Here is a 72089-nt window from a genome sequence, read left to right as displayed (position 1 = left end):
TGAAGAAGAGATATCAGCATGTATTAATCTGTATCTTAGAACCAGAATCTGTTAATAAAATTTAGTACCTGTATGTAACTAGTTTATGTAAACAATATTTTCTGTCTTTGGCTTTGTAGAGATTGAATCTATATATTTTGAGTGTAAAGGCTCTTCTGAATCATTCTCATCTATGGACAGTCATATGGAAAACACTTCTTAGAGACTAACTTCTTTAACACATTTAGGATTGGTGCATTGGTACTATAACATGGGAGAGCAATAGAATTTTGTAAGCATTGCCTATTTGATTAAACTCATACTTTCTTTTTATTTGTAATTGAATTAAGCATTTCTAGAAGTTAAATAACCTTTCTTGAAAGTCAGCCAAAGATTTCTGACAGATAACTATTGGAGACCCGGCTATGGTTCTTTATAAGCATGCATCGTGTGCCCCAATCTCTCCTAGCTTTGAAAATTTGATGATTTATTAAAAAGATTTGGCAATTTCTGTTGCCTTTAATTGCATTGCCTGACTTCTGCCAGGTAATCTTTATCTTCTGCTATCACAATGTTTCATTTCAGTGCTATTTCATAATGCAGTCGTTTTGAAAGCATTTTAAATGAAAATTTGGAATCTGAATGTGTCAGTGTGCAACTGTATAATGTGTGACACCAGTGCAAAAACAGATCCCAACTCAGTACAAGGCTCTTCTTTTACTTAGATCAGTTTTGCAATGTGCAGGCAATGCCAGTTACATTGTCACTTCTCAAGGTTTCTTTGGACATGAAGTGTGAAAAAAATATGTTTCAGTCCAGGAAATTTGGTATTTTTGTTAAATATCACTATGAATTAGAAAAGGGAAACAAAAAGGACACAGTAGTCACAAGGTTAGAAGAAGCAACCAGATTTGTCTCTCTATCAGATAGGTGTCCTCTGATTGTGTGGGAAAGGAAGGTTCACTCCAAATCACTTAAGAAAAGGAACATAGTGGCTCATGGAACAGAGAATCTCGGGATTTGATGCAGGACTCAAATGGTATCATCAAGGCGCAGTTTTGCCATTTCTCTGAATTCTGCTGTCTCCGGGGTTTGTTTTATTCCCTGGGTATCTCTAGACCTAACTTCTCCAGCGTTCCAAGTCCAGAGGAAAAGGGACAGAGTGTCTTCCCTGGCGATTTCCTCACAAATCCCTGAGCCATTGTAATGGGACCAACTTGGGTCATGTGATCACCACTCCATCTCCTGGGGGATCTGTTGCGTTATTGGCCAGGGACCAGGATGGTATGCCACCCCAAATATACAGATAAATTGTTAAGAGATGGATAAATAGTTTGCCAAGGAAAACTGTGCAATTTACTCAAAGAAATAGGAGATGAATATTGGGTAATCAAGACCAACAACAAAGTATCTTAGGGTTATGGGTGGATACGGAAGACAGAGAGAATAAGCTAAAAGCTCCCAGTTGCAGAGTCTGAAGGTGGCCGTTAGTTTCTATTTGATAACAGAATTTATCAAATTATGAAGATTTTTAAAGGTCCCTAATTAATTTTCTGTCATCAATCTTACATAACATCCCTCTTCTTATATATAGACTAAAGACTATTTAGGATCAAACTAAAAAAAAAAAAAATTACATAGGGATAAAACAGAAAAAAGTAAATGTTTCCTTAATTGATCAAAATGCACTTACGACTCTTATTATTTAACATGATGACCTGGGAGACTAATTACATTGCTCCAGTTGTCTCTGGTGAGTAGGTAAATAGTAGCAAAAATTCTGTTGGCTAGTAAACTAAGGGTAAACCACACTATATTTCTTGTTCTCATAAATCCCAAACACAGTATGCTACTTCTGGTCAGAACTCAATTTTTGTTGTTTACTGACCCACTCAGTAGCATAAATATATGTAAAATATGATTGTACTGTGGTATTCCAGCCTCAGAGCTGATCTACTGCACCTTCCTTTGAGATCTTAACGCAGACAAGCAGAACGGCAAGAAAATAAGCAGCTACTCCCTTTCATAACCAACAACACTCTTGGCCTTTCCCTGTCACTCTGCCCCTCACACCCACAGCAATGGGACCCGGTAAACACATGGAACCGAAATGTTCTCTTCTTGTGTAGTAAGATCCTAAGTATGCTTGAGTGGTATCTGTCTTTCAATGTCCTAAGGCTTTGCGCTGATAGATATAAGGTGTGGTCTCTCGTAAGGGTATTTGCATTATAAATGAAAATTCTCAAGGACTCTAAAGTAGCCCTAGGCCCAGTAACTGGAATTGTGGAAAGAGATTCTTTGGGGGAGATGCCACATCCCCACATTTTCAGTGGAGCAGCAAACCTAGACCAGGTGTTTTTCATGGTGTTTCTGCTTATAGATTTAACCTAGCTGCCTCAAAGTGTGTCCCCTTCTGGGCCTGTGTGTGTGAATGACCTAAAGATACTAGAATCCTTCCCTCTTCCAGTTCATGAGAGAGTGAATAAATAAAGACTTGGCAGCCATCTCACAGAGGCTGCTGACACCTGCTCCGGACAAATCCAGGGCAATGTGCTTTCCATCTTCATTGCATGTTCTGCACGAAGAACTAAACTTTGTTTATCCTCCATCCAGCTAGAGATTATATTTCATGGCCAGCTGGTTCCCTTTGAGGCAGATTTTGGCTCCTTAAATATAGTACTTGTCTAGGTAAATGTTTAAGTTGTTTAACAAAGAACATAAAATCACTTTTCACTTTTCATTAGTCTAATAGGGATTATTCATATGTTTATGGACAAATTTGTTTTGTTTTGCTCCCTCCCCTCAGAACAGTATAAAAAGACCAAATATTTTATTACTGTGGAAGGAATTCTTTCTACTTTATCATTATTCACAACACTGTCCTCCTGAGGCTGAGAATATGATCGTAAGAGGTCTGGAGTTACGGGCTTTCGATTAATATAAATATTTTCAGTTAATGTTGGTGGGAGGCTTTTTATTTTTTGGTGTATTTCCCTTTGGTGTTACGTAGTATCTTCCATACTCATCTCTGTCGTGATAGCCTTGTGTGCTTAGAATAAAAAAACTGAAGTCCCAAGGAAAAAACCTTAAGAAGTATATCTGCTTCTAAAGATCCATAAACATCTCCCAAAGCCCTGCAGTGAATACCCGTAGTATCTGTTGCAGCACCTTGCACACATTATGCATTCTGTCATGCTTGTTATTTGAGTGAAAAAGATGTAAATAGTTTTGAATTATCTATGTTACTATCCCCAGATCAAAAATAGATCATAATATTAGCTCTTTTCATAAGTCTTCTGTTGTGGGTTATTTTGATGTTTATGCTGCTCGTTTTCACCGAGCCCTGACCTGCCAACGTGGGCTGGATCCTCATGAATGCAGTGGATTCAGATGTGACAAAGCTTCAGACTGTTTCATTATGTCCAGTTTGCCTGGTTTCACATAAAAAGGGAGCCTAGAAGTGTCAGTCCCTGAAGATCAGAAAGCAGCCACCATGAACTAAGCTAAATGAGACACCTCTGATTTTTCGGGCATGACTGAGAAACTGATGGCGCCACAGCTGTGTAGGGAGAATGCAGAGCAGAATGGAGTCAAGCTGTCTAGGTTCAAGAAGCAGATCTTCCCAATTACGAATGTGTACTTTTGGATCAATTATTTAACATCTCTAAGGCTCAGTTTCCTTGCTTGTGAAGTGCAGATAATAATAGTATCTAACTCACAGGGTTGATGTGAGGATTAAATGAGATCATGCTACTGAGAGAACACGGGACAGAGCCTGGCACCGAATAAACACTCAGTGAATGTTAGCTGTTAAGTCCTGTCTGCCATAACTACTCCTTGACACTGAACTACTAAAGCTCTTGGAATCTGCCATGCTCTTTTTGGCACTTGATCATGCATTAATTCATCTATCACCATCTATTGAGGTGACTTTAATCTCCGTTGGAGTGCTGAATATGGTTCACATAGTGTTTAAGATAGCAGATTGCCTATTTTAGTGCTGTTCACATTAAACTGACCTCTGATAAATATTTATTCAAAGCTCTAAGTCAATATGAAAAAAAGCTGAAGGAATATTGTGTTCTATTAATGCAGAAAAAGGGTCCAGTTTACAGAAGCCCTGTTTTATTCCTCATTGATAGGATATTGGGTTTAATTATGGTAATCTATACCCTGAGAATGACACTGTAACGAGATGCAAGGGGGGGATTGCGGCGTCTAGCAACCTTACCTTATATGAGAAATGGTTGAAAAGACTGGGTAAGGCAGGGGATAAGAATGTCTCTTTCCTTGGTGTTAGACACTAGTGGAGAGGTCTGCAGTTTTAGATTTCTATTTATAGTCAATTTTTAATAATCCCCGAGGCTGGGTTGGGGGTCGTTACCAACAAGAGTCACCGCATTTTAGAAGCCCGTACTCTTGCAGCCACTATGGCTTTACTTCTAGGTCTAGGTCAGCTTTATTGTCCTTCCCCATTTTTCCCCCCAAATAGTGCTCCCTAGAGGCTCTTCACTCTTTACTGAGGGAGCGCCTAACCAGTTTGCCAGACGGGCCCCAGCATTGCTGAATCCTGAGTCAGACTGTCGCTGTGCCCTGTTCGCCAAGGCTCAGTGAGTTCTAAAGCACTGGAGTAGAAGCAGGTGGGAAATTGGAACTGACAGACTGTAGATGGCCAACGGGCCTGGATTCATGGTCAAGAAGAGAGAACTGGGTTGGACAAAGTGGATTCAAAGCTTTGTCTTTTTGAGAGCATGTACTCAGTTTGGAGACACTCTACAGCTTTGCAGCAGAGCCCTACCCTGAATTTAGATTGCCTGGCATGTTGAAGATTTTCTCTCTCTCTAAGTGATTGTGCTAGTTAGTTTTTTAAAAATTATTAATGCAAAAAAAATATGGTTTTCTACAAATAGAAAAATTGCCGTATTTATACTATATTTGGCTTGGAGACTAAGTATCTAAATTTGTTGGTCAAAACTATCAGTGGAAGTACCAAGAACTGCTTTCTTCCGTGATCTGATGTTTGGGGTCATTGAATTTTGCCCTTAAAAAACCAAGGGCTTTGATTTTCTGCTCAATTGTGTTTCTGCAATTGGAGATAAGTGCAATTTCTGGCAATTACTTACAAGTCCATCTCCATGTGGATTCTCCTGCCCATAGAAGCCTTCTACCATCCTGACTGCCTTTAACTCTAATGGTGGCTCAACCGTGTGTTTCGATGTTTCACCAATAACTCAAACTTGCCGTTTTCCCATCATAATAGTATTCTCCATTACTTTTTGTTTTGTTCTGTTTTTCAGCAATAGTTGTAATTCGTATAATTGTAGGATGTTTGTTTGATGTAAACTCTTAGTCCTATCTGGAAATATTTAAAGCACTGTGTTCTTTGAAAGCACCTAAGGAATAATATTTTAACACATAGCTTTTATTTTCACCAAGCCCACATTAAGCCAAGGTAATTTTGTTCCATGTTGTGTAATGTTCTTACTTGTGATTATTTCCGCAGGTTTCTTGTTTTCTTTTTTAAATCACAACAACTGAAGGGCAACAACAGCTGCTGGAGTTATGTTTGTCAGACATTTTAGGTTAGTTTTCCCCTTTGCATGAACGGGTTCCATTGACAACACCAGACCGGGTATATGTTGAGATTGCCACCCGCTGGTGAAATAGAGAATTTTCATTTTCACTAGTAAGAAAACATAACTTGTTTTCTGTTTTCGGAGTGTGAGCTCATACGTTTTGTTTCTTTAAAGAATATATTTCAAATTCCATTAAAAGAATAAAGAATTTCATTATTATGAAACAATTTAAAGCTTTATGGAAGAATAAAAAAGCCATTGTTATAAAACCATTTAGAAACCTTTATTTACATCTCTCTCGTAGCCTTTACAAAGTGGTGGAAAAAAAAAAGCTTAGAATTAATTATGCCAAAGCGTTATCAGTGGTTGCTGTTTTATACTAAGATTAAGAGGGATCAACCTAATTTTTGTTGCTTCTTTATACTTTTATTTATAGTGTTTTTTCTGCAGAAAACTTGTATTGTTCTAACAGAAAATATAAATCTGAAGAGGAAAAATAACTATATGTGTGTATATAAATCGAAATATAAGTCTTCAATAACAGCACTTTATAGAGTGTTAAAAAAAAAAAGCACCACCCTAAATCAATGCCACATTTAACTAAACAGATACAAAAGGAACAAAAGCTCTGAGATTGAACTGCAGCTTTCATCACTCCACTAGCACAAATTTTAAATTCAAATGCATACATAAGAATTTATTATGTGATAAAGATGCCATTTCAACTTCATGTGCAAGGATGCTTGGTTACCTCACATCGTTTACCAAATAAATTCCACATGTGAAAATTAAAAACATAAAATAGATTTTAAAATACAAAAATGAATAAGCTAAGCAAAAATGCAAAGGAAAAAATATAAAGGAAAATATTGAAAACTTCTGTGTAAGAATATTACCATAAAAACAAAGGAGAAGCTGGAAAAAAATATTTATAGCATATAGAACTAACAAAATATGTATTTTTTTAAAAGGCCTATGAGCATTTGAAAGAAAAGTTAAACTTTGTTACTAAAAAGGATTGCACGTTTCTTTGAAATGAAAAATTTAGCTATAAATTGGCCAAAATTTAAAGGATACGAATATTGTCAACTATAGAGCTACTTCGCTATTTCAAATTATTCCTTAAAAAGGTATTTAATGACATGGAAAAAATGCCCATATCAAATTTAGATTACAAATAGGGTTTAAATAATAATGCAGTTTATCTATATCTCTCCAGAAAAATATTATTCCGAAGTTTTAATAGTGATTTTTTGTATTACTACAGTTATTGGTGGTAATATCCTTCTGTATGCATTTCTGTATTTTTTAACTTTTGGCAGCAAAAAATTGCAAATATACAATATGCTCATTAAAATTCACTTGAGTACAAAATAATACAGGTAGTTTGATTACTAATTAATAAAAGCATATGTATATATATATACATATCTGTATTTATAATTCATCTATGTAGATTAAAGTTGTTTTAGAGTTTAATAGTGATTATTTGTATGGTTATTACTTTGTTTATATTTCTATGGTTATAGGTGATTATTTCCTTCATCATTCATTTTGTAATTATTTTACTACTGATAAACAAAAAGGTACGTTGTGTTTACTGAAAATCATCTTTAGGAAGATAGGTAAAGACATGGAAAATGTTCATGAAAACTTAATAGTTAAATGAGGGAAAGTATCTGCAGTGTATATGCAGTTTGTTCTCAGTCTGGTAGAAGTAGAGGCATACATCTACTTTACTCATACATGCATATGAATAGATTGTTTTAGAACTTGGAAGGGCAGTGTTTTAAAGATTTAATGGTGATTATATTAGTATGGATATAGTCGATAGTTTTCTTCTTTATTTTTCTGACTTTTTAACTAGAAACAATAAAGTCAATCCTTGTATATCAAATATATACTTTGAATTTTATACTTTAAATTATGTGCAGTTTATTGTGTTGATGATACTTCAATAAAGTTGTTAAAATATATAGTTTAAAACTACTGCTTAATAACAAAATAGAAACAATTCTCATCTTTTCTTTCTCAAAGAAAAGAAAGACTTAATGTTTAAAAAAATGTAGTGTCACTTTTAACTAGCCCAATGTTTACTTCATCCCATTTGTAGTTGTGTGGAGTACTCAAGACGTTTAAAAATATTTCTTCACTGGCATTTGGCACAGTACTGAATCAGCATTTTAAAACAGTTTACACAAATTTGGATCTGCACATTCTTTTCTAGGGTAGGGAAAATGGGGTGGGAATATTTCTACTTATCAAGATAATGTTAATCCCTATCATGGGCAAGGAGCCAAGTACCTTGTGGAAACATTTAGTTATTTTTCCATTGAAAGAAGGTGATTTCTTATGATTAACAAACTTAAACAAGCAAACAAACATGATTTGACTTTTCAGAAGGAAACCACTTACTCAGATATTAGAGTCTCTCATTTACACATCCTGTGCTTCAGCAGTAATTTTATTGATTATGTGAACTGTTAAATAGTCCATCTGCAATGCAAATGTGACTTTAAAATTAAAAACCTGACATCAATTTATTTTCCTCCAGCAACTTCAGAGCTAAATTAAATAAAACCCTTGATTTGAGGCAGCCAGCCTTTTCTGATAAAGCTTTCAAATATCCGGCATGTTAAAAGTGTGTTGCTAGGTACGTGAAAGATGATACTAGACAAAGAACGACACTGTTTCAATCATTTTTTAATAAAGGAAAATATCCAGCTCTCCTGTGTAGCTGCACACTGCTGGACTGGTGGGCAATACTAATATGTGTCCAGAGATACGATGATGTATCTGCTAGTCTTGCCGAGCTGCGCTGAGACCTCTTGTACAGATGCTCCTGAGTGACAGCTGGCTGTGTCGTCCGCTCTGCCTTACTTGCAAGGCTCGCACTCTAAAACCCAAGCAGCTAATTTTAAAATAGTAATGCATGGCACAGGCGTAAAGAATGAATGAAAATACTCATCCCCGAGGCATGTCATGAGTTGATTATAATAAAAATTGCTTAATTATTTATTAGTAGTTGCTTTATAAATCATTCTGGTTTTGCTGAAGGGTATAAACTGTGAGATGGGAGAGCAGAGCTAGATAGAGGTGAAATTGTCAGGGGACACCATAGTGAAGGGTTTCATATACCACACAGATGCCTTTTGACTTTATCCTATAAGTGATGTGGAAACAGAAATCTTTTAACAGGAAAGGTCAGATTTGTGTTTTTTCTGTGTGATGGCAGATGGATTTGAGGGGGACAGGAAGAGAGGCAGGTAGCAGTTAAGGTGAAAGACCATGAGAGCCTAAAGTTGCAGTTGCGGGTGGGGGGGAGATGGGAGAAAGCACCAAAATATTTGAAAGGGAAAGCATGTAGGAAAAACATTCAGAAGGATCTGGTAGTTGAGTGAATATGGGGGCCATAGGTAAAGTCGAGGAAAGAATTGAGTTTTCTTCTTTGTATAACTGGGTGGATAGTTAACACCCTCAACTGATATTGAAATCGCAGGTGCTGATGGCGATTAGAAGGGGGAAACATAAGTGGCTGGTTGACCTACTTTGCTAATGGATACATGCAGTCACTCAGAAATTTTACAAGAGCGAATTGTATAGACAGACATACAATAAACAATGACAGTAAAATTACAGACAAAACCCTCCAACCAAATCACAGAAGGCCAGGAAAGCATAAGAACCTTTTTATGAAGCTGATGTCAGAGACATGAACAAAGATGGAACAATTAGATTGCATTAATTGTATTTGTTATGTTGCAGTGGCAATGATTTTACTCCCAGCAATAATGAGCTCTGTTATAATGGGCATTCACCTTGTATCCCACCTATTCATTCATTAGAATGAGTTTTTCCCCCCTTTTACAAAGTAAATACACAATAAGATCAAATAAATTTTGATGATTGCCAACAGATGGTGAGGGGCTCAACCTCAGACCATCTGATCTTTCGCTTTTCAGTTCTTTCCGGCTGTTCTTTCTACTTAATTACCTTCCCCTCACTTCCTAATCCCTTCCATGTAATTCTACACCAAGATTGGGTCTAGTACTCTCTATTAATTTTCCACAGCCTACACTCCTTTCTGATAAGATATTCTTTCTTTGTAGCTGTGTTGCTAATGGATCTAAACAGTCTGGTTTCAGCAGAACCTTTCAATCCTACTTGAACCATGTCTTTGCTCAATTTATTAATTCAGTTTAATGCTGAGAATTTAAAACTGACTCTTACAGTTTAATCTCATTTCACATCTGACACAATGGATCAACCACCAGTAATTTTACACAATCAAAGAACTATTTTAACTGACCTGTCTTTTAAATCCCTCTCATACGAGACATTTATTTTTTCCAATCACTAAAACAGACTTACCAGAGTGAAATATGTGTTTCGGTGAGAAATTTCCTTTATTACGTGAATGTGTCTATGCATTTTTTATGAATGGAGCAGAGAGTGTATTGCTGTAATAGGTATTTTAATGAAATTTTAGGCAAGTGCATAAAGGGTTGGAATTCAGGGAAGCTCAGAAGGCATCTCCTAACATAATTTGCTATAGACTCTGTATATTTACATAATCCATATCTAGATAGAACCTTTTTTCTTTTGTCAAGTACGTTTTAATGTCCAGTTCAATATAAGGAGGCTGTTTCCGTGTCCTGTTCAATAGTCCCTAATAACACTGCTTTACTGAGGTAGACTAATAGACTTCTGTTGATTGAGACTTCTGCACTATACGTATGTTCTCATGTTTCTGTCATGTTTAGTAGCAGTTTGTGTCACCGAGTGCTTGTTCTTCTGATACAGAGATTGCACATCAAATACTATATAGTGCTAAGCATTTGTAATAAAATACGGCTTGGTTTTAAAGATATCATCTGTGTTTTGTGAGTGCCAGTTGAAAACAGTCACTATTTTTTTCTGATAATGAAAGCAATAAATGTTCATTTAAAAAAATTTTTTAAATACAGAAAAAAAAGAGGAGAAAACCCCAACAATACTCATCATCTCCTTAGAGATGATGGCTATTAAATTTTTGCATATACTCTTTCTGGATCTTATATGCATATCTGTATAAAATGAAAATTTTAAAACAGACTTGGACTTGTAGACAATGGTTTATACAGATAATCACTACACACCTTAAACTTATGTGAATTTTACTCTGTGTGCATGTGAGAGGACAATTTAAATAGATTTAAAAAATATTCCCCTTCATTTTGTTCACGAGTATATGTCCCAGAATGAGCCTGAGGCAAGTGATAGGAATTTACTGTTTCCTCAGTCTCTGTGTCTCAATTCCTGTGTATTTTTTATGATATGTGCATCTTGCTACAGTGGTCATGACACCAGTGGTAAAAATATATATTTTTTCTACAACGTGGTCTAAACTCAGGCCGGCTGCTTTGATGCTCAGTCACAGACACAGTTACCTATTCTGATGCTAAAAAGAAAACCTAGGATGCAGTTATGGTATTTGCTATCCAACCTGGAGATTTTCAAAGGTAATGTTAACTATATGAGATTTTTTCATCATGGTTTAAAAACCTGTCTCCTGCATGAGAGGCAACTTCACTGTAATCTACTTGTTTATTTTAGTAGTTATTAATCCCCCTATATCACTAAGTATTCTTTGAGAACATTCTTAATAACCATATTGCAGTCCATCATATGGATGTGCCATATCTACTCTAACCAATCCGCTATTATTAGACATTTGGTGAATTTCCAATCTTTTGCTATAAATAAAGCTATGACAACTGTTGCGCCTGAGATGTGACACGAGCGCCAGTCGGTCATGATTTTTGCGCAGGTACTTCCTGCTCTTGTGGTGTCTTTCCTTCAGGCACTTCTACCCGTTCGTGCTGATAAGGTATCGGAGGAGGTGGGAGAGTGTGAGTTCACAATAGCCAACTGGGGATTGACTTCAGTGGAAGAGGAGGCAGTAAGACAGACATTTTTGACTACAACCTTTTGGTGTTTTGTGGAGACGCCTTACCATGACACCTCCTGCTCAGAGGGCTGGATTGGCGCGTAGGCATGCCAGCCAGTTCAAAGGGTGGAGTTGCTGTGGCTTTTTTGAGAGCTCTGGGATACTGGTTCCTTCTGTCGGCTTCATGCTGCAAATAGCCATGGCGTTTCTCAAAGTTAGAAGACTTCTGTGATTCCTGGGCTTGTCTTTCATACCAGCAGAGCTCTCCGTCTCCAAGCAGAGGTTGTTCTGGGCAGCTGCACGAGAGGACAGCCCTGTGCTCTGACTTGGGCAGGGGAAAGAAAATGAGAGTCTCGCAGCTTTGCGAGAAACTCTTCGTACAAACTCTGCTTGCTCAAAAGTCTTTAGAAGAATTAAGGATTCATTTCCTAGGATACATTCCAGGGTGTGGAATAATAACTGCTCAAATATAAAAATATTTTTAAGGCTTTTGATATGTACTGATAAATCGCTCCCCAGAAATTTTGTACTGATTTATACTCATGCCAGCTGTACATGAGACTGATATTTTGGCTAAAACACTGTTATTTTTAAAAGAAGGATAGCCATAAACTAGTTAAGATTGTGCTTTTTGGGGGGTGGCACAGCGGTTAGGCGTCTGCCTTCGGCTCAGGGCGTGATCCCGGCGTTGTGGGATCGAGCCCCACGTCAGGCTCCTCTGCTATGAGCCTGCTTCTTCCTCTCCCTCTCCCCCTGCGTGTGTTCCCTCTCTCGCTGGCTGTCTCTGTCGAATAAATAAATAAAATCTTTAAAAAAAAAAAGATTGTGCTTTTTGTTTCTTTATTAGACAAGTTGAACATATTTTTTTTTTTGGTATATTTGATGACATTTTGTCTTTTTTTTTTTTTTCAGAATTCATGTTCTTTTTCCCCACCACCCAGGGTTTTTTTGTTGCAAGTATGTGTTTTCTTAATTAATGTCTAAGAACTTATGTGTTTTATGTTCTTATCTAAAGACAAAGTACTCAAACCACGTGAAATAAGATACATATTTTCCAGGAAGAAGAAGTGACAGGAGGGGAGTGAGAGGATAGATAGGCTGCATACCTCCAAATAGAGACGTTGCTTATGGCCTTTCATGCCCTCACCCCCTTGAAAAATTGCCGCACCCATGGCTTCTGATGCCCAGGTGTCCAGGTGTTATAGCACATGACTTTAATGATCACAGTTGATGGGATGTCTATTCAAAGATCATCAGTTAGTAGGCTGCCACGGGATTTATGAACTGCATCGAAATCTCTTCCTAAGGAATTAGAATAGCAAGGGGGGAAAAAAAGGCTGCCAATTAATAGTAGATCTAAAAAGACAAGCGTGCAGAATGTGAATGAACCAGATTAGTGGTAGAGCTGCAAAGAGTCACAAATTCCTGCTCCTGAGATCTCTAAAGCCACCTTAAATAGAGAGGCACATTCCAGCTCCGGTTTCAGCCAAGCTGTTTACCTTTCCCACTCTACGTATGTCCCTGCTGCATGAGCTTCCTTGAGTCATCTCTATTATTCACAACTAAGTGAACTGGAAGGAACAGAATGATTCCGAGGGAAAGTACTTACGCTGTAGATTTAAAACTATCTCAGTTAAAATTGCATACCTATCCCAGCAGAGTCATTTTTACAGTTAATTCTTTGATTTAACAATTTGTTCAACATACAATCATCAAGCATACAGTCTATATTTGGTATTGGGCTAGGTGATAAAGGAGATATGGAGACAAATCAGACAATCTCTGTGATCTAGAAGCATATAGCTCAATCACACTTTTCTACATAGCGTGGTCTTTCGTTACTGCAGAGTCAGATCAATGGTGACTGGCTAGTTGCTAGGCAACTTGAAAGACAGGAGTTGAGATCCGGTGCAGCTCCATTCTGATACATATTTTTCTTCGAAATATTTGTCGAGAAGTGTGGGGGTCTGAAATTTTCTCTGCTTTAAAGCTGTTAGCCAGCCCCAGTTTAACAGATGCTGGCAGAAGACATGTGACTTCGAGGTCAGAGACAAAGGACTTATTACTCACAGCAGGGCAAGCAGCAGAGGCTGATGTCGCCCCCAAAGCCTGTGGGTGGTGCAGCGTAGCCCAGCAGGACGTGGCCCAGCGGAGGAATGCGCAGAGTGCGGGGAACCCAAAAGTTTTACAGTGGGCCGCCAGCAAACCTGCCAGAGATTTGCCCTGTAGGGACACATTCTCCTTATTATATTGGATAGTAACTTGTTCTCCACTCTGGGAGGAGACACCATCTCCCTCTTTCCAGGCTGTTCACTATCATTATACAAACATCCCTGAAAAGAGAGTCCAGAACATATGTTATCAGTACCTTTGCCTGTAAGACATTTTGGAGAATTGTCTCCCTACAATATTTTTCTCTGGCTGTTTTTTTTTTTTTTTAGGCCATTCCAATTTTTGGTTCTTGTTCCTGTTTACTCTAAGATCGCCCCATACTCCTATGTTTTTGCTATTCACTCTATATCCTGTTTACTAGGTGTATGAGTTAAAACTTTGTTTTATGTAATAGAAATCAGCTTTTCTCTAACTTAAGCAAAATAGATAGTGGAAGGATACTGGATTATTTCATAATTCAAAGCACAACCCCAAACCTACTATTTTTCTAGGACCTCATCAGCAGAAGTTTATGGCCACCCCTAGAGTGCTGTCATTAGCATGCCTCAACTTCAGTGGCTCCCAGTCTCTGTCATTCTCCACTCCAAGTTTTAAACTCTCAGGAAAAAGGAGTCAAATGGCCCAGTTGGCCGAGGCTCTGCCTCTATTTTTTTCAGTTATAGCAGGGGAAAGGGCCATATAAGCAATAGGCCTAGTAAATCTTGGCTGTTCCCAAATTAGGAGAGATCATTTCTTGGGAGCTTTGGAAGCCTTCCCAATTGCTTTCTCTTCTGTCTGGATTTGTTTTGATCGATATTCCATTGCTCATAAGAGAAATATGGTTATTGTATGCAATTTCTTTTTAAAAAATCAATTAAATACAGTTTTGTTTTGCCTGTTATTTTCTTGGCTATCTCCTGCCATTTCTCAAAAAAAATTTTTTTTGAGTCATTTTGTGACCTTATCTAAACCAGTTTAGTGACTCAAGAGTTTTGGGTAAATATGGGTATCTTCTAGTGGTTGGAGATCTTGCTATTAAGTGGCAGGCTACAAGCAGAGCAAGGCTTTAGCTCAAATTTTGTTAATATTAAATATTTATTAGCTAGTCATTTATCTTCAAGACCATTATTTCAACAATAAAAATTTATTTTTCACATCTTTTATGCTAATTAATATATCCCCTGATGTAGATTTCAATAATGCCCATTTGAAATATCACAGTAGCCATCTCTAAAGCTTGGATTTTCCTAATTAGGGTATCTCCGAGGTTCCCTAATCAACCCTCGAGTGTGGACTAATGTCCACACCTTATTGCCCACGTGCACACATATACATGAGACCTCCTGTGGAAGTATTTTTAAAGTATATTACCAGACAGACAATATAATAGGTCAGAATTTAGGCATTTAGTCATGCATTCATGCTAATTTCCATACTCCTTAGTAATTAACATTCCTCCTGACTGGATTAATTGGGTTTGCAATAAGTAATCACATTTATAATACTGCAACTGTTCCCAAATTAATTGCTCACGAGTTCAATGAGCCATTACATGTTCTCATTTAAAGCAGCTTAGAGAGCCCATGATTTTAGAGCTGTGGTCCTAAGCATTTTCGGGAGAGGGGCACAGAATCATCCAAGAATATGTCAGTAATGTGGTGACAGCAATAAACCAGTGGTTCCCAAACTTTGGGAGTACATGGGAGTCACCTCAATGGTAGTCATTGAAAATCAAGATACCTTGACTCCACCCCAGCAATTCTGGTTAGGTAGATATTGTATGGGATCTGGAAAAACTTTAAATACTGCACACCGTCTTCCTAGGAAAAGGAATATTTGCACCTACTTCCAACTTTACCAGTGATCTTAAGGGAGTGTTTCCAAACCCTGTGGCATTAGTCAAGTACAGTTTTCCTTAGCACTGGCTGCATATTACAATCACCAAGGGAGTTTTAAAACAGTATTTCAGACCAATTAAATCATAATATGAGTGGTATAGGGTGACTAAACTGTCTGCATGTTTTTTTTTCCCAACCCAGAATGGAGACTAGAGATTTTTCCCAATGTATCAATCCATTTTACTGAATTAGATTCACTTGACAGATACCTAGCAAAAGTGATAATAAAAAGAAGCCCACTTACCCTATAAATCTTACAAAACACACAGTTTAATTTGTGTATTGGTGAGAAGGCACATAATTTTTGGCATTGATTTGTCTTTCCTTCTTCAAAGGTTCAAAGGATTTAGTGGACTTTGTACTCTGTTTGATAGATAGCCCTCCCAAGCTTGGGAGAAGAAAAGCAAGGCTCTTTTTATAATTTATGGTGACAAGGTGAGTGTTTATTGTAATATTTTAGTGGAAGAAAATCTAAGAAAACGTGTGGAGCTTCACATTGGCTCTAAGTTTACTATATTTTAATATTTAACAAGAAGTAAATATTCATTATGAATAAACCCAGAGAAATGGTTAAATGGGCAGTTTTCTAGATATTATCTGAGGAAAGTCTTTTTTTATTCTTTTGATTAGGAAGGTATCATGAAACTTTAGTGACATCGATAAGGGTTAAAAAAATTTTTTTTAGACTTCTGTATTATAAGGAAGAGGAGACCTCTAATCAGTGATAGAAAAACCATGTTGGAAATGACTATAATCCAGCTTCTTTGAAGTGGACCCACTTATAATAATACTCATAGAGACATTCAAAGCACTGGCAATAATAGGTGATTTAATGATGTTTAAAGCCCTTGAGTAAATTCATATAGGCCAAGACATTTCCATGAGGACATGAATTTAATAATTATGATCATTTCTTGTGCTGGTAACTCTTGAGTTAGAATTTCTGCTGCGAGAGACAAAGTTTTAGAAACTCAAATTGTGAAAATTAAGTGTCAGGAGTTTGGCTAATTCAACACGTATGTATGAGTTCTAGTCCATTTGTGTGCACGAACTGGCTTCCATGTAATGAGGGGCTGTTGTCTCAGCTTAAAAGCTTTGTCTCCCGGGGCGCCTGGGTGGCACAGCGGTTAAGCATCTGCCTTCGGCTCAGGGCGTGATCCCAGCGTTATGGGATCGAGCCCCACATCAGGCTCCTCTGCTATGAGCCTGCTTCTTCCTCTCTCACTCCCCCTGCTTGTGTTCCCTCTCTCACTGGCTGTCTCTATCTCTGTCGAATAAATAAAAATAAAATCTTTAAAAAAAAAAAAAAAGCTTTGTCTCCTGAATCGGATGAACCTCATGGCCTTTGGCAGAGCCCAGTTGGATACCAAAAAAAATTTTTTTTCAGGAATTTTACCTTTTTGTTTTTACTGTTGAGGTGGGATTGATTTTTTTGTTTGTAAAAAATTGAGAAGATTTTCACGCTTCTAATAAAATCTCGGTACTTTTTTATTGGATTGTTGAGAAGGACTCACCAGAATGGTGAGGGTTTGGAAGTTGCTGGAATCCATTTATAGTAGGAGAAATTGAAGTGTCACTGAGTTGTAGATGTGCTAGCGGTTTAGGCCACTGTCCTCAGAGAAGCCAGTGCTCCTGGAAAGGTGAGGCCGGGGCCCTGGGCCTTGGGGAAGATCCAGCCTGGTGGGGCCTGGGGCCCACGCTGGCGGTGGTGCTGCATGCGCTCTCCCATCAGGCCTCCAAGCTGCTATCCCTTCCCGTTTCTGACCCCAGCCTTCCAGTGGGCCGTTCCTCATCATCCCCATCTTCCAGATGAGGACGTGGTGGAGACAGGGTTCATGTGCACACAGCTCTGCCTCCTAAGCCCCTGTTCTTTCTGTCACATCCTCTTATATCTGCTCTGTATAATCCCTAAGACCCCTTGCTTTGCTCCTGAAGTTATTCACTGCGTTGTGGGGCAGCATTTGTAGCATGGGACAGCTCTGCTCACCCAAAGGGCCATTCTCCTGGTTCTCCTTTTGCGCTGACGCTTGCCTCCTTGTGACTTCCATTTTACTGGCTCCATGGGAGAGAGATTAAGGATAAATTTAAAAGGGTAAGAAAAAAAAAGGGGAGCATTGAGGACGTGAAGGTAGGCTGCCACGTAAGCTGGAGAAAAGGCTGTGTGTCTGGGGCAGACAGGCAATAAGCACAGGAGGCTTTCTATTTTCTCCTCTGAAATCCAAGTTTTCATTCTCTGATGGGGTGCATGCGGCTGTGTTCAAGGACGGGGGTGTTCTATTATCCAGTCAGCAGGGGGAGCAGTGAACTCGAAGTGACATCCTGTAGGGAGAGAAAGGCCATCTACTCAGCATGGTGGTTTATAAGTAGGTGTTCTTATTCTGCCTGGCCTTAATAGATTCCATTAAAAAAATTGTTTCTGCTTTTTTCCCCCCATGCTGTTGACGGTTAATTAAGTCATTGGGCACCAAGAGCAGTGCTACACTAGAAAAAATTCACTTTAGTGGCATTTTGTGTTTGTGAATTTCTTTAAATATGTAATGAATTGCAATTTTAAGGATACCTTTCTAGAATCCATGAGGATTGTTAGTTCCAAAATTATTCTTATAGCTTGGGCTCAGAATAATAGCTCTGTTTGGAAAGAGCCGGATGAGGAAAAGACATTTGGTCCTGGGATGATTTGAAGGTCCCTGAAGAATATGTTTCAATTATTGTCCTTACAGTCTCTTATAGTACCAGGAATTGCAATCGCTTTTAGGTTAAACTTCCTTAAAAAAAAAAAAGTAACATTTGCATATTTTACCTAAAAAGAGTAACTCATTAATCAGTCTCCATTACTGAATTTGTTCTTATTTGTTTGTGGACAAGTGCACTTTGATATTGGAAGGTCCAACTCTGGGTCATAAAGCCTTGTTAAACATAGGAGAGAGGGCCCGTGGCAGGGAAATGGAAGAGTGAAAGACAAACCTCGATTTTAATGTGGGTCAGTGCTGGTTGGTTCTCTCAGGCCTTAGGACGGGAGAAGCAGCATGTTCCGGGTGTGAGACCCAAGATGAGATATGAAAGTCATAGTTCAGGAAAGCCCAGGGTTTATTAAATAAGTAATACTGCCTTGTGCAGTGGTTCATAACATGATTTTTGGTCATGAACCCTTTTGAAGTATCTGAAGAAAGTTGTGGACCCTCCCCCGAGAAAAAGCACGTACACACAAACTTTAGCGTCTATTTCAGGGCTTCAGTAGCGTTCTGCCCTCCCCCGCAGCCCACTGTGAATCTGGTTTAGGGCACTGGTCTCTCCAGTAGAGGCTGGGAATGTGCGTGTGCCCCGGGGGGGGGGTGTGTGTAAAACGATCCACTGGAGTATGGAATTTTCTATTTGTATTTATTTTCTCTCTTTTAAAGGCTTTTTCCCCCATGTATGTTTTACATTGCACATCATACATTGTGCCATAGTACATAGTAGGCAAATGACAGTTATATATAAAGAGATTAAGAAAATTAATTGTAAGGGCTCACATTTTTACTGATGGGGAGGCATGACTCAAAATTGATCGATTACCAGTTTAAAGAGTGGTGCCAATTGAATTTAAATTCTAGACTCTGCTCACCCTACGTTGGAGGGCCAGGGATAGGAGATTAACCCAAGAGGTGACGACCAGTGACTGGAAATTTTGGACCTAATGATGGCACGCAACGTTTGCCCACACTTCACGAAGCGCATTCGCGTCTGCCCCATTCGGTCCTCCTTGTGTTCCGTGGGCTGGGTAGAGCAGGTATGCCAGTGGAAATGTCCGAGCAGGTATGTTAACCAAATTCTTAGAGAACTTAAGAGACTTTCCCAAGTGCCCTTGGCCTGTCGGTGGTGGAGCTGGTGCACAGAACCTCGGCTGCTGACCACAAATTATGTGCTTATTTCACCCAACAGCAAGGATAAGTCAATCATTATGGGCTGTCAGTGGCCCCATTGCTGCAGTTACTGGTGCTCCCTGCGGACACTGAGATGTCAAATCCCTGGTTGATCCAGGCACAGGGATAGAAAGCATATTTTAGCTACTTGATCAGAGGGCCAGGAAGCCGAGCTAACAATTCAGCATTAGCTCTCTCCTGTTGGTACTGTAATACCAACATATTTCAAAACAGATAGAGGGCTCTGGAAGGGTTTAGATACATCTATGTACAAAAAAGATTTACAATGGGTTATTAAATGGGAGTTTTGAGGCTGGTTCTCAGGAAGTGCCAACCACTCTTTCTCCCAAATTTCCCTTGGTGCCGCTGTCAAAGGCAAAGTACTCATCTAGATGGATTGTTGTTCTGACCCAAAACGACATTTCCAACTTTTCTTATATATAATCCAATTTCTGAACTTCTTTTTCAGTGATATTAAGTGGAATAGCAGAAAACAGTATTTTGGCATTAAAGATAATAAATGTGTTCTGCATTGGTCAGGTGTCCTTGCTCCTTGCCAGTGCATTAGCTGTATTGATTTTAGAATTTTAAATGACCCTTTTTACCAGACTTGATTAATGCCTCATCCCCCTGTCTTGGCTACCTGCTCCTTCCTTCTCTCATATGCAATCTTCTTCCCTCTCAGAGTGGCACAAGTTGGAGGTGGCTGACCTTCATAGGACCAAGGGTCAGGAAATGTTTTGAGGAGGGTCCCTCAGGCCTGGTGATTAGCTTCTAAAGAGAGGGCCGGTTGTGCAAGGGTCAAGTCTTCAGTACTCGGCCCAGGCCCTGGGAACACTCACAAGTGGACCTCCTGGCTTGGTAAGTACCAGACTGTTCTAATATGTGGCTTCCAGAGAAGAAGCCTCTGGCCAGATAGAGGCTTTGAAAATGAAATGAGATCTCTGGCACAAGCTGGCCAGCGAAACCCAAATGTCACTGTTGCTGCATGAAGCTAAGGTTAATTTTCAGCGATTCCCTCATTAATTAATCGTGTCCTCCACTATCCTCAGAGGACACTTTGTTTAATATTGTGTTCACACATTATTTTATTCTCTCTCTGCAGCCGAACTGTGGAACCCCCGAGATACTGCTCCTGGTACGTATGGCTTTGTGCACCCCTCCCTGGGGCCCCCCAGTGTGGCTGGGTCACAGTGAGTGATGACTCTGAGGCTAGGCTCTTCCTTCTCTTTCAGAAGAGAAATGGGTAGGAGGTTGACCACTCTTGCCCTGGAGATGGCCACTCCTCAGCCAGGATTGTTTTCACTTGTTCATTGCTTATTTCTTTCCATAATATTTAAGGGTAAATTTGTTGTAAATGATAAAGGTGATATAACTACATTACAGCAAATTTGGAAAATTTAGGCATAAAAGTCATTCCTATGATTACTCTGAGCATTTGATATGCATTAGCGTTTTGATATGCATGTTTGATATATTTCTAATGACAGTGTACTTGAATGTGATATTTTAAAGATTATAACATTCCATTCTAAGCATTTGTTGTTGTTGTTTAATCATCCTCATAAATGTTACTGGGATATCAAAATGTATTTCATTCTTTTCCTATTGCTGTCTATTAGATATACCATTATTCATTCCTCATTAGTATTGATTGGATATACCATCATTTATTTCCTCATTGTTATTTATCAGCTATACCATTGTCTATTGAACTATTTTCCTGTAATCCCACACTCATGATTAAATGAATGCCTGTTGGCTTCAGAAATCTGCCTGTTTGGATTCAGTGTGACAGAGAGCATTATGAACATCTAGCATGGTGTTCGGCTCTCGGCTGGTGCTCAGGAAAGGATTTCTTCCTTCTTCACTTTTGCCTTCTTTAAGTCAACTTTCCTCGACTGTGAACCTGAGGGCATAACATATTGAAGGAACCCAGACGCTTCTAAATGGTTATCATGTAAGTTTGCCCTGGCATTTCAGTTAATTGGTCGGGAGCACTGGTATTCTGATTACAGGGGTTTTGTTCTCTTTGTGTCATTTGGTCAGGTGTCTGGCTTCATTCTTGCCAGATACAGGATGTTAGAACCCCAAAGGGCTGTGGCAGTCTCCATACCTGTGGTTTCCCAGCGGATGCACAACAGAACGTTGCAAGGTGCGTAAGAATACTGACTCCTTACTAAATCTAATTTGGTGGTTGAGGACTGGGAAAGTGAAATGCATTTTAAAAAGCATCCCTGTGTTCTGATTCAGTTGGTGGATGGACCATAATTTGAAGTTGCCGTTTGGTTAAGTAGACTTTGGTAACTTTTTAGAGCTGATGTTAGATTTTCATCATGTTCAGTCTTTTGCTTTTAAAACTAATTGAATCTTGAGATGACTTATTTCAGGAGGCAAATATTACAATCACAATTATGTTCTGCAACAGGAAATAAGCTCCAAATGAATCTTAACATTTTACTTGACACATTACTATGTTTAAGTGTATTAAAGATGTCATTGAAAGGTGCAGGGGAGGAAAATGAACTTGATTTGGCAGGTAGGTGTTCATGGTACTATTATCCACAACTGTCTATGCTGATTGACAGCACACACATTACCTCCTAACACGCGTTGTACTCAGTTGCATCAGATTTAAGTGTATGGCATTTTTACTGAATATTTGAAACTGTTTTAGTTAATAGTATTAATTGTACATAGACCAACTTTCAGCCACTTTTCGAAGTGCTTAATAGATAATAAACCAGAAGGTTCTGTGGATCTCCGCTTAGCATAAACTTAAGTCTACAATACCATTTGCTAAGTATTATGTATTTTGAGTAGGGCAAATGTTTTATAGTTCAGAGAAGGACTCTCCCCCCATAATATAGATAGGGAAATTAAACGTAGAAAGGTGAAGTGCTTAAGGTCACTCAGCCACAAGGAGCTGTCAGAATTGGAGGTCAGATCTCCTGGGTCCTTGTTCTCTGCTCTTTCTACTATACCAAATTGCCTTTTTTGCGTAGTTTCTATCTAATGAGAAACAGTCTAATGGCTGGTAGAGATGCTATAATCCATATTTATATTGCAAAGAGCATCGAAGCAAGGAATTCTACTCAATATTTTCTTTTGGAAAACCAAACATGCTTTATTTCATTTTTTTCACAATTTATTTAAACATCTCACATATACAAAATAGGTACAATTTAATTTTTCTGCTTGTCCAAGAAACAAGGCTTCTTTTTGGTACCCCGGGAGAGGATGAAAATGAGACTGGCAAAGAACAAATGCTGAATTTAAAGAAGAGGACAAGGTTGGGCAAGTGATCTGCATACTTTTATTTGGGAATCGGATGTAAAATACTGATGCTAAATCAAATGAAAAAAGAACACACAATACAACTCATTACAAAGGATTATTTCTTCTCAAATTCTTCTAGCACCATCAACGGTCTTCAAGTATCTGAAATACTATTAGCACCTTTGTATTCTGAACAGAACCAGTGCCTCCGCTCATCTCCGTCTAGGTCAGCACCTAATGATGTGGATCACACTCGCAGGAAAGTGTTTTGAGGTAGTTTTAAACCGTTGGAAGTTTGGGTTTTAAACTTCCCTCTGTGGAAGATACTCAAAAGCCACAAGTGGTGCAAATGTTCATGGTTTTTATTTTTCAATTTTTATTTTGGTTTTCTTACAAAGGTTGACATTTTCCACAACAGGTGTAAGAGTGTTGAAAAAAAAAATTCCAAATCTTTTTTTTTTTTTGCGGGGGAGGGCGGGGAGGGAATGAATGAATCGTATTGCACTATGCTCTGACCAATCCTTCTCCTTCTCTTTTGCCCACGATTTAAGCAAGTAGATGTGCAGAGGAAATGGAAGGACTCAGCTCTCAGTTAAAGAAGAAAAAGAAATGGCAAATAGAGAAAGTAAGTTTTTTCAGATTTCTTTTCTTTTTTTTAATTTAGGTTGAGTTCATTTATTTGAAACAGACTGGGCCAACGTCCACCCTGAATTCTTGGTCAGCACCACCGATGTCCAAAGGCGCAATATCAAGGATAGGCAGGCGGGATGGCTTATTTGTTTTGTATTCAATGATTGTCTTTCCCCATTCATTTGTCTTTTTCTGTTTAAAAAAAGGGAAAAAAATGTGTATATATATAAAGCAGCACCATTTCTATATCCAGCATCATCATCGTCATCAACCTTAGATATTTAAGAGCCACTTTTGGGCCTGTTCATTCTGAAGTGTGGCCCAGATCAACATGTTCATTTTTGAAACAGAAGCATCAGTGGTGTTTTTAGGGAGAGAGGTTTCCTACCAGTCTAATTTTTTAAAAGAAAATTTCAATACGTATTCCAAGTGGTTTATTGCTACAGTATCATTTTCGGGATGCGTGTGTACCGGTAGGGGAGCTGGGTGGGTATGCTGTGAGTGAATTTTAATTTCTCTTCAATATGTAGCATATTATAGAGAAAAATTACATGCAGACCATACTAATAAGTCAAATAACGTACATATAGGTATAAATTATACCTTGGGACCTTTTAACCTCAAGTAATTTTAAGTTATGGGCAGACATCATCATTTAACAAACACATGTTTAAAGAAAAACAGCTAATGTATATATTTCATGTTATATATTTCAGCATTTCAGAGAATTTCTCCGAAGGCAAGATCTGATAAGAATGCTCCGGATTTGCCATCTGAATTTAAATAAATACATTTATGAAAATAGACTGAATAAGGTAGGTCTCTCCTTCACCTGTTCATTCAGTGGTCTAAGCTAGAACTCCAACCCCCCTTTCCTCGTATTCCACAATTACTTACAGAGCAGCCGTCTACAAGAACGGTGTAGGTGAACCTGCTGTTGCCCTCGGCAACCAGTTCAACATCATTGGAGCCTTGCAGCATGACAGCCTTTTTCAGGTTGCCAGTTTCCTCGTCCATGTAGGCAATGCTGTTCTTGCAGTGGTAGGTGATGTTCTGAGAGGCATGGTTGGCCAGCAGGCGCATGAAGGCGAGTTGAGTGGCCATTTCCTTGGTGGTTACTCCTTCAACATTATATTCAAACTACAGAGAATAAGATAGAAATGCTAGTGAAGTGGAGAGGAACTCAAATAGTAAGAGTCAAAAAAGAGAGGGAAAAAATAAGGCTGGTCTAGGGAGGAATGATGGACTCAGATCTGAACCTTAGGAAGAAGGTACTTTTATAGGAAACTCAATTCACTTGCCTGTGCAATATGAGTGACCTAGAAGCCGTATAGGAACTACCAGGCTGAGGCAAGATCATCTCAAAAAGGTACCTGTTTTAGATAAGCCTTTATGTGTATGTTTCTTCTTTAGAATAAGAGTGCAGAGACAGAGAGTCAGACCTCTTTCTTTTTTCTGTGATTCCCACCAGTAGGCATTCAATAAAGTTGGTGAAGAGATTTGATTAAAAATTCAGAAAAGCACATGTCCTGAGAATACATATGCACGGGCACAGGGCTGTGTGCTGGCCAGCACTTCCTCACGCTAAAGGGCACTAGTCAGTTTCTCCAGTGATTATCAGTTAAGTCAAATTTGAATAATAACTTTAGATTGTTTGGATATGTTCAATCAATCAGTCCATCTTTAATGTGCAGTCCAGGATAGAACTGAAACTCGAGAAAAGAGCACGTTCTTTTTAATAATCCCATTTTGGTAGAGGATTAAAATGCAGATCATTAAAATAGAAACGATCTTAATATTATTTAGTAGGAGAAGGAATGTTTGTAGGATTCCTCACCTGGGTACCACCATTGATAGTTTCTCCTAACCAGATGTGCTTCTTGACCTTGGAATTTCTGTACCAGTTCTTGGCTGGGATGTTTTCAGGTTGAGCCCGGATGCAGGTTTCACCAGTAGAGAAATCACAGTATACTTTGATAGCATCCATAGTGCATCCTTGGTTAGGGTCAATCCAGTAGTAACCTTTAAAAAAAAAAAAAAAAAGACCCAGCTCATAAAACCTCTCCTCGAGTGGAGCATAGGTTCTAATAATTACTAGACAAAGATTTTGATTCCCATAAGTAACATTGTCTACTGCACATTTAATAGAAAGAGCATGGCTATTTTCAAGATTAGTTCCTCCTCTCCTCCATGAAAAGCCAAATCAGAGTATATCATCACAAAAAAAGGCAAAAATATATATTGAGAAGCCTGAGACTGGGTGCTGGCTGGGAGAAAAAATGCTTATTCATTAGGTATGATTCCACATAATGCAATTTTTACCCCAAACTTTTTCATCCTAAATGTCAGCAAGAATGGATTTTGCAAAGCCCAGCTCGTGAGAAGGGCTGGTCCGGCTTGGACATCCTGACTTACCGCTGCTCCACTCGGGGTGGCTGAGTCTCAAGTCACGGCATGTGCGAGCTGGGTTCTTCCTAGAGCCTTCAGGAGTAAGAAGGGTCTCGATCTGGTTGTTGAGGGATTTCAGAGTAGCATCAACTTCATAATCCTTAGGTCTGAGAGAAGGTGGTGAGCGAGGCTGGTCAGCCCTGTAGAAGTCCCCTTCATAACCAAAGTCATAGCCACCACCACTTGGGCCAGGAGGGCCAGGAGGACCAGGGGGACCAGGAGGACCCTGCAAAGGTGAGAGCGAGGAGGAGGAGATTTTATATTTGGTCACAGTGAGAGATGTCAATGACAGCAGATTTTCAGTTGAGTGTCACACACAAGCTTTTTCTAATAAGTAAAAAAGAATAACTCGATCCGAGGCATACTTGCAGGGATGGGCTGAAATACCTCCTTCCATACAATCTTTACATGTCTTAGAACTAACACTGAAGTAGGGGACTACTTTAATGCGTTGTCACAGCCATCTTGGGTTAGTCTGAAGAGACTATTCCTCAGGTCCGTGATGTTCTTTATTATTGCCCGGAATGATACTTACAGCAGGACCTTGGCTCCCCTGAGAGCCACGGACGCCAGCAGGTCCGACTGTACCAGGATGTCCAGTGCGACCGTCTTTGCCAGCAGGGCCAGAAGGACCAGCAGGACCCTAGGGAAGGACACCAAGTCTGAGTGAGTCAGTGAAAACCCCACAAGGAAGCAGAGCTCTGGGACTCCCTCCCTGCCATAAGCTCGATTTCAGAGACCAAGGTCTCTTAGGTTGACCTACCCTAGGACCGGCAGGACCCACAGAGCCAGGTGCACCTTGATCGCCATGTTGACCCTTGAAAGAGAGGACAGGAAAAATCACACTTTCAGAACACATGTCGACAAATTTTTTTTTTTTAATTGAATGGAAAACTTTAGTTTCAATGGACTCTGGATTGAGAAAATTGAAAATGTAAAATGGGGCTCTTTTCTCCCATTATGTCTATTATATTCAATTATATTTTTTTCTACAAGCTATTTCAGCAGTGCAATATTAGTCATTCCTCTAATTATATTTATTTTAAGTGGGGTTGAAGGACATTGTTACCAGGAGATTTTAATATATGTATATTTTGATCTCCCTTAACCCTCACCTTTTTGTGTTGGGATGAAATAGCATTATCTCTGTGAGATGGAATCAGCCAGAGAATGGGAAGTGAATATGATGTCGTTCATTTTAGAATAAGAGCAGTGAAAATTTGAGGAAGATCATTTAAGATCTGTATACATGTGGGATGTCTACACTTTACTTACAGCAAGACCAGGAAGACCTTGCAGTCCATTGTGTCCCTTTAAGCCAGGAAGACCTCTGGGCCCCTTGTCACCAGGCTCTCCCTTATCACCTCGAACACCTTGTGGGCCCTGAAAAGAAAAAGGAGGACAGACAGGGTATTTACCTTCTTTTGAAAATGACACTCACTTCCCCATAAATATTGCTTTATCTGTTTACAGAGCTAACTCAAGACATGCAAAGGTTAAAAAGCCACGTGGGTGTTACACCCTTCTATTCCCCTAATCTTCTTTAGTTGAGCCTCCGTTAAGTGGCTAGATTTTTGTGATTATTTAATACCAACAGGCAGAAGAGATTTGAAATAGAAGAGACTTAGAAGCTATTTGTAGCAATTTGCAACATGGACTGAATTATTAAAAAATAGGAAGTCTAGCCTGTATATTATTTATTTTCTTCATGGACAGTATGGACTGAGTTTCCTTAAATGTTAATTTGTGAAGAAATCTTCACCATGTACGTACACTAGGACCTCTTGGACCAACAGCTCCGACAGGACCCACAGCACCAGCAGGACCCTGCAAATTGGAGAAGCAAAACCAAACTCGTCAGCCAAGCCCAAGCTCCTCCCCCTCCAAGCCCCCCCAGTTCCCGAGTGTGGGGAGGGCAGAGTGAGGACAGCACTAAGGGACTGGTATTTACAAACTTACAGGTTCACCACGGTTTCCATGTTTGCCAGTGGGACCCACGGGGCCATGAGGACCAGGGGCACCCACAGTGCCAACGGGTCCAATGTTGCCAGGGTAACCGCGCTCTCCCTACCAAAGGCAAAGTGAAGTTGAGCATCCAGCTGGCCTGGATTTTAGTCACTTTTAAATTGGAGAAAGACAAAGAGGGGTGCTGACCTTGTGTCCGGGTTGACCATCGCGGCCTGGGGGACCATCGTTCCCAGGGTTGCCCTGTGAAGATACCACAGCAAGTAAGGCACTCAGTAAGGCTCTTTACCCCGCCAGGCCCTATAGTTGAGCTCCTCTGTCTTCATCCCTCCCAGGACTCAACAGTGAACCCCCAGGCAGATCGTCAAACATGCCAGTTAGAACTTGCCAGTTTAGTTTTCTTAGAGGTGTTTTTACTATTTTGGCCAACTCTGAAGTATACTATGTAAAGAGCCATCCCCCCAGCCCATGTAATTTTTCATATTTTCAATAGCAGGAGTGGTCAGGACACAAGATATCATGGGGAAACAGACCGTCTCGTTCAGAGACTTGGAACAAGTTGCACACAACGGAGTTGCACACAATGGAACACAGCTGGGTTTGCTTATACAAACCACGTGTTAGACTCACATCACGACCAGCTTCACCAGGAGCGCCGTTGACTCCAGGGGCACCCACAGCCCCGGGGGGACCACGAGCCCCAGGTGGACCAGCGATGCCTAGAGGTCCGGGTTCCCCCTAGACGCAGGGAAGACGAAACATTCCTCTCATTGGACTGAGAGCAGATCTCACCCTCCCAACACAAGCCCCGCTAGGAGAGTCCAGTTTGCAAAGAGAAAGTGCAGTGAGAGGGAATGGGCCACAGAATGGCAAGAAGTACCCCTCTGCGTTATGCTCGCCCTCGTCCTAAGTCTTACACACTCAGATGGTCAGCTTTATGTAATTTTGAAACATCGCTCTGTACTAGGTGAGCCTAGCTGCATCTGATCTCCCAAGTGAAATGAATTCATAAAGTTGAGAGAGTTTATGGAGATGATTCCTAGTTGCTGTCATGTATAAGATTTAATGGAATGATTCAGAACTTCCAGAGTTGCATTCTTCCTACAGGATAAATGATGCCAGCATTTCATACTGCAGAGGAGTAAATGCAATTAGAGCTCATATAGTTCTTAAGCAGGTAAAAAGAACAAAAATCATTCTGCATAATGTTAAGCTGTATCTTTATAGCGTGTGTCTAAGGTGGTATTAAAGCTTCGTAGATAAGTGACATGTGATCTGTGTAAGAAAATGCCATGAATAAAAAATCTTAAGTGGAGTTATTCAGTGATCAATCTGTCACATCTGAAGTGGCAGCTTTTAAAATCTTTTATTATGTTAATAATAAGAAGAATGGTGTCAAACACGTACCACAGATCCAGAAACACCTGGTAGACCACGTTCACCTCGAGAGCCTGGGAGACCCAGAATGCCAGGAGCACCAAGGAGACCTTGAGGACCTGCGGTGCCAGGAGGGCCCTGAACAAGAGGAAAAATACTATCACTGGTGAGCCCCGAGGTGATAATACAGGTTGGCTTGAGGATTGTGAGAATAAACTATCCTCAGTTTAGAAAAAGGCTAGTGACCTCCTAGTAGGAGCACATATCCTTGGGTATCTTTTCTCCAGTGATGACAGTGAGTTTACAGTTTGGTAAGCGTATCTCTTTATACCTGGTTCCTCCTTGAGATCAGTGGAACAACAGTGAAAAATATGGGATTGAGATTGAGGAAGCCATGTGGGGTGGGTGCAATAGAGTTTTTATAGAATCTATGCCAAGAAGCAAATTTTGACCTTGGCCTCTAACTGAACCCGGTCCAGTAAAGGCACATTTCAGAGTAACGATGACACTGGATGATGCATGTTTAAGAAACTGGTAGCAAACTGAGACTGATTCATTTACAATGGGATGACCATGGCAGTGGGATTCTGTTCTAATCTCAGGACCAGTAAGGTGCCATTCTGATAAACAGTGAGTTCCTTCATTTATTGTCATCCCCGTCTAGTGCCTTCTAAGCAACTGCCAAAGCTCTGACACCTCAGTATGTGCTGGACAGATTTCCTGGCTCCCCCGAGCTCTACGTGAGAGCCTACAATACTTATCAACAAATATATGCCACTTGAAGATCCGTGTAAAGGCTTTATTGTAATTCAATACACGGTTTTACAAGAGAGGAGCTTGAAGTCACTTACAGCGGTACCGGGCTCTCCAGAGGGACCCTTCTCGCCGGCAAAGCCAGGGGGACCATGTGCACCTGTTTCTCCCGTTCGGCCAACTGGACCTTGGTCACCCCGAGGCCCACGGAGTCCTTCTTTACCAGCAGCACCAGGGGGACCAGGAGGGCCGGTGATACCCTGTGAGCAAATGACAGAGTCATTTATTCTCTGTTAATCATCACAGACCTGGGAGAGAGCAGCTGAGGTTCTAGAGATGAAGATGCAAACAGTGTGAAGCAACAAAATGGTATCCTGGCCATTTGGGGGACCTATTGAAGCTTTGTCACATTCCTTCCAATGGAGAGAGACAACGCCCTGTCCTCCTCCTCCTGAGGCTGTAATAAAGTGACTAACTGAGGTCGAGGCTATGGCAAATGTCTGTGAGGAGAAGCAATGTTGTGCTACCAGGCCCCTGGCGTCTTGGAATTAGAGCTATGGAGAGTGAGAAGAGTTAGTCATAAATGAATGGGACTTTGGGTTTGGGAGGACGCTGCTTATTTCTTTTTGAAGAAAGCCAATACTGGCATTTTGTTCATAATTGAGGAATCACATATGCTCTCAACTAGGTTTAATTAAATGCCTACAGGGAATGAAGACTTTTCTGTTATGAACCTGTAAAAGGATTCCAAGAAATCAACATCTTTGCTATTTTTTTTCCGTGAAACCTTAACCGGAAGACTTAATCCTTAGTAATTAATTAAATTCTCTTGAGTCCTGACAGGAGAGTCTGAATCAGAATTAAATTAGAGGCCAAACCACCTTTAAATTCAGGGACAATTATACCTTAACAACGGAGGCAGAATGTTGGCCATAAAGGGTAATTAGATATTGAAATATCTGATATGTGACTAAAACTGTTGTTTTTTATTTTTAACGAAGAGACCATGCCCCTAAAAGGGGACTTGTGTTCACATGAATAAAAGCCTCTTAAGCTGATCTTATAAAATACAATTTGTGATGATTTTGCCTTAATGGTTCAGGAAAACTGATTTCAGACCAGGAAAGTAATAGCAAAATATTAGTAGCATGTTTCCAGAGAGTTTCTTACCAGTTTCCTACTAGAGGCAAGGCCTTTTGGCTAGACTAAATGACATATTTTGAAGTGATTTACTTACAGAGGGCCCAGGAGGACCAGTTCGTCCAGCAGCACCAGGGAAACCAGTAGCACCCTAAGAACGAAGCACATTAAAATTCCATAATCAATACCAACTCTAGGGATTAGGGTAAGATGGAAATTTCTCCTCTTGCCAATCCTCAATACATGTGACCAAGGATGGACCAAGGAGTAGGTAGGTAGTGGCAGCCTCATATGGGGTATGATTGAACAAGGACCCCCGAAGACCCTCCAGCTCTGCACCTCTCTGACCAGCATGCCCCCGTTGCAACACCCCCGTTTTGCATTAAGGCTCTGATGGTCCTTTTGAAATGCTAACATATAACCTGACGGTTGTAAGAACAAGAAGATAAGACACATGCATTACACATTGGTGTGTATACAACAATAACTATCTTAACCACCTGGCTGGGTGCGAAGGAAATGGACACTGGAGCAGTACTTTTGCTTCCAGAGGAAGGTACAACAAAAGACCAAGAGTATTAATTGTTGTCCAATGAGAGCAGGAAGGAGTCAGTGCAGTTCATTCCTAGGGAGGCCCGGGTCCTGAAGGAGTCAGTGTAACAGTGCTGGGCGCCAAGAGAAAGGGCACGGTCAGGCAGAAGGGGGGCATCAGCAAAAGGCTAGGGGGGGCCAGAGAAATTATTTGTATCCGTTTCACAGTTCAACAACCTGGGGTTCACTTTGGTTATTACCTCAGGTGTGGTGGTAGCAACATCCACTGCACTGAGTTCCAGTTGGGATTAAGTTAATATCCCATGATCTAACAGTAACTTCTATATCAGAATTTCTCTGAAAAAAAGTTAACTTGGATCTCAAGAGTCTCCTTATTATAGTTCAGAGTAATCAAAAATCTCCAAACTTTCAAGTTTTTTTTTTTCCTAGAGTCTAAAGAAAGACATGTTATCAGAGTCCATTGTAAATACTCACAGGGGGGCCACCATCACCACGACTTCCAGCAGGACCAGGGGGACCATTTGGACCCTAAATGGAAACAAAAAATACATGGGGTCAAATCACAAGACAGTTCTTAGAAATGTTGCTTTTTTCTTCAAAGGTATCATTCCCGTGTCTATTAGAGGCCAATCCAGAAATTAAAAATGATTATCTGTGTCATAAAATAAATGTTCTTACTTCAGTGTGACCACCCTCACTGGGTTACCGAAGAAGTAAGATGAGACAACGTTTATGAAACATTTACAAATTATAAAATGGAATGCAAATGTTAATTCTTATTTCTTAAATCACCTTCTATCTATCGAATCTGTTCCTGGTATATAGCAGGCACTTGATTGATCTATGTTGCATTGTAAGATTTCATGGGTAATGGACACAGGCCGTGTTGACCACCAGTGAATTCAACTTACAGATGGGCCAGCAGAGCCGACGGGGCCTGTGGGACCAACAGGACCATTTTCACCCTTGGGCCCTTTGGTTCCTCTCTCTCCTTTAGCACCAGGTTGACCAGCAGCACCCTGTTAGAGAGGAAGAGTTGTGGTCAGGTGTTCCAGCTCACTCTCCTTGCCAGCCTGGCATGTTTTCAGATTAGCCTGCATCATAGGATACTCACAGCGGGACCCGCAAATCCATTGGGGCCAGCGGGACCAACCTCACCACGTTCACCCTAGGTGGGAGAAGGGATTTAAGAATGTCACAGAGATCTTCAATTCGTTAAGGTCTAAAAGTTTTGAGTGTCCCAGATGACCCAGTTTTCCACTTACAGGGCTACCTCGAGGACCAGCAGGACCGGCAGGACCGGCAGGACCGGCTTCACCCTATAATGGGACCAAAGAGGAGTCTGTCAACAGGCTTCACATGGATGCTCACAGAGGAGGTGGGGAAGGGGACCGCTGGTAGACACTGTGCTCTTGTCAGAACTTGCAGTTGTGTCAGAAGAGGAAACTAATGCGCACCTCAGGGAGTAAAATAAAATGGATTCTTACTGTGCTTAATGTATTCATTTTTGGGGTTGAAGTGGTATTGGTCATACACTTGCAAAAACACTATAAATCCGTGCCCACAATATGAAGAGGAGGACATTTTAATTTTTAGATGGACCCAGAGCTGATCTATGCGCTGCAGTCCGTGCAGTACAATAAATAAGGTCTATTTTAAGTGGACTGTTCGATGTGAGATGGGCACACTATGTATTTTATTGATTGTTTACAGTTGAAGGCTTTGAGGGGGCTCAGTGCATTAGGGCATTGTTAATGGGCAACAGGGCAAGTCTTTAAAACAAATGATAGGGATGAAAGTATAGATCAGATAGCTGGCACGTCTATAGGAAGGGAAAGAGAACTTTAAACACACAGCGTTTGTTTCCTACAGCCCCATCACAACAGATAGGTTTTTAAATAAGTAGGCTTTATACCAAGTCATAAAAATGAATTGCGGGAGCTCTCTGGGGTGAGGGCAGGCAGGACACTGTGGATGCTGCTATTGGCTCCAAGAGCTGTGACTCGTGAAAATGCATGCTTACCCGGTCACCAGTGGCTCCAGCAGGACCAGGGGCACCTACGGCACCAGGAGCACCCTAGCACCAAAAGGAAGCGAGTCTTATTAATTACACCCCCAGGCCATCAAAAGTGACCCCTCCCATCCCCCCTTGCTGAGCTTAGACCATGACCCAATGCTGTCACTGCACACTCGGGGTGGACGTTGAGAAAGCTTTTGATTGCACTTCAGTTCTAATGATCAGAACTATTAGAAGCGGCTCTTGGGAGGAATGTACCCCAGTGATCAAGGTGACGGACATGTGGAAGTCAAGGGCAGGTTAGGAATTGGGGAGATCTGAACTCTCTGCTCTTGTCAAATTCCCTGGAGAGCAGCAAATGAGTAGCCTTGTTTGGAACCTCCAGGACTGTGGGATTCAGAGAAAGGACTATTTTCAATGTGCCAGAGTAAGTTATCAGCTCTGAGGGAAGTTTGAAGAAGAACCCAGGTAGCCGATGGCCTGGAAGAGTCGCTGCCAACGCTCTAGGCTGGGTTAGTGGCATTAACAGCTAATCACTGGGGCTGCTCTTTGAGTGATCAATTCTTAGGACGCACATTTGAATAAATGGGACCTTGTTAGAGGTTCTGGCTTCTTAAAATGTAAGTTATTGTTTTTTTTCCCAAAGTCCTATAATAACTTAAACAATCACTTAAAGTTCTATTAAACCTACCTAGAGTTTTTGGTTTATAGTTTGTACTTGGTATAGTTAACACTGAGGAAGGTAGAAAATTACTCAGGTTATGATTTTCAAAGAGATAAGTTCTGTTGGATCTTTCTTTTGGAACATGTTAAGTGATCCTACTATTCATAAATCCAGGAAGGGAAGGAAGCTGTTTACTAAATCTGGATCCTTCTTTTGTCAGCTCTGTTTTGGAAAGCTGCTCAACTCAAATCTAGTGAAGTGTAAAAACAATCTAAGTACAAACAAAATTCTACTCACACGGGCACCATCTCTGCCTGGGTTACCAACTTCACCTCTGAGACCAGTTTCACCCTGAAAGTATAAAGCAAGAGCCACTTTTGGTTTTGCGGCCAAATTTTTGAATCAAAATGAATCAGCAGTGGTTTTACAGAAGATCGTATACACCTTTAGTCATTTAACATTCAGTAATGTCATGAGTCCCTACTCTTCTCTAGGATGCTGAATGAGGAAAAAAAATTTAGGGAAAAAATAATTCAGGGCCCTCTCCAGATTATCGTTAAATATTCTTTTCTAATTTCCATACCCTCTCCTGCAGCATAAGCAAGGTACAAATTCATGTGGACGGAATTACAAGGCAACATCACAATGGGCTTCGGTGCCTGATCCCTCTTACGGCATAACTAATGCAGCAGCACGGTTGACAGCTGTTCAATATAGCTTCTTCCCATTAATTAGGGCAGGATGAGGCATTATTGTTAGTGGCATTAAAATGAGCCTCATGTATTACTCAACACCATCTGTTTGTGTGAAATTCCATGGTAGCAAGGAATTTTGCCAGATTAGTGAGTTTAGAAATGCGTAGGTGCTAGGTGGCAGAGGGGAATGTGCAGAGATAGATATCAAAATGCTACCAGACCACCTACCAAGAATTGTAAAAAAAAACTGGGCAGCCCTGTGCAGCCTGCTTTGCTAGAGTTCCTCAACAACACGTGTTAAGGTCCCACAGTGAGAGGGTACCTTTTCTCCCTTGCCTCCAGGTACGCCAGCAGCACCCCTCTCTCCTGGGAGTCCGCCGGGACCAGATGGACCCGCGGTGCCCGGAGCACCAAGCACACCAGGTTCACCCTGGAATCAAACACACGTGAAATCAATTATGTCAGCGGCAAAAGAAGAAAATGAAGGCTCGAACTCTTGAAGGATTCCAATTTAAACATTTAATAGCTGGCATTCTTGCCTGCTTAGAGACACAAAGGAGGGCTATTGAGAAGCAGGGAGACTGTAACAGAGGGAGATGCTATTAATGACACCGTGGCTGAAGAGAAGAGAAGTGGGAGTGGGCGGCTGGGAGTTTTCTATAACCTGCTCCCGGTGCTCTTCAGGCGGACAGGCGTGGAAAAGAAGAGGCCCGGACAATGGGAGGCGCACAGTGAGAAATGTTTGCCCCCAAACCTTTTTCAAGGATAAGTCTCTTAGCCCACACAGGAAATATGGAGAGAAACCTCGTCAAATGGAGAGATGTTTACATTTTAATCTCCTTAAGAGTGGGGACTATAGCTTCCACTCTATATAAAAACCCTACAATTCCACATACTTCAGACCTATTGACTAACTTCTAAGAGAAAACTCTTTGAGAGTACCATCCTCTGGACCGTGTTTTCTTTCTTGTTTCCTCTCTCCCTCTTAGCTTTTTATTTTTTTTCTAATATCCTTCTACCTACCAAAATAGCTTTTTACAGCTAATCTTTGCATTTTTCTTTCCCCTGAAAGCTAAGATTCAGGAGTAATAGGAATTGCCTTCTCTTTATTGTGGTTAAAGTAATCTGTTTTTCAGAAATGTGTCATTTCACCTATTTTAAAATGTAAACCAGATTCTATTTTGAAACTCAAGTTGTCAGGCTTATGTTTTGGGGAAGAATATATTGTCCAGTTAGTTTCCACCTCTCATTATTAAAATTTAGACTACCTTTGGAAATTTTACTCTCTGAAGTAGGACGGTGAGAAGGTGAAAACTCGTTCTTAAAAATAGTGTCCAAATGTATGTGACGTGTCTCGATTAAAATCAGAGTATAAACAGTGTGATGACACAAGAGTAGAAAGCCATACTAATTCATTTATGTCTGTAGAACACTGGGACTTTCCTTCTTTTGGAATAATTCATGTCCACTGGAATCAGACTGTCATTTACTGTGATGGAAGTCATCACAGAGTAGAAAATAAAAAAATCTGAAAAATAATTCATTTCCTATTGTAAACGATCTAGTTACTCTAGAGGAATAGCGGGCCAAAGCAGCAATAAAGGACAGAAAATTTTACCTTGTTTCCATCGGGCCCAGGGGGTCCAGAAGGACCTCGGCTTCCAATAGGACCAGAAGGACCAGCAGCACCACTTTCCCCAGGGGGCCCGCGCTCCCCCTGCAAAAAGAGAGAGAGAGAGAGAGAGAGAGAGAGAGAGAGAGAGATTAGAGTGTTGCACTCTTCATCACTTTCAGAGATACCATTTTACACATCAGAGTTCATGCTTGTCAAGCTTTTGAATCCTGCTCCTGCCATCAACAAATCACTGTTTTTCCTTAATTTCTCTACTAGCAAAATGAACGGATGGGATGAGATCATCTCTCAAGTCTCATTCAGCTTTAATGTTTTGTGGCTACAACTCCAGAATGTTTTTCTTCTAGACTATAATATTTAACCTTGGAATTCATTCATTTTTTTTTGCTTTTTTGTAATAAATCCATAGGTAGAGATAAATGCCAGTTATGCATGGTATTCATAGGGAAAGACTGTGTTGTTCTAGGAGAATAGCAATGCTAGGTGTAGACAGGATTAGATATTCTCATAGCTACCCTCCCTTTTTATAATCTTATGCAATAGTGATGTAACAGTAATAATATTTAACAGGATAGACATGTGTGTGTGTCTGCACGTGTGTGTCAATATACTCGCCTGTCTGAGATAATCTGTCCCGATTACATGTCAGCGTCGCCATGACGGGTATTCCACGGGCAAAGTACTTAACATGTATGTAGTCCACGTTGCAAGTGTTTCAGAGGCCCTTGTTATAATTATGGTTCTATGATACTACATTTGTTCGGGCCTCCTAGATATACAGTAACTAACCATGTAACAGGATACTTGAGGGGCAAACTTCATTCCAGTTATTCTAATGACCACAGACAAACTAAATCTATTTTTTTTTATAAGAGCAGATTCATGATTTCAGCTTTAGACTTTAAACATCAAAGCACATTGCAAACATTGATTTTAAATCTTAGTAAGATATTACTTTTCCTTGGCTCAGGTTGAGCCACTTTCATAAATATATCATTCTTGTCTATATAAATTACTGAATATGATACATGTATTAGCTCATTTATGTTTCTTATAACTGTGTGGTTTTTGGCTAAGAAATATGAGTAAATTTTAAAAGATCTACTTTCAATTAAGAAATCATATGTTCTCTACAGATTATGTTTGACTACAGGAGAGTGTCAGGAACTTGTTGCAAGGTCATCAATAGCTTTTAAGAGAAAGCACCACATGTTTTAAAAACACATTGCCCGAAGTTTGTGAAAGTAAGTTAAATAACACTTACTCTGGGACCAGCGGGACCAGGGAGACCAAATTCACCAGGGAGACCCTAGGCAGAACATGATATAGAAATCATGAAATGTATATATGTTCTTGAAACCCACTTATGATTATGATATTTAGATAAGTTTCAAAATAACCAAACAAAGCCAGCTAGGCTCTGGCTCCCTGGGTGTATAAGAGTACAGGGCTATTAGGAACGAGAGAATTTTTCAGTTGTATATGGACAGATACAAAAAGTGAGAATTCCACTGATATCAGAGATATTTTTATGCTAGAACCTGGTATCTGAAAATTTAAGTTTCCATTACTTAGTGTATTACTTTAAAAAAATGACAAAACAAACTATCTCATTTGATAATATGATAAATAATGATGAATAATATCAGACATTGCCTATTTTTAGTTATATAACAGACTGCTTTCTTAATAGAAATGATCATATTCTGCACATTACCTAGTTAATTGTATACCCAAGTGTATCTCCTTTATTAGTGACCAGCTGTCTCCTTAATGTGCCCCACTGTTGACAAAGGAGACCAGGCCACAGAATGTAACTGAATTGAGGCACATTCATCACAATTACCAGAGAAAATGACTCAGAACTCCTGCCCTGATTGTGGCTAGCAGTGTCATGTCTGAATGCCAAGAAAAACATTAAACGCAATTTTTCAGGGTCTAGTTTGATGGAAAAGCAGTGTATTTACTTTCTCACTATGGGAAAGGAAATAATTTGCATGTTAACATTACCCAGAACAATACAAAGAGGCTATTAAACGTAATGTTCATTGATATATTTTCCTTTCATAATGCAGTGTTTCATTCAGTCTTTAAAACAAAGGAGTTGTTATTCCAAGAGAAACTGGGTTTATTCTCTCCAAAGTACCAAAGTTAAGTAGAACGCTATCATTAACATATGAAATAGGAAGTTTCTTTTTGCATATTATAATTGCATTGCCATTGGCATTCACTATGGGGGAGAGGGGAGTTCCAAGTTTTGGTAAGCCTACTATCCCTTGTTTTACTCACCCTTTCTCCTGGTTTGCCAACTTCACCAGCTGTACCTGCAGGGCCAGGCAGACCCTAGAAGAAAACCACAAATCTCAATCTTATGGGTCTATTCAGAGGATTTGCTAATAATTGTTTTGTTCTGGATGCTATCTGATATTGACATGAAAACAAACTATTCTATGTTATTAAAGATCTACACGAAAAGTTTGTCTTGAAAAAGTGTACCCTTCTTTACTTCTGTTCTGAAATCATGGTCTGTGTGGTGGGGGGTGGTGGGCAGTGCTATGGTGATTTATAGCCCGCTAGGCTGACCAAAGTCAGTATTCTGTAGGTTTCAGTTGACTTACCTGGAAGCCTGGAGGACCAGCAGGACCCTGTTCGCCTTTTCCACCTTGGACACCCTGAAAGTAATAGTAAAGATAGCGTAAGTAGAGATGTATGCCACCATTGCTGTCTACCTGACAACTTTTGGACTGGAAAAAAGAGATAGTCATTTGGCAGGACTAGATTCATTCAGGGCAGCAAAGGACAAGAAGGGGAGAAATACTCACTTGTGGTCCAGGAGGCCCCTGAGCACCATTATTTCCATCAGGACCTGGAGCACCCTACAATATTTCACAGAAAGGCTCAGCGTTACCTGTGAGTCAAACAGTTTAAGAAGGCTCGAAGCTTCATGCGTTACTTTCTCAATGCGTATCACCTTAGCATGACTCATTGTGGGTCCCCTGTCCAAATACCAACTTTTGGTATGGCTTGTGGGAAGTCCACTGACGGAGGGCAATTTATGAAGGCCAGAGAGTGCTACTCGCATATGCATAGCTTTTTAATCATAGAATAAATTAAATAAAAATCAAATGCACCCATAAATAATTTTGACCTAATACACATGGATTTGTTAGAGCTCCACTGCCTTTTAAGTGTGGTTGAAAAAGAAAAAACACATTTTGTGACGGTAAAGGGATCTTTGGGGATGCCATTTTGAGAAGAAAATGACAGAACTTTATCAGGTGCCCTCAAAGGATGTGTGTTTTCTAAGTGAATACTCCGTGGGCAGATACTCGAAGTCAGCACCTACCCGAGCACCAGCAAGACCAGCATGACCTTTCTCACCAGCTTTGCCAGGTTCACCCTAGGATAAACATTGAAAAAAAGTACACGCTTAATGTCAACCATGACAATTTTGAAATGTTCATTTCTTGCTTTTCTTTTCTTATGGTTCCTAGTCTTTGAATTCCGTCAGCTAAGGCACGCTCCATCATCTTGCAACTCCAAGTACAATGAGATACAGCTGTGTCTGCAGGGGCGCAGACTCTGGAGACGGATTTCCACCAGCTGTGCGATGATATCCTGGAGACCAGCCGTTACTGTGCTAAGGGGCTTGTAGTGTTCTTGTGTTGAAAGGGACCCCCCACCAGCCCCCCCCCCAAGGCAGAGTGGACTGAGGACTGCAGAGAAATGGAGTTTTGGTGAAAGGTGGCACAGAAGGGCCAAGGGAGAAGAGGGTGTGGTGTTCTTACACTGGGGCCTTTGGGTCCAGGGAATCCGATGTTGCCAGGCTCCCCTCTTGCTCCAGCTGGGCCAATCGGTCCAGGCCTGCCGTCAATACCAGGGAGGCCCTAAAACCAGAGTTTATTTAGAGTTCACTCAGCATCGACCGGGGTCTCCCGACCTTAAGCCTGTGATGCTGCCATAGGATGAAACAGAATCATTTTCTGAACGCATAGAGCTTGCCGGTATAAAGTGTCAATAAATTATGAATCCATTTTCCTTTTCTAAATAGGATGTCTGTACACACACAGCCAAGTCAATCTCATAGGTACCCAATTCCCTCCTTCCCCTCCCTTTCCGTACCCTCGTCACCCTCTTCAATTTTCCCTGCCATGCTTTTCTTTTTCCTTCCCTCCTTCCAGTCCTGCGTTCATCTGGACTCCATAATTACAATCTATTACTTTGCGTTCCCAGATGATGTATGTGGCTGATATTTATCTTCAGTGTGTTCATGTATAAATAAGCCACAGAATAGACTTGATAAGGGTGCAATAAGTGTCCTTGAAAATATAATGGAAAATGAGCAATTCTTACCATGGGACCTTCTTTACCAGCTGGGCCAACGTTTCCAGGGGCACCAGGAAAACCCTATAAAATAAATGAGGATGCTTTCATGTTGGCACTTTAAGGCACATACTCGAGCCTCCAATTTATTTAAATCTCACAAAAGCACTCCCCACCCCCGACTTTTTGTTTGTTGCCTAGGGTAAATCATTAGGGGTATTAGCCACTAGCTGGAAGGTATGAAAAGAGTTCTGAAATCTTCCTTCTATTTTTTATGCTTTTCCTTTCATTGGAGTTTAGTGCAACTGATTCATTTATGGATACCTCAAAAAACTGTGAAGCAACATACTATATGGGCAAAATGTATCATGTTATTTACCTCATAATAGATAAACAAATACTTTTAGTAAGCAATTTTCAAAGTGGATTTTTTATTGCTATATTTGGTGTCTTTATTACTTGTTTATGGTACAATTACAGATGATGTTCATCCATAAGAGATAATGGAGGCAAAAAAATCACTCTATTGCTATGGATTAGAGTGCCTACGAATCTAAAGGTCATTTTTCCATGGCTAGTGTGACGCTGAATACATTAAAGCACTTTGTGATTGCTGGAAAAATGATTCCACTTATGACTCTAATACACTGAGAATGTATAGTCCTAGTACATTTCATGGACACCTTATATAAAACTCACAAATTGAGATAAAAGATTCATGCTGATAGAAGAACCAGCCTAATTTGGATATATTAAAATAAACCTATTCTTCCAAAAACCTCACAGCCATTGGGTCAAGTAATAAATAAGAAATTTATGAACTAACCAAATTTATAAAAATATCTCTGGGCTTTGATAAAGTTAAATTAAAAAGGCAACCATCAGCAAATCTACTAACAGATTTACTTCAGGTGATTTTTTTTATCGTCTTCAAAAAATTAATCATCCCTTTCGAAAAGGAAATAGTGCCAGGTGTGACTTGCTCCGAATCAATGTGAAACTTACTCGGGGTCCCATGAGGCCAGGCTCTCCAGGGCGACCAGAATCTCCGTTGGGACCTCGCACACCAGCAGGGCCGGTTGAACCACGAGGGCCGGGAGGGCCCTATTTAACAGGAGGGAGAGGGGAGGATGCTAAAGCGAGTGACAGACCCACCAGAGAAGCATCACATTCCTTCCCCAGGAGTGAGTAATGGACAGCTTACCATGACGCCAGCTCTGCCATCAGCTCCAGGAAGACCACGAGAACCAGGACTTCCCTGTAAGAAAGTACAGGAAACAGGAAGGATTGGGAAAAACCCTTGAATCCAATAGGGCAGTGTTTACTGAAACATGGCTTGTGTGCAAGAAATCTTGATGCCCTGAAGGGAGAGATACAAACAAAAAACCAAGCCAAAAAACTTCACCCAAACCCCAAAGGAATGTGTGGAGGAAGCATTCTACAAAAGTAGGTCAACATTGTTTCCAGACCAAATTGAGAGTCACTGATTTAATAAAGCAGATGGAAAGCAGATGTTTTCTTCGTCTAGAAAATGCACTCAGTGGATTCTGACCAACTCCCAATGAAAGGGTGTCATCAGATCATTCTGGTGTGTCAGGGTGTCAAGAGCATTTGGAACCTACTCTCAGCCCAGGAGGTCCAGAGGGGCCAGCAGATCCGGCTTCACCATTGGGGCCTCTCTTTCCTTCTTCACCACTGGGACCAGGAGGACCTTGGGGCCCAACAGAACCCTGTTTTTGGGAAAAAAGCAAAAGAGAAGTGAACAGGAAAAATCATTTTTATGTCAAATCAGACAGAGAAAAAGTAATCACCTTTTTAAAAAAGTAAAAGTATGACTTTTTGGATCGAATAAGTAATAAATGCATAAAATTGTGACCACATAACTACTTACGGGCTCACCCTTGTTGCCACTCTCTCCTTTGGAACCAGCTGGACCAGGCTCACCCTAGGGTTCAATACAAAATGGTGGTCAAAGGACAAACATGTGTCACAACTCTCTCACAGACAAACATCTTAGAATATTTATGGATCAAGATAAAGAGAAGTTCAAGTTCTGTAAGAAAGGTGTGCCCATGTTCATATTCAAACAGCTGACAGGGAACTGGCTTCGTTGAAAGGACAAGAGTAATATAGAAATGTACCTCACTGACCTTCGGGGAGTGTTCTAGGATAGCAGGAGGGGTGTGTGTGTGTGTGTGTGTGTGTGAGAGAGAGAGAGAGAGAGAGAGACAAAGAGAACAGACATGTACATGTGCTCATAGAAGACATACAAAATAAAAATGCTCAGGAAAGAAAAAATAAAAATGCTAAAATCACAAGAGGAAGTCTAGATGGTGACTCAAAATGACAGCCAAGCTGGCATTTCAGGATGATGAGAGCTGTGGCTGTGACCACTTACGACGAGTCCTCTGGCACCGGTAGCACCAGCAGCACCAACAGGACCAGGAATTCCACGGGGTCCAGGGAGGCCGGGAGCCCCAGCAACACCGGGCAGGCCCTGTGAAGAAAATGCGGCGTGGTGGGTCACCAGGCGACTGGCAGACGAGGTGGCGCTCACTCAAGTGCCTCTGAAAGCAGAGCCAGATACTCACAGCAGCACCCTTAGCACCAGTCAGGCCATTGGCTCCAGGGTTACCCTGTGAGGAAAAAGAAGGGAGAAGGCGATCAGTTAATAGGAGTGTGTCTGTCCTTCTTCGAGCCCACCTTCACTCTCTGTGCTTGCTTCCACTCCATGAGGTTAATGGCAGTGGCTACTTACGGGAGGCCCAACGGGGCCGGAGACACCTGGAAGACCCACTTCACCACGGGGACCCGCAGGACCAGCAGGACCAGGGTTACCAACAGGTCCGAGTTCACCCTAAAGAGGGAAAGACACTGAGGCATTGGTCTGCAAATAATGAAACCATTAGGCCATCAAGTTCCATGAACTTTCTTCAGAACTGCAATCACATCCCTCACAGATTTGGATTTGGGTTCCTATTTTTCTGGCCTTGTTCTGCCACCTTGGCTATAACCATCTTCACCTACCTCTGTCTCTCTGAGATAGAGACTCTGGTTCTCAGCTAGTAGGTCCTCACTAGTTTGGGAGTATATCCCAGAGGGATCCCATAAAATAAATTTCTTTGTTGGCTTCTGTATCTATGTGCTTGGGCTCAAGTACAGAGACATGATCCATCTCAAGCTTGGAGTGAGAAAACGGGTCATTCTACATCCATTCTGAAAGGGGGACTCGTTAAGTTTCCTGTTTTATAATCGTCTATCTGCGAAGACAAGGCCTGTCTTTCACTTCACAATAAGAAGTTGATCAGTGGTTGGCAGTATTTTTACCTTGGGGCCAGGAGCACCTGGGAAGCCTGGAGGGCCGGCAGACCCAATGGGACCCTGAAATCAAAGTAGAATGTGGTAAGAAACTTCCTCCCAGCAAATTAACAACATGACAAGACCAGAAGATTGAAGTGCCTTAGAGTGGCTTGATCTTATTTAATATTGGCAAAGAGAAAACTGACAGCTTGTCTGTTGCCATTAATACCAAAGGGGATCCAAGGTGAGGTAGATTTTACTTTATGTAGCAATGAAAAACCCTAGGGATAGTAGTACTTATAAATAGAACCTTCAAGAGACCACATAGAACATTTGGTAAGGTGTCTAAAATGGTGTTCTTTCTATAAATTGATAAAGAAGATAGTTCCCACCCTACCCCCTCAAGCCCTTCCAAATTCTTCAGCATTAAAACTTACAGCAGGACCCACGGGACCCACACTTCCATCACTTCCACGGGCACCCTATGAAGAAAATAAGGAGACAAAGTCAAGAGGAAAGTTAAGTGGCAGTCATTAGAAGAATTTTTAAAAGGATAAGGGACAAAAACAGAAGCACTCACAGCTGGACCAGGGGCACCAACGCGTCCTCTCTCACCAGGAAGCCCACGGGCTCCCTAGAAGCAGAAATATTTTCAATGAAATCCAGAATGCTAATTTTAAAAATGTCACAGGCATCATTTGCTTTGTCCAATTTCCACCATGTGCAAGAATCCACTAGAAATAAATAGGTCTTGTTCTAATTCCAACTAAAAGGTAATGGATTTCAATTAAGTATGCAGAAGGTTATTAGAAAAATATCAAAGAGTACAATGCCAAGGGAAATGGTAATTAGCAAAAACATGAAAGAAGTTCCAGCTTGCAAAGAGGGGACACATTTAGATTTACAATCAAGTCATCGATACTTACTGTTTGACCTGGAGTTCCATTTTCACCAGGGGCACCAGGTTCACCCTATGTGGAAAAGAAGGATTAAGTTTTTGTTCATAATAGGTATCGATTTTTTTTTCCTGATTGGGTCATTTTTACCCTATTATTTTAATTTGAACCATTTATGTATTTTGTAACATTTCTTACACAGATAGACTTTCTCAATTATGCCAATCACATACATTTTTTAAATTTCTGAACTATGAGTTTTTAATATAGATAATAGCAAATATCACAGTACTAGGGAGATGTGGTCATTTGAGTGTTATGTACCCCAGCTCTAATATTTCCCTTTAGATTTTGGATATCATTTTGACTCGGCTTATGTATCAGGAATGATATCATAAAAAGAGATGGCAGAGGATAAACTGCTTTCAATAGAACTGTATTTTCCCTCTTTAAAGTTATTTTTAACACTCAGTATTTTCATTTTTGTAAAATATGCATGGAAATTTAAAGCTTCGTAATATTTTTTAGAGCTGTCTTATTTATTTCCAACCTATATTCTTATCTTGAATAAAAACCATGGTGGTGGCGGGGGAGGGGGAGCAGTAATTTAATAAAATGGCACACATAAAGGAACTTTGCTTCTAAGTAATCAGATTAAGATCTGGAAGAAACAGATTTTAGAGACCCTTTAGGAACCCTCATTTCTAGGCTTCTATGTGAAGTGTATTCCTTGGGAATAAGCACAAAGCCTGTTCTTTGAGAGTCAGAAATGCTAGCCTCTGCCCTCCTAACTACTAGATGTATGACTCTGGGCAAGTCACTCATTCTCTCTGAGCCTCAGTATCCCTCATCTGCAAAGTGAGGGGGTCTCCAAAGGTTCTTTCAGCTCTAACATTTTATGATGCTGGGACTAGTCTGAGCTATTACATTAGGCTCTAGGGAGAATGAGTTTGACCTTATCCGTTTGTGTGGCAGCTGGAAAGTTAGAACAGATTCTCCATATTCATGTTCATTTCTGGTCCCGCTAGTATTCGTTACTCATTAATTTGTAATTACGTTGGTATTCACTTTAATATCACATTATCTCCTTAATAGGAGAAAGAACATTTTATAGTTGAAAACGCTGTCAGAGAAGAGCCTAGCCAAGAGATAACACACTTCTGAGACTTTAATTACCTAATTAAAAATTTTTTGAGTGTGTACAGATAAATCACAGGAAAGAGGTTGAAAAGTGTATTGTGACATGAATGTACCTATCTAATTAGTGCATAGCAAAGGAGAATTTACAGTTTAACATAACATAGCATTCTAATATCTGATTATATGTTTATTTACTTTTATTTTGGCTGCAGAGATCGGCTGAAATTGTAGGAGGATAGGAACTGAAGGAAGAAACTATTAACATTATTTTTATCTCAACTGTTTAATAGCTATTGAATTAAATAAATAGTATTAATAATTGGCCTTTTGTCACAGAATCCCATATCCTCACCATTGAGGGCTCCAAAGTATTGAAGAGGAAATAAGATAGTCTTTGGAATAGGAGTAGTGTTCACTAAAAATATCCTTTCTGATGGTCATGGGGAGTTACAGTCAATTGTTTTAAAAACAATGCTTCTGATTTAGTATTTACCTTCACACCTGGAGCACCGGGCTGTCCCTTCAATCCATCCAGACCATTGTGTCCCTGAAATGCAAACCCTTATTATTAAAATGCCGTTCCAGTATAGTGCTTGGTCCAATTCTGACCTCCTGGGTGATGACCGCTTCAGAGCAATGGAGGGTCGGTGCCTGGCAAACTGGCTCCATTGCCCCAGGTAAGTCACTAAACCTCCCTGCACTTGAAAGGGAGGGAAATAGAACTAGATGCTCTCTCACAGCTTTTCCCTCTTTAATAATTTTACGATTTTCAGATGGTTTTAAGTACCTCTTAAAGTCATACGCCTTTTATACAATTTTCCCCGTAGGGATCCTCGTTTCTTGGAAGAAGCCAGGAACGTACTGAGAGACGTACACCCCACTGAACTTTTCAGCCTTCTAAACTCTTCTCTAACCGTCTTTACTCTGGCGAATTCCAGGAATTTGGAAGTATGTGTCAGCCAGGAGTTTAAATATAGTTGAGGCTTTTCCTAAAAGCATTTACTCTCCTCTGGGTAAAGAATGTGCTCACCCTAATGCCTTTGAAGCCAGGAAGTCCAGGAGTCCCAGGGAAACCACGGGCACCCTTAAAAAGAAACACAGAAGAAAAATAATGTTTTTGTTTTAAATTAGAAAACAACGATTTCTTCCCTCCAAAGTATTTCTTCTCATTGAAGTTCAAGTTTGGAATCAAAGACTAGGATATTTTTAAGCACAGAGCAGCAAATTCACTAGCTCTCATTTGAGTAACTATAAGACTGGGTATTTGTACAAAACATGATATAGTTTACAGTATGCTTTCTGCCGTTAAAACAACTCCTTGCATTAACAAAAACTATGCATTCTTAACAAGGCTCCTTGATTCGTCAGAAACCTTCAGTGAGTGGCACGTGTTCAAACACCTAGGTGGCCATTTAGACTGATCCCAGTTTTACCAACCGTTTTGCACGGGAGACACCACTGGTGTCTGGACTGGAGACACCAGGATAAAGCGTACCTGTGGTCCAACAACTCCTCTCTCACCAGGTCGTCCAGGTTTTCCAGGGTGACCCTAAAACATGAAAGCATCGTAGGGTCAGCCTTTTCTTGCTAAGCCATCAGATGAAAGTTGGAACATTTTGGTTTTTAAAATGGGGGAAAAAGGCATTCTAGACAAATGTGGGTCTAAATATATATTTAATTAACAACTAATTTCCTTAAATACAAACAAATTAAGGTTTCATTAAAATAACATCTTCCATATGGGGAGAGTTATGTCGGGCATATTCAGCTTTTGGCAGAATACTTCATTTGAATCCTCTTGTCGAGGCAGGAGTGTTTAAATGGCATTTTGGAAATGCTTATGAGTAAATACTCACATCCTCCCCAGCTTTGCCAGGAGGCCCAGGTGGACCACGAGCACCCGCAGGACCCTGAGAAAACAGGAGACCAATCATTTTGTTAAGATTAAATTAATAAACATCTTGAATAAAAAATCTACCAGCACGGGCGAAAATGTACTCACAGTTTGACCAGGTTCACCAGGCTCACCAGCAGGTCCTTGGAAACCTTGAGGGCCCTAAAAGAAAACAGTACATCATATTCCACACCCTTCTTTAATTCTGGCTTTTTCTGTAAGAGAGATTACAAGCTGCCGGTACTTACAGGAGCTCCAGACGCACCAGGTGGCCCTCGAGGTCCCATCAAACCCTGGAAAGAGGACAAGTCTTAGCACTGAGAAGTTATTATGGTGTTGGTTTGAGTTAGAGAGGACTGGCATACTAGTGCCACAGACATTTTTGTGGTGGACAGACAAACAGAATTATCCTGGTTTTATTTCATAGTTTTTGTTTCTGCCAAGGAGGCTTGGGACCAACGTTTCCTCCACTATTTCTCTGTTTTTGCTTTCGCCTTTTGTCCTAACTCAAATCAGCAGAACCCAATTGGCCTGGAGGCCGCAGGTTTCTTAAAGTTGCAGACAACTGGGCAGATCGAGATTGTTCTAACGCAATGAAGTGGATCCGTCTATCCACAGTATGGAATAGACAACCGCCTTCCATGCTTCAGACGAAGCATTTCCATTTGGATTCCCTCGATCACAGATAGGTCATCTCCCCATGTCATATTTAGCTAAGAAAGTGATATTTTTATTGCCACAAGGGGCATAAATTGAAAAGGATCGCAAGTCCTTCTTAATGATTAGAGGGAGGTTTGTTATATAAGCTTAGAGCTCCTTTTAGGGCTGTTGCGGACTGATAAAAACGTCAGACAAAAGCAGATATAGTGAGGGTGAAGGAAAAATAAAGCATTATTGAAACATCCTCCTGGAAAGTTCTAATATTATTATTGGAAATGTGGCCCACAACCACAGCAGACTGCTCCTCCTTTTGCTCTTCCTCCTGTCCCACACCAGTAGAGTGCGAGTTCAATCCACATTCTCCACCCCCCTTTGCAGTAATCAATGCCTGTGCAATCGCTCCTGTAGGGGCCAACTCCTTCATGCTGAAAATATTGCATAGGCAAGTCCAGGGTAATTGGTTCATGACACACCAGCCGTGGGGACTCTGCAGGCAAGTCTGCCCCACGGTATTAATGCCTAGAGTGAGATAATACGGATTTTATTAAAAAGCACCTCATCTTAATTATAAGAATTATTTGTTTGGTTTTAGAAATCGCTTCCACATTAAAAGAAACTGTCACTTTTCAATCAAAATAATTTTTTAGGTATACATTTAAAATAATTTTCTTTGACACCATGAATTTTTAATTATATTTATTCATTTTTCTGCATATTTGCAACAATTTCATTTACATAAAAGGCAGTTTATTTTGTGGAGGCTGTGAGACGGACGATGATTACTCATTAATTCAGAGAAGAACCCTGTGGGGTTTTATAGTTATTGATTTTCCAACATGGAAAATTATTTTAATACTTTATTGCTGCCTATCTTTCTTATTTGTGAACCACATATCTGTTGATTACACATGTCTGTGACTGTGTGTGGATGGTGCAAGCTAAAATTATATTTCACTGATATTTAAAAGTAAAACACTCCATTTTATGCCCCCCAGAGAATGTTCCAAAGTCAAGGGAATCTGAAATCCATATTAATTTTCTAGGCTTATGTAGGCTATTTTATCAGTGTTTTACTGTTTTTTTTCCCCTTTAGCTTCTTCTTGAGACAAATGTACTGCCTTAAAGCTGACTAATGTTCAGCATTAGCTGAAATGGCTAATTTCTAATATCCAATATAAACAAAGCCAAAGAAAATCTCTACTTCTTCATTTCAGATATGGATGTTTTAAATTACCAGGAAAAATTAGGAAATTGGAAATCATCAATTAAAAGCACGTTACTTCTCAAGTGAGAGTTTTAATTTACAGAAAATATTATCTTGCCCTTATGGTGTATTAGCTTATGGCGGACCATTAGGTCCAGCCGAACATCTTCTTTTGAAGATAGAGCACTGAATACATTGTCCAGGTAAAATCTGTACTCTAGAGACCATGTTAACGTTAAACTGTAGTGTTTAATCAACTTAATATTTTTAGTTCCAGCAATTTGTCCCTTTATTTTATACATACTAGTATATATTGTGCACGCTTATATATATTTTTTTCTAACACATCTCATTAATGCTTGTCAGAAGGCTTGCTTGTTAAAGATAGACCATCGTCATCATAATCATATAGGGAACTTTTCTGGATGTTACTCAAATTATAGGATATGTTGCTAACTATTTGCACTGAGTGATATGAATGCTAAATTATACTCATTTTCTTTTCTATATGGATTTAAAATTAATAGACTAAAAAGATATTAATCAAAAGGTATTAAAAGAAACATTTCCAGTCCTGTTAACTCCTTGAGGGAGGGTGAGATTCTGTCACATTCACTGCTACATCCCTAGTGCACAGTACAGTTTGGGGCTCACTGGAGGCAACTGATAAGTATTGGTTGAATAAACTGATATTTAATTCAAGTGCTAGATATGTGAGACATGATGTTGTTGATTATCAGACATCCTGCCTGGAGGCTAGTCCTAGTTTTGCCATTAACCACCTCCATGGCCCTGGAAGAGCTTCAACTCTCTAGGACAAATGGGCTGGGGCACCTGGGTGGCTCAGTCGGTTAAGGCTCCAACTCTTGGTTTTGGCTCAGGTCATGATCTCAAGGTCCTGGGATTGAGCCCTACATTGGGCTCTTACTCAGTTAAGAATCTGCTTGTCCCTCTCCCTCTGCTTTTCCCTGCCCCAACTCAAAGAAAGACAGAGAGAGAGAAAAGGAAGGAAGGAAGGAAGGAAGGAAGGAAGGAAGGAAGGAAGGAAGGAAGGAAAGAAAGAAAGAAAGAAAGAAAGAAAGAAAGAAAGAAAGAAAGAAAGAAAGAAAGAAAGAAAAATTCTTTTTAAAAAATGGGCGGGACTAGAACTTGCTGTTCCTTTCCAGCACGGTTATCGAACTTAAGAGCTCTGTGTCTCTAAGGGTTGCTTAAAATTCTGAGCAATGTTAAAGGATATAAAAAACTTAATCAGAGTGATCATTCTTTTGAATTAAATTTGCATATCTAAGTTATAGTTACTATGTCCAGAGATTATTTACACATTGGAAACATGTTTGTAGAGAAAATTCAACCCCCAGATCTAGGCTTAGATTATTATAGATTTGAATACAAAAGGAGTTGCTGCTTTTATCTGATCTAAGTATTGAGTGTTAACCTAGGTAGTTAAGAAAATGGCAACGTGAAATTTTTAACATAAAAACAAATTCTCTATTCAGTAATTTTTTGACTAAGATTAGAAAGAGAGAAGCATACCATTGGTCCAGGGCCAAGGCCAACTCCTTTTCCAGGATCGTACTGAGCTGCAAAGTTCTAGAGGGGAAAAAAACACATTATATATATTAAAATTACCAGCTCTGTAGTTCGCTTTCTCATCCTACTTGTAAATATTTTTATGTTGTTGTTTGAAAGGGAACAATATTTTTATCTACTTATTAGTTTATAATTCCATATTGAGCTAAGTTCCTAAAAAGTCAGGAGAAAAGTGTAAAATTGAGTCCCCACCTTGTCTGAAGTGGGAAACTTCCCTACCTTATTTTTTCAAACCCTTTCCTAACCTGCCCATCACCTCTCCCCTCTTCAACACTGAGAAAGGGGAGCTTTCTAAACTTTAAGTCACTGGAGACTCCTGACAAATTAAGCAGAGACCAAGAGGTCACCTTCGCATTTGAACCTGCTGCCTGCCCCTCCAGAACTACACACAAGTGACTAAGAGACCTTTTTCTTGCTGGAGTTTCAAAAAGGATATAAAGAGTTTTCAAGTTTAGAGGAAAATTAAATTAAAATGCCCCTTGGAAGATTAAACTTTTAAAAAACAGTTCACAGTAATAACTTTACTGTTAAAGATCTCTCTTACAGTAGTAGATCTATTAAAGAAGGCGCTTTTTAATGCACTCAGTAGATAAGCAATCATAATAAGATCTTTTGGGGGAGAAAGGTCTTATTTTACTGGCATACAGTTGGGTATTAGAATCAGGCTTCTGATTCATAGTGCTAACCAATTAAGCAAATATGTTTTCCTTCCTGCAGTGAGGCCATTTGGCACTCATACCATTGTTAAAGACATAAAGCTAAAAGAAGATATTAATGAAAAAGGGAAATGTACTTTTCTCAAATTAGTTTCAAGCAAATTAAACCTAAAACTACTTTGAATGTTGGTTCAGCAGACTTCAAGCCAAGGAGAATAAAAAGAGTAGGATGTTTGTGAAATTGCTGAAGATCAGGGATTTCACTTATAATTCAATCTAATCAAACTCTTTAATAATGCAACACCTCTTATTTGTGCCCTACTGATGAAAGATATTAAATCCCCAAATTAAATAATAGTCATGAGGGCTGCAGCTACCTTCAGTGAACACAAAGACCAGTCCTGTAATTGACAAGGGCTCACAAAGAGACTGGGCAAAGCAAACTCTTGAATGAAGAAACCAAAGAAATGAAATAAAATGTACGAATATCCAAATAGCAGACTCTCCCTTAACTGCTAAAAATAAGTTCCATAATGAGCCTTCTTTCAATAGAGGTATAAGACACTGAAGTTAGCTAAAAGTTAGCAGTACTTAAGACACCTTACCCCGCCAAGACCAGGGGGGCCAGGAGGACCAGGTGGACCAGGAGGGCCTGGGATGCCATCGTCACCATCTCTGCCTGGTGGGCCTGGTGGACCCTGTTTTGTAAAAAGTGAAATAGGTCACAGGTAGACAGACCCCCATAGAAACTTATACATATAAAAAGGAGACCTAAGAATACACGTGGTAAGGTCAGTTGTTCCAGACCTGTCAATGTGCAAGTGGTAAGAAAATTTAATATGCCATATTTGTCACTAATTAAACTTCACTTATGACATGGGTCTTTTTTAGAAGGAGGTTTAGTGACTGATACACAAAGAAGACACAAGACAGGCTAGTTCCTCTGGAAGACGGATAGCTCAGCCTTTGAATATTAATTCATAATGGAGTTCCAGGATTCAAATAAAGATGGAAATTATAGCTACCATTAATAATTCTATAAACTTCATATGGAAAATAGTGCTCAGTGATATACTCTGTATATTTATTGTCAGTTTCAGACTGATAAACTTATTCAGCTGTTTTGGTATATTATGTATGAATGATAGATTAATTGATATGATAATAAAGTCACTTAGTCACAAGGTAGAAAATCCTGCAGATTTCCTACCATTAATACTATGTCATTACAGTAATTTATTGACATAATGCTACCTCTAATAGACTGAGTGGAATGCATTTAGAATGCACTTCCCAACAGATATGAGATATAGGTATTTATATATTGGCAAAAGTGTCATATGATGTAGTTATACATGCCAAATAAGCCTAGCAGGGAGATCAAAGAATACCACGGATAAATTGTAAACCTAACTTGCACATTTACAAATTTAGACAGAAACATGTTGTTGACTGCTGTTTCACTACTATTCCCGAATAGTAGGCTACGTAAGAGATCTTACTTGAAAAGCAAACAAAACCTGTGCAAAGAGAGGACTGTGGTGGTAGGTAGATACATTTCCAATATGCATAAGTTGGACAGGTCAGCTGAAAACAAAGAAAGACAGACCATGCAAAGAATATGGCTGCTTATAATAGCTTTGCTTTCTAAAAAGATAATCTTGATCTAAAAAAATAATGATTATATATGATAATGCTCATTCACCTCTTCTGTAGGGCATTACCTGCCTAAAAGGTGGTGCAAATATCTGGATGCATAATACTCTTACAGACTGTCAAGTTTCCTGTAGCTTCTAACCTGTAGTTATTCAAATATGGCCCAAAGCTTTTTAACAGTTCAAAATTACACACCCTTTCTCCACGTGGTCCTCTATCTCCAGCTGGGCCCTACGAGGAAGATACAAACAACACAGTAATAAATGTCTAAGCAATTTCCACTGAACAAGCAAGCATTCTTGATGATAATTAGTCCGTAAGACTGATCTAAACACAATAGTATTAGAAAATAGTTGTAAAAATGGCATGATACAATAGAAAAAAAGTATATTGTTTTTATTATAATTACATGTAATGTTTTTCAACTGGGAGACTAGAGGCTGCAGTCTCCAGTCATTAAGCCAATATTATAACTACTATTTTTAGAAATATGATTTCTGTGGATAAAATTACCGTTTTGTTACATCGTTAACAGTATATTTATACAGTCAAAGCCCTATAAAATAAACTTTCATTTACTGCCTATAATTAACATAATACTCATTCCATCTCCAGAATTAAAACAAGTTTTTTTCCTTTAGTGTGTAAATCACCAGTTTGTATGATATAAGTGTAATTAGAGATAATTCTGGAAGATAATAAAGCTTGGTTACCTTAAACATCAAAGCTACTTTATGTTATGGTTTAACTAATGCATATCCATGTGAGCAAAATCTTGACAAAGTATTTTCCTTCTGTAGTTTACTATAAGTTTAGTTAAATTAGAAGTTATTTCTTATCATTTCAGATATTATGGAAAAGTATTGGACTCTTACCTTCCTTGCAGTTGCCTAGAAAAGAATAAGAAATAATTATGAGAAAAATTGTATATTTTTTAAAACGGCTCTCATTTCTGTATAGTATACAACTATATCTACAGAGTATATACATTGTGCGTACCATCATTCCAATATTTCAAGCTATGATTTCAAATTTTATCAATAAATTAAATAAAACATGTTCAGAACCAAAATGCATACTTATCTGTAAATTACGCCTCAAAGTCAATTCATGAACTAAGAATTTGTTCCTAATACTGTTGCAAACGATTCCAAGGGAGTAACAAGATTCTCTGGCTCTGTGAAGTCTCCTGCTTTGTAGTAGCGGATGCTTAAAACCCAAACTTCTACTGGGTTATTTATTCTGTTTCTTATGAGCGTTCTCGTAAGGTTGGTCTCATTCAATAGCACCGCCCATTTTGGAAATTGGGGTGCGTACTTTCTAGGCAGCCAGCAAAGTTTGACTACCATAACTCTTGATGATTTTCTTGGAAATCCAGGTTGTTCAACACCAGTGTAGCCTCCTCTTCCTTCCCCAGAGAAGGCATTAGTGTGGCCAAAGCCATCCCAGTATTAAAAAAAAAAACAAATTCTAAAAATAATTTTACTCACCTCTTGTAAAGCTGTAGAGGAAAGAGAAAAGAGGGAAATAATCATCAGTATCATTTCATTGATCAACAGTAGTGATTAACAAACAGATATATTAGTCTATAAAATTAACTTACCTAATTAAAGGATTAAGTGTATTTTTTATTAAGAATATTCTAATGACATGGAAATTATGCAGGTCAAAAGTATGGCAGGGATCAGCAGGGTGATTTGTTTGCAATATTAATATGTAAATATATTTTGAATTAAATAGTTAATTATTTACTATTTCATAAATGCTGTGAAATATTAATGTGTCTGAAGGATGTTTTTAATGTGTAGTAATTAAGTTGGTAAACTGCACAGGTGGATCGCTGAACGTAAGATGAGTACGCTGATGAGGAAATAATTTATTGTTTAGACAGTTTGTGATACTTAAAAATCTGAAAAAGGGAAAATTTAGGGAACTATATTACCTACATACTTTGTTTTTTTATAAAAGTTACCTAGTGCTTCACTGAGTTTATACCATTCTTAATGTCCTTTTTCAAAAGGTCTAATTTGCAAATTAGTCACTATGAAAATGGAGCCATTTGGACATCTGAAATTTTGCTTTAAATTGGTTCACTTAAATTGGGTAAGGTCATTTTACCAATATGTATCACTTTTGTCCCTGAGAAGGAATTGCTCAGTATAAATGGAAAAATTGTGGATTAAAGATCTTGAGAAGTAATGGGAAAAACACACTCAAGTAATAGCCCCCCCCCTTTGCCATAATTGCTCTAAGTTCTTAAAGACTGAATTCCTCTCCTACGGTATAAAAATTATAGGTTAACACAGGATATAAGGGTGGCCAAGCTGGCAACAAGATGAATCACCCCTAAAAATTGCTTTAATTAGGTGGCCAAGAAGTGTGTCATTTGGAGTGAGAACATCTGTTGCAATAGTCACAATTCGGGAGGGTGGACCACATCCAGCATTGATATTTAAGGGTAATTTATGAGAATTACTTTTAAATTAGGAAAATGATATGTTTACTTCATTGCGTCCATCAGTAGGAAGAATAATTATGCCCAGGCTTGATTAACGGAACTCCTTATGATTTTGGAAATTTGCCTTTTAATTACTCAGACTGAGCCATTTTGAAGAAATGTGTGTTTGGTAACTTTTATTCCAGACTGCAGTTGGCTGTTGGTCAGAAGGTGAGTTGTCTCTTCTACCTTCAGACTTCCCTAGGTCTGTTTTCATCTTTCCTTTAGGAGCCAACTTTCCCCCATCCTCAGATCTCATAAAAACAAAATTAGTAATGTGAATTTGTTCTATACAATTACTCCTTAGTATCCACAGTGTGTAAACTAAAAGTGGACAAAGGGAGAAAACACACACACACACAAATACATCGTCAATGATGCAATGGTAGACTCCGTGGCATGTGGGCGGAGCAAACTTTTTGGAGTGTTGGGTGTGGCCAGACACTCCTCAGACCCTATTCAGTCAGTATCTTTGGTAATTAGGCAGCCATTTTCAAAAACGGACTGATTTTCTTCAGTCTATCTTGACACAGAAGTCTGGTCATGAAACCTATGGCCGAAAGTGGCCCCGGAGTCCATCTAATCTGCATTCCACATTTTAGAAAAGGCTCAGTTGGACTTGCCCGAGGTCACATGGTAAATTAGTGGACAAGTCATTGGAAAACCCCGGGTCTCTTGAGTTTCGTATCCGTGTTGATATTTTCCAACTTACTGTGTTGGAATGTCAGATTGTCATTGAGAACATGATAAAGAGGTAACTTTCAGGCTCAACGAAAGACGGAACAGATTTTAATTAAATAATGTTACCATTTCCATGACCGGATAATAAATGGAGAAGCTAATTCTACACTTCAGACTGTATCCGTTCCGAGTACCATCATTTTCCTTCCCAGGATACACTGACTAGCTACGGGGAATGGCTTCAATCAGAACGACAGGTCACCTCTCTGTGTAAACCTGTAGGGTCTCATGGGTTTTCCATTAGGGTGAGGCCGGGTCCCCTGTGCTTTCACCGTCCTCCCTCCAGAGGGCGCCTCATAGTCATCGACATCATCCAGGCAAGCCTTAAACCGCCAGAAGAGCAAAGCCCTTAGGGGGTGAGTTCTATATTATAAATTCAAGGGCTTTCTAACGCAGGCCTCAAGTTTTACAAGGTAGGCATCAGTGCAACCATGGGGACTGTTAGTTGTCAATATCTCACCCTTAGGAAAAAGACTTTCTGCTCTCTTTGAGCCTTACTGATCAGAGGATCCAGATCAAATTAAGACTCACTTCGAGTTGAGAGAAAAGTTCCCTAACTTTTGGCGAGGTTTGAGCCTCTTCTGTTTTCATTTCTAAAATAATTTCCACGTTTCTCATCCATGCCTGCGTTTCTCCACATGCCAGGGAGCCTTCCTTCCAAGCTGGACCTAGAATTGACTTTAGGTTTCCTTTTTTCAGACCAGGGTGACCACCCATCTAACCTTTCTCCCCCGTCTGCCCCAAGCAAGCCGAAGGCACTTACATTGGCATGTTGCTAGGCACGAAGTTACTGCAAGCAGCAACAAAGTCCGCGTATCCACAAAGCTGAGCATGTCTACCACTTAGACATGCAGACTCCTTGTGTCGCAGAGCCCCTGGGTCACCGGTGGAGGTATCACCTGGCGGGCGCAGGCATGCAGTCGTGGCCAGTACCTCCAACTTAGCTGAAACCTCCTGCCGCCTTGGTGCTAAAATAATAAAGCCCGGATCTGCCCTATTTATACGGCCAAAGTTTCCCTGGCCCGAGGGTGCCTCCAAAAGCGCCTCCACCAATCGGAAGGCTGGGGCTGGGGGCCCGGGCAGCCACAGCTGGGAGGAGACTGCGGGGGCGCAGAGGAGGGAGCGAAGGGGGGAGGGACGTGGCCACGGGGCTGGCTTCTTAAATTGGTTCCATTCTTTTTGAGGACGTGGACACTTTTGAGGCTTTCAAGGGGAAACTCTGACTCGCTGTCTGCATACCTCCGCCCTCCCCATCCCCCCGCCATTCCCCGCCCTTTCCAAGTTTGGAAACACTTTTGGACACGTCGGAGCGCTCTGCAGACACCGACGTGGGCACACTTTGCAGATCTCTGGGCAGCCGGGCAGCTGTAGAAGGGACGGGAGCTCGGAGATCAAAGCAGGAGCTGTCCAGCCCTGCCTCACCTTGTGCCCTGCGGGCCACCCGCATGGTGGAGGGCGCCCAGCGGGCGCAGAGGAAGCAAGGGAGGAGGGAGCGGGGATTCGACAGCGTGGCGCAGCCAGAGGCCGCCTTCCCCCCCCCGCCCCCTCTCCCCGTCCCCTCACCCCGCCTGCGCCCAGCTTTTTCCAGCTTTGGGGCGTGTGTGCTCCCACTTTTTCAGCGGTAAAGCTCATTCTCTCTCTTCTGGCTCCGGGAGAGGGTGAAAGGGAGGGTTCTGTCAGTGCAGGGTTGGGTTGGAGTTCGAGGACGCCTACCGTTGGGGAGGAGGGGGGAACAAGCGAGGGGTAGCGTGGCACTGAGCACTGGGGAGGATATGCTTTCGCACACTAGACTGGACCCAGCCATCCGGGAAGTCCTTCGACCTCTACTGAGGCCGACTCTCTGCTTGGGCTTTGGAGATTATCTGGCCCTGCAAAATGAGTGCAATTGACGAGCCGGATGCCTCTCTTACGGAGCCTCTCCTTTCTCCGTCCTTTCCCCTTCAGGTTTCCACTCTCCACCTCCTCTTCTCCACAGATGCCTTGTCCTCGTCCGGATTTGCCAGCTCCATGTTGAGCCTGGACTCAGATCTAACTCTCCAAAGAGTCCCCCAATGCCTGGACCTCCGTGTGCATTTCACTGACCCCACTCTTACAGGTAACGCCCAAGCACGTTCTTGGCTTCCTCAGGGCTCCCCTCTACAAGTTGGGGAAAATGCCCAGCCCATCTAGAGGCGCATCCAATTCTCTGAGATGGGGCCGTCTTCTCTGGTCACACCCCAAGCAGCACCCTCATCAATGTGGATATTAACTCTCTCCGGAACACTCAACTTCCTTCTCCCCTTTCAGCCCTATCCCATTCTCTGCTCCTCACCAGGGAGAGGAGGAGCTGGGACCTTGACCCTGTGCTCAGGATTGAGGGTGAAAGGCCTCATTGAGAGCTCCTGAGAATTGTGAAATATTGGGGGCAGTCAACTTCAGTGGATGGCCCTTTTCCCCAACTCTCTTGAGATGTCATTCCAGGTCCATAAGGCTGGGGCTGCACTTCTGCCTGCTCTGCACCCCCAACGAGGCAGTCATGTGCTACTCAGAATGCCATGTGCTCCCAGAAGTCAACGCAAAAGGGGCATCTTAAGGTCAATTCTCTCTGTGCCAAACAGAAGTGAGCGGGCTGCAGTTCCTTGCTCCCCACACCCTCCCTTTCTTTCTTTCTTTTTCTTTCTTTCTTTCTTTCTTTCTTTCTTTCTTTCTTTCTTTCTTTCTTTCTTTCTTTCTCTCTTTCTTTCCCCTATCTCCCTATCTCTTCCTTCCTTGGTTGGGTGGTTGATTTTTTGTTTTTTGGCTGTGCTTTAAGGAAGAATTTCTGCCTAAGTTAACTCCATCAGCAGCTGCTATAAACCATAGGGATTGAATATTCTTAAACTGGTTGCTTCCTCTAAACTTAAAAACAAACAGGTTAATGGAAACAAAAGGGAACAAACAGAACTATAATAAACCCTTCTTTTATTCTATTTAAAGGCACTGACTTGGGAGATAACTTGGAGAGACTTTTTGAAGTAACATGGAGGGGAAGGAATTTGAAAGGGTATCTGGTCAGTTCTAGGGGGGGTTTTACAAGAAGTAATCCACAGACAAATCTGATAGTTGAAATTGGAGAACATTTGTGGAAGTGCAACTATAATTTCTTTTTAGCATAAAAAATGCTCAGCTAGTTTTTGAAAACTAGAGAAATAATCAGTTCAAGCACACATTTATAAACTTAAAGAAAAAACATCTCTGCAGAGTAAACTGATAACTTGAAACACATTCTTGGAAACTGATGCAAATACAAACGCTGCCAGGCTCCTTCCCTGCTGATGTGGCAGGGTTTGAAGCAGGCAGTCCTCAGCGTTTGGTGGGAGGCCCCGGAACTAGACGGAACAACGAAGATGGTGAAAACCAAAGAGGAATTTTTCTTTTTTAAGCGGAAGACTGATTGCAGTCCCAGCCATTTTTATACATTATTTTGACTCTTTCTTACTCATCACTCATTTGGGGAAGATCGTGTTTACAGTTAGATCTCTGTTAAATATTTTGTGCCTCAGAGAGAAGCTTTTTGTGTCTAAGGGGGTGGGGCTGGGAAGAGAGCTGAACCAAAGCCTAAAGGACTATCCTGGTGATGGCTGCCTTGTGAGGTGGCTGGGGATTGAGCAGTAGGAGAAAGGAGTGAGGGAGTAGATAGGGGAGATGCTGAGGGCTGAGGAGTGGAGAGGTGGAAGAAGGGAGGCAGAGATCAGTCTTCTGCTGCTTAACAGTTAACACCTGGGTTCCTATTCCTCAAGTATTCTCTGTTGCAAAACAGATGGTCTCTTCAACTCCCTACACCCCAGAGATTTCAAACGGGGCCACACCTTAAAGTATGACATGATAGTCTGCCTGAAAAAAGGATGTGAACAGCCTGCTAAAGCCTTGTTGCCTTACGCTTTTATTCCTTTCTTTTCTTGGATCAAAGTAAGCATCGGACTGATGTCTCCTTTCAAACATTGTTGAGAATCTACTCTATGGGAAGTCCCGATACTACCCTCTCTCATTCTAGTTCGAGTTTGAGTTGAGTCAAACCATTGCCAAGAAGGGATTAGCTGATAATTAAGGCAGTAGCTGACAAGGTTTGAGGGCTGCCTTTTCTCTGTGGTATTTGGAAGACACGGAGATCCCTGACTTACATCCTATCAGTATGTTTATTCAGTTACCACTGATCATTTAAATGTATAGTCATGGGGCGCCTGGGTGGCAGAGCGGTTAAGCGTCTGCCTTCGGCTCAGGGCGTGATCCCGGCATTATGGGTTCGAGCCCCACATCAGGCTCCTCCGCTATGAGCCTGCTTCTTCCTCTCCCACTCCCCCTGCTTGTGTTCCCTCTCTCACTGGCTGTCTCTATCTCTGTCGAATAAATAAATAAAATCTTTAAAAAAAATAAATAAATAAATGTATAGTCATTCAAGTAATATTTAGTGTTGTGCCAGGCACTGTACTAGTTGGGGGGTTTATAACTGGGAAACAGAATGGCATGGTCATTGCCCTAAGGAGGCTGGCCGATAGTCTGTTGGAGGATAGAAAAGAGCATGGAGAGGACTGTCATGGGAGAAGACAGCTTTTGTGTTTATGGGAGGATTTAAGATGGATACCTCATCTAGACTTAGGTGGGTAGAGTCAAGGAAGGCTTCCTGGAGAAGGCAGCAAGCTCAAGCTTTAAATATGAATAAGATTTAGAAAAAACAGGGGGCGGGGGGAGATCCAGGTACAGAGGCATTAGAAAATGTGGCAGTTCTGAGGAATGGAAGCATTTCGGCATGGTGGGATGATGGGGTGGGGGCAAGGGGGGGCAGAGAATAGGGAAAGGAGCTAGAGATGAGATTGGTGGATTTGGCAGGAACCAGATCAAAAAACAAAAGCATGTTTAAACTGTATTCTGGTGTTTGTGTTTTCTAAACTGTGCTATGGGGACTGTTTGGATAATTTTAAGCAGAGAAATTATGTAATGAGAGAGTGTGTCTAAAAAGATGGTTTCAGCTGCAAAGGAGCCAGTGAGGAGGCTGCAGCAGTAATTCTGCCCAAAAACAATGGTGGTCGGGACCAAGGTAGTGCCGTTGGAGCTGGAAGTAGTCTGATGTTTGGTTGTGGGGATCAAAGGAGAGGGAGGACTGGAGGAGTGTCACCAGGTTTCTGGCCTTAGTAACTGGCTGCCTGGAGGCACAGTCCATTGAGCTGGGAAACATTTGAGGGGAAGACTTGAGGTGAGGGGAGGATGAAGAGGCCAAATCTGGTTAAGTTCAATGTTGGGTGACTGTGGACCACCCAAGTGGATAGGTTCCGTAGACAATGAGTTACATAGGCCTGAAGTCCAAAACTTATACTTAGTCTAGGTTTATGGACAAAGGATTCAAAGACATTAGATTACTGATATCGTGGAAGTGGATGAAATCCCCCAGGTTGTATGTGTGTGTGGAAGTGGACAATAAGGAAAACCCAGGAAAAAACACTGAAAAGGTCCAGCATATAAGCAATGGACAGAAGAAGGGGAAAATGCATCCAGGTGACTGAGAAGGAATAGCCACATGGGATGGGGGAAAACCATAGTGTTTCCATCACAGAAGGCAATGAAACAGGTTGTGTGGGGGATGAGAGTGTAGTTCTTTGGGTGTTGAAGTTTCATGTGTTTCTGAGAGGTCAAGTAAAGGCTAGAAAGACTACATAAATTAGCAATCTGGAGGTCACTTGTGATCTTGGTGAGGTGGTTAGAATGGAATGGAATCCAGCTATGAGAAGGTGGAAGAGTGAGGTAACCAACACATCTAGGGTAGAATTGAAGTTATACCGAGAGTATAAAAGGAGTCGGGAGTGAGCTGGGGGTATAGTTTAAAGATGATGTTAGGATTCATTTGGTGGAGAATTATGTGTTAGAAAGTGACCATCCAAAGCAGATGTTTAATCATAACACAAAACCCCATTCTAAAGACTTCCATTGAAATGCTCTTCTCCTTCTTTAGGCTTCCCACATTACATCCCTCCTCATTTGCTTTTTAGCATTGAAGCAAGGAGCAATTAAGTGCTTGCAGATTTTTTTTTTTTTTTACTTGATAGTGAATGATCATTTTTTTTTCAGGAGTTCTCTTTAAAATGTGTAGATGCAGTCAATTTATCTCATAGTTTATGAATCCCAGCTTAATCTGGGGAATTAATCTGGGATTCAATGTCCCATTTTTCAAGTTTAGAAATATGAAATAAATAATCACTTCTTTACTTCTGCAGGACTCTGACTATTCTCGTGTACAATTTATATGGATATATTTGTTTTGTGGTATATTGTTATTGACTCTTCTAAGCCCTATAATTCCAGAGGAATATATTAGGGCACACAAATTTCAGGTTTCAATTAAGTCCACCTCTTTCTTTGAGAAGATGCTGATTACATTTCTTCAGCTAGTTCCAAATCTATCCTTAAATTGAAGAGCACTAGAATGCTGATGCATTCCAAAAGTCCACTCTGGCTTATTAGAACTTTGGTTGGCTTGGTTTCCAGACTCATATTTTTCAATTCATTTCAAGTAGCTGGAAGAAATAAGGAGACTTTTAGTTTAGTTGCAAGAAAGATTCTGGGTGTTGGTAATTGATTGATTCACCCATTAAGTTGAATTGAGATATATTCTCTTTGGTTCCTACACTGCATGCAGGAAAAGAGTTACAAAGACTTAATTATATTTGATACCATATTTAGAATTTATAGAATTTATATTTCATCTTTTAAAAATAACCAGCTGGGGCACCTGGGTGGCACAGCGGTTAAGCGTCTGCCTTCGGCTCAGGGCGTGATCCCGGCGTTACGGGATCGAGCCCCACATCAGGCTCCTCCGCTATGAGCCTGCTTCTTCCTCTCCCACTCCCCCTGCTTGTGTTCCCTCTCTCGCTGGCTGTCTCTATCTCTGTTGAATAAATAAATAAAATCTTAAAAAAAAAAATAACCAGCAAATTAAGTTAACAGTATTATTGATGAACTCTTTAGAGGTTAAAATTCGATTTTGACCTTTGGAATACTCTATTTGCATGGATAATCTTTCAGTTAGTTAATGAGCCATCATTAACTCCCTATTATATTGTGTGCTAAGTACTATGCTAGGAATTTGACACAAATTGTCTCAAACCTCCAATAATCATTATCTAAATCTTAGGGGAGTATGTTTTATTATTCCCGATTCTAAAAGTAAAAAACCTCAGGCTTAGGGAAGTTAAGTGACTTGTCTAAGGCTTCCCAGATACCTTAGAATGAGTCAAGTCTCCATCGTACATTTTTTTTTTAATTCCAGTGTAGTTAACAGACAGTGTTATTTAGTTTCAAGTGTACATACAGTGATTCAACAATTTTATACATTACTGAGTGCTCATTAATGAAATGTCTCTTAATTCCCTTCACCTATTTCACCTGTCCCCCCCAATCACCTCTCCTCTGGAATCCACCAATTTGTTCTCTATAGTTAAGAGTCTTGTTTGGTTTGTCTTTTTCCCCCTTTGTTCATTTGTTTTAATTCTTAAATTCTACATATATATTTGTCTTTCTCTGCCTGACTTATTTCACTCAGCCTTATACTCTGTAGATCCATCCATGTTGATGCAAATGCCAAAATTTCATTCTTTTTTATGGCTGAGTAATATTCCTGTGTGTGTGTGCGTGTGTGTGTGTGTGTACACACATATGACATCTTCTTTATCCATTGATCTATTGATGGGCCTTTGGGCTGCTTCCTTAATTTAGCTATTATAAACAGTGCTTCAATAACGTAGGGGTACATATATCTTTTCGAATCAGTGCTTTCATATTCTTTGGGTAATTACTCAATAGTGGAATTACTGGATCATATGGTCATTCTATTTTTAATTTTTTGAGGAACCTCCATACTGTTTTCCAGAGTGGCTGCACCAGTTTGCATTCCCACCAACAGTGCACAAGTGTTCCTTTTTCTCCACATCCTTGCCAAAACCTGTTGTTTCTTGTGTTTTTGATTTTAGCCGTTCCAACATGTGTGAGGTGATAGCTCTCTGTGGTTTTGATTTGCATTTCCCTGATGATGAGCGATGCTGAGCATCTTCTTGTTGTATATTTCCTAATGCCTAGTACTTCTAATATCTAGTAGCTCTCACAATGACAATTGATTAACTAATGAAAGGGGTTAATTTTCCATTGACTGACCTCACTTAAATATGAGGTCATTAATAGCAGAGACAATGCCCATTTTATTCATACTTCCAAACCTTTAGTGTAGCACAGTGTCTGGTAAATAGTAGATGCTCAACAAATATTTGCTCAGTTAACGAAGACTGATTTGGCATGACATCACTGGAGAACATGGAACTTAAATGTCAGTTGTGGTTATTTTCTTCATTGTTAGTTTACCATCTAATCCAAGCACTTAAAAATTTCTTTTTATTGATATATAAGAATGGCCGTCAACACGTGAAATTTACTTGAATAATACATGAATGTGTTTTAGCCTATTCACCCAACAGTAGCACCTAATTTTTCCTTGGTATCTCATAACCATTTCAAGTCCAATTATTGAAGAACAAAGTGATTAAAGAACAGGAAAAAAATAATTTTTCTAATTCTAAAGTCATAAAATTTTAGAGTTGAAAGACAACTGAGGGATCATCCAAAACGTAAATATAATTCTGAATGTGTGGAATCAGGATTTGTTTTTGACCATACTTTTAATGTCTGGCCAATGTCAGGCACACATCAGGTATTCAGTAAATTGTAGTTGCATGAATTAATACATTTTATAAATGAGGAAACATGCCTAGAGAGGTTATATGACCAGGTGCCTTATTATAGACTGTGACCAGGGGGTTTCCTGATTCCCAGTCTCTTGATTTTTCCTTTAAATTACAATAACAAGTAGAATTTCCCTGGAATATTTTGAAGCATTTAGCCTTTACAACAATCTTAAAATTAGTTATTATTTTAGAGAGGATAAAATTGAGGTTCAACAAAGTTAAAGGTTTTCTCCAGGTCAGTGTTTCTCAAAATATGGTCCCTAGACCAGTAATATTAGCATCATCATAGAACTTGTTAGAGATACAAATCACTTGCCTCATCCCAGACCTACTAAATCAGAAACTCTGGACATGGGTTAGCAGTAGTCTGTGTCTGAACGGCCTTCCAGGTGATTTAGTATTGAGAATTGTGACTTACCGTTAAACTTGAATTAGATCTAAATCTAGTATCATGAAGAATAGAGGTGAACATGACAAGATAGAAAAGTAGAGTCCACTTAAGAAAATGTTAATCCTCTTCTCTATTCTCCTTCACTCCAGAAAGCCCATTCACATCTACTTTTGCTCTCTTTCCATTGACTTACTGCTTATTTTCTTAATTCTTCTTGGTTCAAGGGAATGGGTAGGTGAACATTCTGAAAGGCTATTAATTATTTTTTATTTACAGTATTTGTAACATCAAAGGAAGACCACTTCAATCCTGTTTTGCTGACCCAAACTCTATTTAAGTTTATTTGGCTAAATAGCATTTAGAGTGGGAAAATGTGTGAGGAAGGGTATATGTGAACTCTTGAGGAAAGCTGAGTGTGGCTGGCCTCAGGGTTGGAACTTGGTGCTACTGAAGTCTAAGCTATAGCTGCAGTCCCTCTGTGGACCAATTAACTTCTCCCTGTCACACTACCTTGGAAATCACCACGCTGTGGTCCTGGGTGCAATTCCCTGGGTAATTAGTTCAGGTGAGACAGGAAAGTTTCATAGTTTACTGCAAATCAATGACTCATTCTGGACAATGTCCCCCAAAGGCCCAGATGATGTTTTGAAACATTTTATTTATATATTGACATCATAGATATATGCTTCTATTCCCAGTGGTCCCCAAGTCACATTTTGATACTTGAATTAGAATGGCACTCCGGAGCCTTAAGAATGGACTTTCCTTCTGAAGCACCCAAGAGAGTAAGTAAGCGAATAAATCTTCCTATTCAGAGCTCCAGAATGTGCAAGATGCTAGACTAAAGCAGTCACAGAAGTCATTGTTCCAATTTGGGAGTCCCCGCTGGGTTTCCCGACAGGGTCCCGATTTTACAACTGTGGCCACTTATGTACATCTTCAGACCCCGTTCTGCCCAGATGGTGGAAATCCACCCATTCCCTGGATAAGATGAATTTAAGATGCTCCAGTTCTAGCATTTTCTCTCAATCTTTGGATTTGACTCTGTGGTATTGTTCCTTTTGTCTGGGCTTCATAGAGCTAAAGCCCAGTCTAAATGTTATGCCCATTCTTACAACATAGATTCTGTCTCTTCTTATGCCCAAGTTCCTTTTTTGATAATATGCTTATTTCCTTGATGACTGGCTTTATTCACTCCATTCATTCAGTCATTCCGTGAATCTGTTACTGTCCATGCAAGACCGAGTATTGGGAACTGGCTGTGAGACATGCTCCTGGCAACCCTCCCTTGATTGCCTTTTCCTGACACCCTGAAGACCGGAGTCCTGCCCCTAACTTCAGCACCGTGTCTATATGTTCCTGTTAGTGTTGCAGACATGCCTGCCTAGATCTGCAATAGTGTTGCCCCAGGGCTCTATATTCCAACATCTGTGGCAACACCTGCACTTCTTCTTGCAGGACCTCATTGATGGCAGTCCTGGCTTGGCCCGGCACATTCTCGTTATCTCTGTGCTTTCCCTGCTTCTGACTTCCAGCTATTGCCTGCAGCTGAGTCCATTCCTGCCGCGCCTGCTCCCCATCTCCACTTTTCTCTCAGAGTCTCCATCTGAGAAAAGAGAATGTGCTTTGCCAGGTCCTCTAGCCACATCTTGTTTTGGATTGTATGCTCAACAGTGTTGGAGTTGCAGTTATGTGCCAGGTGCAGATGTGGGGAGAGACAGAAGAATAAGGTATATTTCCAATCTTGGGAGATGTCACAAATACAGCAGATTCTCCCCAATTGTGAGGATAAGGAGATTATTTCAGTTCAAGGTGCTTAAGATGTAAGGGGGAAAATAAGGTTTTGGAGGGACTAAATGCAAACCCTTATAAATTTTTGTATCATCTCTAAAGTAGAACCATCAAGACAGCATGCTAAATAAAGAGAATATCAGTAACATTTTTCACGTCTTAAATTACTAATAATGGTTATGGTACAATTGCTTTCCATTTACCATCTCTTGCTCAATAGAAATTTCTCAGGGTCTTTCTCCCCTGCCATTTCAATGAAATGCCCATAAATTTGCTTTGCTTTGCTGAAGATAATATGCATATGAAAGGATTTTCCCCCCCTGTATCTGTTTCTCCATCCAAATGCGCAATGCCTTTCTGATTTCGTGATTTGGAATTGTTGACTCCTGCATCCTCAGACCCAGAGATAACTCCCCAAAGCACATGCCGCCAGGCCCCTCTCACACAAATATCACTTCGCTGCTTCCTTGCAGCTGTGGGAGTGCCATTTTAAGGTCCTGGTTTATGTCTCCTCAGCTTCTCTTATTTCCTAAAGCTTCAAGGCAAAAACCTCTGTTACTGCCATGCCATCTGCTTTACTTTACTTTTTTATTCTCAACACCCAAATTCTTTTTTTTTTCCTTCTAATTATCCTCAACAGGAGTGACTTACAATTCTTATATACGGGAACTAAAATTTTGTGGTTGGGACAAGTATACAAAATTAAATCTGCATATACTGAAATCCCTTGTTTACTAAAATTTGAAGTAGGGGCAATTTACTCATGGGGAGAAATTGCCTTACATAACTGGAGGAAATAACACATTAGCTCATTAAAACAAAGGTATTTTGCGTTTATTCACTGGCCAATATATTAACAAGATCTAAGGGGATTAAAGAAGAAGTACCTGATTCTGCTGGGGATGGTTGACTAGAGGAAGGAAACACTGAAATTGACTCTTGGAGGAATTCATCAGGCCAAAGGGAAAGGAGAACCCCTCCTAGGGAGGTGGTGCAACACACGTAGAGGCAGATGACATTTACCACAATCCGTACTTAAAAAATAATTAATGCTATAACTATTTCCCTCTAGAATAGTGGGTCTCAACCACGGGCAATTTTGGCTCCAGGAGATATTTTTTACCATCATGAGTGGAGGGAGGTGTGCTACTGGCGTCTAGTGGATAGAGGCCAGGGAAGCTGCTATATCTTCTAATACACAGGACAGGCTCCATAACACATAATTATCCATCTCAGATGTCAATATTGCGTAGCCTGTCTTGTTCACCCCAGTGTCAACAGGCAGAGGTAATACTGATTTTACATTTGTTGATTGAATGGAGGCAGGAAAGACAAGGGGACGTATTGGGGGAGGGGAAATACATATGCAGAGTTAGAAGTTAGGGTATAATTAAAGACCAGTGAAAAAATAAGGCCATTGTAAGCTAAAGAAAAACTATGGTTCAGTCGATTAAGCATCTGAGTCTTGATTTCAGCCCAGGTCATGATCCCAGGGTCATGGGATCGAGCCCCACATCAGGCTCTGCACTCAGCTTGGAGTCTGCTTGTCCCTCTCCTTCCACTCCTCCTTCCTCTCTCACTCTCTCTCTCTAAAATAAATAAGATCTTTTAAAAAAAGAAAAAGAAAAACTATAAAGGGCATCTTGTGTCATATTAAGGAGGCTTCCTTTAATAAATAGTGCGTGAACCACTGGAAGGTTTTCAGCGGGAAAATGATACCATCTGATTTGTGCTGTACCAAGGAGCAGTAGAAAGAGCCAGGAGTCTGGGCCATCATTTGGAAAGGCATTGTAATAGTGCAGGGATGATGAAGGCCTAACCTAAGGCTGAAGCAGTAAAGATAGAGAGAAGAGGGCAGATCTGTCTGAGAGATATTCAAGACTTAAGATTAATAGGACTTGATAATCAATCAAATATGGAAAATGGAGAAGTTTCTGCCTTGGGCTACTAAGTGAACATTGGTATCATTAGTAGAGATGAGGAAGACAGGAGAAGCAGGATTTGTGTGTTTGTGTGTGTGTGTGTGTGTGTGTGTGTGTGTGTTTATAAGCTTGTCTTTGTATATTCTTTAAAAACATTAACTTATATCATTATACTCAACATACTTTTGATTAACCAATTATCTAGACACTGAGGATATCAAAATAAATAATTCCAGGCCTTAAGAAGCTGACATGTTCATAGCAGCTCTAGTCACAATAACCAAAAAGTGGAAACAATACAAATGTCCATTAATGGGTGAATGGATACACGAAATGTGGTATATCCATACAATGGAATTTTATTCATCTGCAGAAAGGAATAAAGTACTGATATATGCTTCTCCAAAGTATTATGCCAAGTGAAGGAAGCCAGACACAAATGGGTTACATAATGTATGATTCCACTTATTTGAAATATCCAGAATAGAGAAATCCACATAGGCAATCTAGTGGTGGCCAAAGGACTAGGGGGAAAGGGCAACAGAATGACTACTTAATAAGTATGGGTCTCCTTTTATGTTGTGAGAATGTTCTGGAACTATATATATTTGTATGGTCTCACAACACTGCAGATCTACTAAATGCCACTGGATTTTTACACTTTAAGGGGGTTAATTTTATGCGAATTTTACCTCAAGCAATTTTTTTAAAGGAAGCTCGCAATCTCATGAGAAAGAAAGACGAGTGAAAAATATGGCAGATCAATGTGAACCATCTATTATTGTCTCAAATAATACAAACTGTTCTTCAAGCTGAGGAAACTTTCCAGATAAAGCTTCAGCATGGGTATAAAAGCCCATGTCAGGAGCGGGGAGCAAAAAGGGATTTAAGAGACCATTTGCTCTATTTTTACAGTCCTGATTACCACACTTCATGTGAAGCATAAAGGAGTTATTCCAGAGACATAAAGTGGTTCCATCAACGTCTTGTGACCAGACAATGGCAAAGGTCTGAAATAGTACAGTTCACTGATTCTTGGAACTCAAATCTCCTATAGACTTCATCTCCAAAATATTTATAGAAAGGGAAGTCAGAGAATGACAGTGGTAATTCAAAGAATTACAAATAGAAAAATAATTATTCAAGAAAGAATAGTGGAAACTTATAACACAACTTAAAATGGTATGACCTCTAATGTTTTAGGTGGATTCCCCCCCCCCAAAAAAAACATTAAGGAATTTCCACTACTTCAGTTATTTTTAAAAATAAAGAAAGGGTTAAAAGAGGTACTGTAGTGAACAATAAGGGATTGGTGAAATAGTCTCACAATTAACTGAAGGTATATTTCTAAAGTAAAATGACTATTTTTACACCCTTGTTTTCTAGATCTTAAAAAAATAGACTATTGCTCCTTTTATGTTTATAATGCCTTTCAAATATGGTAATGAAGAACTGGAATCACTGAATAGTTAGGATAGCTCCATCCCTCCATATTGGAAGAAATATTACTTAACCTACCTCTTTCTCAAGTAAATCATTTATCCATTTATTCAGCGAATATGTCTTGAATCATAGGCTTGAGGAGAAATGGATGCTTAAGATGATAATTGCCTTCAAGTTGCTCATAATTTAGTGGGTATGTGTGGGAGAGAAACAATACAATATGATATAGGTCTTTCTGTAGGAAAACAAATGAGGTATCTAACTTTGTCTGAGAATATTAAGGTGGATCTCCAAGAGGAGAAGATGATTATTGATGAGTGAGGGTTTGTTAGGTTGGCACTGCAGGAAATAAACAAGAATGTGTAAAAGCATAGCAGCATAGTGCAATCAAGTTATTTATTCATTTGTTTATTAAATACTTATTTTATGCCTACTATATCTCAGTATTTTATGCCTACTATGTCTCAGGCACTGTGACAGGCACTGATAACCTAAGGCAAGAAGGTTCCTGCTCTCATGATCTATAGTCTAACAGAAAAGACAGGCATTAAACAAGTCTGCACAGTAAACTGTGATGAATCTGACAGGAAATATGTGGGGTGCTATGGGAGTACGTGGCAGGGGCCCTGATCTAGCCATAGGGAAGGACTCTGGGG

The 72089-nt window shown here is 40.2% G+C and overlaps 1 protein-coding gene across 1 annotated transcript; it reads right to left on the bottom strand.

Moving 5' to 3' along the window:
* Window positions 1-23058: 23058 nt before the first annotated feature.
* On the bottom strand, window positions 23059-58143 carry COL1A2 (collagen type I alpha 2 chain). Its single transcript, XM_002918229.4, has 52 exons — window positions 57909-58143; window positions 55398-55408; window positions 54783-54797; window positions 54103-54138; window positions 52857-52949; window positions 51539-51595; window positions 48390-48434; window positions 48250-48303; window positions 48104-48157; window positions 47743-47796; window positions 47278-47331; window positions 46741-46794; window positions 45138-45182; window positions 44792-44845; window positions 44649-44693; window positions 44239-44292; window positions 43670-43768; window positions 43503-43547; window positions 43310-43408; window positions 42803-42856; window positions 42534-42641; window positions 42116-42169; window positions 41917-42015; window positions 40942-40995; window positions 40377-40475; window positions 39935-39988; window positions 39411-39464; window positions 39207-39260; window positions 38878-38931; window positions 37853-37897; window positions 36574-36672; window positions 35278-35385; window positions 34558-34611; window positions 33603-33656; window positions 32845-32898; window positions 32694-32747; window positions 32491-32598; window positions 32054-32107; window positions 31125-31178; window positions 29986-30147; window positions 29165-29272; window positions 28388-28495; window positions 27947-28000; window positions 27752-27859; window positions 27566-27619; window positions 27068-27175; window positions 26556-26609; window positions 26328-26435; window positions 25760-26018; window positions 25182-25366; window positions 24242-24484; window positions 23059-23536 (listed from the first exon to the last, which is right to left on the bottom strand). Exons 1-52 carry the CDS (start codon window positions 57976-57978, stop codon window positions 23390-23392), a joined length of 4104 nt encoding a protein of 1367 aa, XP_002918275.1. The 5' UTR covers window positions 57979-58143; the 3' UTR covers window positions 23059-23389.
* Window positions 58144-72089: the final 13946 nt, after the last annotated feature.

Source organism: Ailuropoda melanoleuca, chromosome 1 (genome assembly GCF_002007445.2).
Source record: "Ailuropoda melanoleuca isolate Jingjing chromosome 1, ASM200744v2, whole genome shotgun sequence".
In the NCBI taxonomy this organism is placed as follows: domain Eukaryota; kingdom Metazoa; phylum Chordata; class Mammalia; order Carnivora; family Ursidae; genus Ailuropoda; species Ailuropoda melanoleuca.
This window is presented reverse-complemented; position numbering and strand designations above follow the sequence as displayed.

What these genes read in the sequence shown, in the direction of transcription:
- COL1A2 (XM_002918229.4), bottom strand. Translation starts at nt 57,978, where the DNA reads ATGCTCAGCTTTGTGGATACGCGGACTTTGTTGCTGCTTGCAGTAACT. An exon ending in CTGGTCTTGCTGGTGCTCGG is followed by an intron (nt 39,465 to 39,934) that starts GTAGGTGCTGAC and finishes GAAATATTGTAG; the next exon opens with GGTGCTCCAGGTCCTGATGG. An exon ending in TGGGTCCTGCCGGTCCTAGG is followed by an intron (nt 26,436 to 26,555) that starts GTAGGTCAACCT and finishes GTCCTTCCCTAG; the next exon opens with GGTCCTGCTGGTCCTTCTGG.